Genomic DNA, 72,089 nt, shown 5'->3' with positions numbered 1-72,089 from the left:
TTGGTAGCTTCGGCTTCTACAAGATCTTCAAATAAAACATGCAACAGTTGTTTGTCTTTTTTGTGATAACCAAATTGCTATCCATATCGCCGCCAATCTTGTTTTTCATGAACGTACCAAGCACATAGAGATAGATTGTCACTTCATTCAACAATATGTACAATCAAAGATAATTATGGCTCATCATATCTCTTCACAGAACCAATTGGCTGATATACTCACAAAGGCTCTTGGTCATGACGAATTTCATAAGTTGTTGGGCAAGTTGGGCATTTCCACAATTCATGCTCCAACTTGAGAGGGAGTATTGGAAGATCTTGTGTGATTGCGATCTTATGTGATTGCACAATCAGAGGATATGTTTCCTTAGATATATAAATCAGAATATATGTAATTAGCTTCAGAGGATATGTTTCCTTAGATATATAAATCAGAATATATGTAATTAGTTGTAAAGATATGTTTTCTTAGTTATAGAGTCGGTACAACTTGTATATAACATTGAAATGTATTATCAATAAATGTATTTCACTCGGGTAATCTTATTTTACAAAATGAAGCAAAATTAATATTGGTTTTCTGTAAGATTGGAAAAAAAAGATTTTTTGCAGAGAATTTTTAATTCTTATTGGTTTTCTTTGCTCACTTTTGTATTGAAGCGGCATGGATGAAATGTAGGCTCACATTTGGTGTCATGTATATATGATTAGAATATATTATTAAGACTTAAAAGGTTAAATTTTATAAAGTTATTGTCAGATCAGTTGTGCGGTATGTAGCGGAGTGTTGACCAATCAAAAACTCACACGTCTAAAAGATGAAAGTAACAAAAATGACGATATTGACATATGTGTGTGGGTATATTAAAAGATAAGATTTGGAAGAAGATATCCTAGACAAATTGGTGAGAGCAGCTCCCATGTGTTGGACAAGATACGAGAGGCAATATATATAGAAATGGTTCGTACATCTGAAGAGGAGTATACAAATGTAGTCTCAGTGAGGAAGTGTGAGATATTGACTATGGTGGATATGAGAGAGGTAAATGTTGGGGAGAGACGATTAGACAAGATATATATGACATACTTTCGGCTTATCTAGGAAATGTCTCTTGATAGGAGGAAATATATATATAGAGGTCGAATATTAGGGTAGAAGATTAGTAAGTAGTTGAGCATTGTCTAATTTCTTTTATCAATATCATTATTACACACATACTATCTTGTTCTTCGATTATATATATTATTACTTATTGTCATTTTTGCTTCGATTATCATATGTGTTGTTGCTACTGTTCTCTTCTCCATTCAGGCTTTCTTTAACCTTTTTCTAATCCAATAACCCTTTTCCAAAATATGTATATTAGATAGTCGGTAGAACTTAATCAAGCAATTAAATGCATGATTTCATATTTTTGCATTACTTAAGCATCCTCATTTGTAGTATCATCACAAAGTGTATTATAAACTCTATGGTGATCATAAAATATCTAGTTTTCTCTAGCTCTTATTTTCTTCATGCTTGCTAATTAGTAGAGGTTCGTTACCTCATTAAGATTAGTAAGGTAAGGCCTAGTCCCTCTTGCTTGTACTTTTTCTCTTTGCGATCTTTTTCTCTTTATTAATAAAACTATCCCTAGGCACACCCTGCCTAGCGTAATTGCTTTAAAAAAAAAGAAGCAATTGAGTATTTTTTGGGGATTTATATTTATCCAACATTTCATAACTGTGTCGTCTACAAACCATATCTATCAACTTTATAATGTTTTTTTTAAATGGAAGGGTTTAAAGTACCATTAAACTATTAAAATGGATATAAAAAATACTCTTCATTAATCTATTAGCCACGAATGCTCTTGAGGTTAACTTTCGTGGCCCTTTATTACCCTTCTCACAAACAGTCCCATTAGTTTTGATTACTTATTTTTTTTCTAACGAATTAGAATGTGTCACGTATTAAATGAGAAAATTAATTAGCTCAATTAATGGGGCTGTTTGTGATAAGAGTGATAATGAGCCACAAAAGTTGACTCCAAAGGTATTTTGTGGCCTATAGGTTAGCAAAAGCTATTTTTATATCAATTTTAATAATTTAAGAATATTTTAGATTCTTCTCCATTTTTTATATTATCATTTTTAATTTTGGTGTATCGAAAAAGACAACACATTCCAAAGTTAAAATGAGATATCATTCATGATTTTAATGCATATTTTAGAATCACTAGCTTTCCATGAAACACATTCAATTTATAATAGACTCTCAACGGATGATCGAGTGGCAAAACTAGGCATCAACATTGAGCCTGGATGCTACTGTTGTGTGAATATCCCTGATAACAACTCACTGGAAATTGCCGATCATCTTTTATGCAAAGGGAACCTTGCAAAAATTATTTGGCAAAGTATTGCGAATTCTTTGGGTGTGAGACTGATCCAGAATTCTCTAAAACTTCTTTTACTTAACTGGTGGAACACTCATACCAACAACTCCATAGCGTCCTTCATTATCCAAGCTCTTCCCCCTATAATTTGTTGGGAAATTTGGAAGACGAGATGTGCTAACAAGTTTGAGAAAGTTAAACCCTCTCCTTACAGAACTAATGTTAATATCTTATTCACTCTTTTGCAGATCACGAGGAGGAAGTTTAGAAAAGAAAATATAGGGGAGACGTGGCGAAGTCTTTCCAACAATTTTTATGCCAATATTCACCAACATATCAGCAATCCCGTTAAATGGATTAAACCTCCTGCTAGGACTTTTAAACTCAATAGTGATGGTAGCTGCCTTCAAGGTTCTTGCGGAGGAGGAAGACTGATTCGAGACTCTTTTGGTCATACTATCTTTGCCTACTCAATCAATCTAGGGCCTGGCACAAGAAACATGGCTGAAGCAGCAACCTTACTATATGGCCTTAAATGGTGTGCGGATAAAGGTCTCACAAATGTCTGGGGGAAACTGATTCTTTGCTCCTAGTAAATTGCTCCAATAAAGAATGGAGACCCCCCTGGAGAATCAAAGATATGATCCAAGAAATTATGAAAATAGTTGAAGATCATGGATATCACATAAGTCATTGCTTTAGAGAAGCAAATAAACCTGCCGACAAACTTGCATCTCTTAGCCATGGCGCAGAGGAGATCCATGTCTTCAACTCCTTCTCCTCTCTCCCTAAGCAGGTTAGGGGTCTTATCAACATGGATAGGTGGGAGTTCCCATCTTTTCGAATGAAACCAGTAAAGCCTTCTTATCTGGTCTATGAGCCTCCATAGCTTAAGCACAGCATATCAAGTCCAGTTAAACTCCACAATAACTTGGACATTTTTTGGTGTTACGTATTAGTAGAGCTTGTCTATAGTACCTCTACACTTTGATCATGTAAAAGTTTGGGATGCCAAACTCAAAGCTGTAATTTTTGCCATCATGAATGATCAAATTTGAAAATTAAAAATAAAAATAAAAATACACAATTCACCAGGAAAAGAAGATAACATCACAAATCACCATTCATAAAGCAAAAAATATGAATCTTGAATTTAATTTTTGTGCACTGATCGTGCCTATAATATTTTTGTACTAGTAATTTTATAATAATATGGTCTAATAAACCGGAAAATAGAATAATTATTTGTTACGAATACACTACAAGATCACTATTTTCCTATTGAAATTTCTCACTGAAATATGTTTTGTGGCTATTTTTACAAATATTTTGATTGAAGTATAGTAGTAGTGTGTTTTCACTTTTCACATAGAGGCTTCCCCGTATTTCAGTGAAAAAATGAGTGAAAAAATGAAACAAATTTTCCATTAATTCACGAGGGAAAAAAACACTAATTCTAATAATGACATATCATATTAAATTATATTTTATATTATAAATTTATTTTGTATTATCAGCCTATATAATTTAATTTCTTAATCGAAACTTTCCCAACGATATTCTATCAAATAGTCAATTAGAGCATAAATGGAGGTGGCTGTGTGCTATTTTTCCGTATAAAACTATTCTTCATTAGAATTTCAATTTTTCAAATTTGTGGTGTCATTCAATTTTCTTCTAAAAATTAACAGCACCATACCAAATGTGTTCTAGTGGTTCAATTCCATTCAAAATTTAAAAAAGACCCCTCCAAATTTAACATCTCATCCAAATCTATGCAATACCATTTTTCTTTTTCTAACATAATGCATTTATGAAATAATGATTTCTTTGAAATATAAATTGTTGAAATATTTCCGATTAAGGTCTTTATGTACCTTTACTTATTTACCTTTTATGTGAATTTTGAACATCTAAAGTAGGAGCGGATGAATTTTGTACATCCGCTCCTACTTTTATTTGTCTCTTGATTTTCACTTCATCCTTTCCCAAACTTATACTCTCTCCGTCCATCTTTGTTCACTATACTAAAAATAGTTATCCAATAATACTTGTCCAGTTTGGAAAATCAAGAGACTATTTACCCTATTGCATCTATTACTATTAAATAAAACTCTCTCCATTCAGTTTTACTTGTCACTGTTTGACTAGACACATTCATTAAGAAAACGGAAAAGGGCCAAAAATACCTCTGAGCTATCCGAAAAGGTTTAAATATACCCTTCATTCACCTATTGGGTTAAAAATACCCCTCAATCCATTTTTTTGGTTCATTTTTACCCTTAAAACTAATAATATTTTATTTTTAAATTATTATTATTATTAATTATTATGTGGCATCTTTCTATGGGATAAATTTAAATTACAACCTATCAAATTTTCTCCTACCCGCCCCGACCCATATCCACATTGCTGGACCCAGATCCAAATAAAACAGCCATTAGGTTTCAACAGGTATCAGTTTATAGTGAAATTTAACGTCTATTTTTATTGATTAAACTCTGTAAATTAAATGTAGCTCGTATTAACATGACCCATCAATCATTTGGGGCATGATAATTGTTACTGCTTAAAAGAAAAAGACCGTATTTACTTGATTTTTACTAGCTTAATTATCCACTGCATAAATACTTAAGTCTCTGCAGATGCATTAGAAAAATATTCTACTTCATACAGTACACAGATCGTACCATCAATACATACAAAAGTAGTTAAGTTTGAAGTTTTTCACTTACAGCTCCAACTAGTGCATCTAATTAGATTTTCATAGATTGACTTGGCTGTGAAAACATTGTGCCTCTCATTAGATTTTTACTTCAAATATGGTATGCATCTCAATAGAATTTTAAAGGTAATTAAGTTAAAGGGGGAGAGATAGGATCATCTTTTAATTGGGTCTAGGTTAAGAAATGCGGATATGGGTCGGGGTAGGTAGAAGAGAATTTTATGGGTTGAAATTTAAATTTATCCAATAGAAAAATGTCATATAATAATTATAATTAAAATAAGTAAAGGTGGTTAGTTTTAAGGGTAAAAGTGGATCAAAAAGGTGGATGGAGGGGTATTTTTAACCCAATAGGTGAAAGAAGGGTATATTTAAACTTTTTCGGATAGTTCAGGAGTATTTTTTGCCCTTTTTCGTTATATTAATTTGATCAATATTTTAAAAATATATAATTTTTATCATATTAATTAACGTGAGGAAAATTGCTATATGAGGTACGTACTTTTTATATAGTTCTTAAAAATATATAAATTTTAATTTCAAAATAAGCTTTAAAATTAATTAATTTCCCAAAAAAGCACAAAGCATGGCAATCAATTTAGAATGGGTTCTAGCTAGGAGCGTTATTCCCAAATAAATAATTATAATTAAAAAAAAGTAAAGGCGGTTAGTTTTAAGGGTAAAAGTGGATCAAAAAGGTGGATGAAGGGTATTTTTAACCCAATAGGTGAATGAGGGGTATATTTGAACCTTTTCGGATAGTCTAAGGGTATTTTTGACCCTTTTCCATTAAGAAAATAATTACATTGATATAAGTATTTTACCAAACTATCCCTATTAAATGATGTTTAGTATTAAGTCTTGAAAAATGATGTGGAGAATAAATATTTAATGATGAGGGTAAAACAGGTAAAATAAATAATTGACTTTTCGTGATATGTCAAAAATGACAAGTAAAAATTAAAATCTATTTTAAAAATACATGTTAGGTGAAAGTGAACAAAGGGAGTATCAATATTTAACACATTTTTCAAAACATTAGATTTAATATACTCAAAGGGAAATGTAGTAATATTACCCCTAATATTTATTGTTTCTTAAGGTGTGTGCCAAATCATTAGTAGACAACTATTTTTGGACAGAGAGTGTGAAGAGAATATTATATATATGGTGGCCAAAATCTCTAATTCCTTCAATAGAAAAATAAAAAGAACTTTGTGGACAAAATGTGGTTGAAATACTCTAATTCTACTGTCAAAAATGAAGAGTTAGTTCTTCTTAAAGAAGAGGAAGAAGAAACATTATCACTTTGTGATTTGCCTACCAATATTGAAGAAAATCAAACAACAAAAGAATCTCCTCTTGCAAGTGTAACAAAACAAGATCAAGCATTTGATTTTTGCTCATGTGTTGGTGACTCTTTTTAAAAAAATTCAGCAATGTTGTATCCCCTCAAATAAATATATATATTTTTTTAACATAACTTCTAATAAACGTTCGAATAGTATTTCATTGAAATTTAAAGGAGTAATAAGTATTTGAAAAAAGAAATGTATTTGTAGATTGAAGTTATTTTGTACCTGAATTTCACTTGAAAATCATTACTTATTTTTATCAGTAACTAATTATTTGTAAATTATAAAATACTAGTCAAATCAGGAAAATGTGATTAGAAAATTGATTTAGATCGCAATTTGAATCATAAGGGTATCACTAACTCTTATATTCTTTGGAGTAAAGTTATATAATTAGAATTTCTGACTTCTGATTAATTAATTTGTGCATTGTCAGGACAGGGTCCATGAAACATTGTGACCACTCAATTGGGATAACAAATTCAAGTTTTAATTCTTCCATTACAAATTCTCTCTGTTCCAGCTCGTACGAGCCTCAGATTCGAAATCCATTTCATTCTCAACCAAGTCCGACACCCCAGATTCGATTTTCAAAGATTACAAACATCAATAGTTGCACTTGAAAATCGACTATGTGGAGCTTTTTTCGTGTTGGCCTAGTGACAATACCAGAAATAGCATTACAAGATCTTAAAATTCGACATAACAAGAATTCCAACATTAGCCAAAATAACAACAACGACAATAGAATGAGATCTCTTCAAAGGAAAAGGGCATTTCTGGGAAGCTGCAAATGTTCAATTGAAACAGTTCCGTCAAAAATTGTTATCATAAACAGAGGCAACATCAATTGTAGAAGGACAGTCTAGTGCACAAAACATTCTACCTAAGTAAGGTCCAGAGAAGGACTTCACCAATTGTAAATGACACATCATCCAACGTTTCTTCTTGGGTTTCCCACCTCGTGATGTTTGATATTGGCAGCCTCGACTATTTCAAATTCAGGCTATATAAGACTCATGAAAAGAAAAATATGTTTTCTAAAATAATATGTTTCATTCTAAAGTTTGAATTTATCACACTGATTATTATGGGTCAAAAACCAAACAGTATCACAGATGCTTGAACTTGGTTTAATTTTTTGTACTATTACTATTCCTTCCGTTGAATATGTAACATATTGTAGTAATTATTTTTACTACTTTTCCTTTTCTTTGGAAAAGGGTTAAATTTACTCTTTTACTTTTGAATATTATGGGATATTTGCATCTAACTTTTATTAGCTTATCGTGTCAAAATTATCCCAGTCATTGACAAAGTAATAAAAAAAAGGCCAAATTCATCGGCGGCCCCCTGAAGTTGGCACCAAGTTTCACTTAGACTCCTCAATTGGGCAATGTTCATTTTAGACACCTTATGTAAGGTCCCTCTATGTCATTTTGCCACTTTTTTGACAATAAGCAGAAAGTTGAAGGAGAGCGTAATACACTCGTTGATGACGTGACAAACAACCAATTAAATGATTACATGTGTAATTTCAAGTTAAAAATTATTTTAAAATCTACTTAGTAAATAAAATAAAAATATTATTCTAAAAAAATCAATTTAACCTCCACCCCCCCAAGTAGTTGTCTTCTCTACTACACCCAACTTTTTTTTTAATCAATTTTTTAAATTGTTTCGGATCTCTTTTGTTCTTTCTTTTTAGTATTGCTTTGTGGGAAGAAAAGAGGGAGAAGAAGAAAGAAAGAAAGAGAATAAATATGTGTTGGAATTCAACCCTCTTGAATTATGTAAAGGAATACGTACTCACTATTTGTTTCTCTTTATTTGAAGCTTAACGATAAATAATTTTGTATAACACTTTGCTCAACAGTTTGTATTATTTATAAACCTCCAAATAACACAATGATTACAAAGCTATGTAACCTAAGGAATTATAAACTCTAATTCCTAACTATCTAAGACAAAAAACACCAGGTTTAAGTCTTCTATTCGTTCTTCAAGTTATTCAAACTTGTCAAACGAAAAACCTACTCACAAACACTTGATTGTATTAAAAAAACTCTCGACTACAATCGTACAATATTTCTCTCAACTCGCAGTACTCCCCAAAATAAAAATCAAACCTCTCACAAAACTCTTTATCGTGTTTTGATATTACTCTCAATGTGAGTGCTCAACTTTCTTCAAAGAAACTATTGCCCTATTTATAGATCACGCCTCCTCAAAGTCCTTGTTCAACTCGAACTTGTCTTCGCCGCTAATAAGCCTTGTTTAAAATGAACTTGACTAGGACTCCTCCTTGCACTCGACTTTGAAAGGAAAATTGTCGCATAATTGTCCTTAATTGAATGAGAAATAGTTTTCCTTAATTGAATAAGAAAACTTTAATAATCATGAACTCCTTCTTCTACTCGTATTAGATAATACACTTTGTATGCACTTTGACACAACTTGTTCTATGTACTTTGACATTCTTCAAAACTTAGAGGCTTTAACAAATTCCCCCTTTTTTACTATGGCAAATTCTATCTGCTTGCATTGAACAGATAAACACATATGCATGTTGCTTTCCCCTTTTGACCTCAGGCAAAAAACTGGAAAAAAAGTCCCATACACTTCATAGCAAGCAATAATATCATAACAAACCATAACCAAGAAAACTACTAACTTAGTCATTAGTTACACAACAGAATTAAGCAACAAAAGAAAACATTATCCACCAATAAGTCAGAGATGCACACTATAGGCTTACAAAAAAGACACAAAACACATCACCCTGCACAATTAGATTGGTGTGGAATCAGAGGGAGGAACAAGGGAGGATGAGGACGAGGCACCCTTATATAACAACTCAAGGATACTCTTCAGATTCCCTGAATTGATATTCCGTTCATTTTGCAAAGCAACCTGAGTCTGAGCTAGTTCTTCCTTCACTTTACAGTTCTCAGCAAGCAACTTCTCGCGTTCCAGTTTATTAGCAAGACATAACTGATCTACCTCTGCAGAGTGAGCCACGCGTAAGGCTTCCATTTCCTTATCCTTTGCAGTCAGAGAAGCTTTCAATCGTTGCATTGGTGCATTTGCTCCTCTCTTTGTAGCATGTACAGTTACATGATCCACCACCCCTAATATATCATTGATGGATTGAATCTGCAATTCTTTAACTGGAACACCAAAATGCTCAAACACCATTCCCAGCCAAAACCCATACGCCAATCCACACTCCTTTTTATGAAGCATACATAGACCATGTATATGACTAAGAATCAAGACAGGTAAGTTAATTTGAATCTTCGACAACAACAACTCCATAAGAGTGAGATCCAAATAATTTATTTCCGTCCTCTTTTGCTTTCTAGGTAGAACTATTTTATGGATAACGTCAAACAACAACTTATGCAAAGGTAGCATGGCCCCCTTATCAACTCTAGTATACTCAGCCATTGTAGGATAATTGGAGAATCGTCGACATATGTCAATAGCAGAGATATTTCCCTCCAAGGGTGGCCAATCACGCTTAACATAGTGACCCCATCCCATGTTTGGTACCCTGAGTATAGAGGATAAAATCTCGGCATTGAGTGTGAACGAAACACCACAAACAGTACGCGTAATGGATGAGGCAGACCTTGTGGCATTAATGTAGAACTCCCTGGTTTTTCCCCTATCCATTATACGCCTATGGTTTCCTTGAATAAGTAATTCAGTCCATCATTGGGTTGCAAAAGAACCGGTAATTCACTCATCTCATCACTCCCAAGCCTAGTAATCATTCTTCCCCTAATTACACTTCGTCTCCTAAAGGATAGAACCCTAGCAGAGTCAATTTCATCAGTTTCTTTGGGATCAGATTCTTTTGTTTTAGATGTATTTCTTTTTCTACTCTTCTTGGACTCTACTATGCCATCATCAATGTCAATAGGATTAGAGAGGGGAACAAACTTACTTTTCACAGGACGAGTCTTCTTAGTTGACTTAGACAGAAACGTTTCATCCCGAGTACGCTATACAGATCGAGTCACTTGAACCGTGCCTTTACTGATGGGTCAGATGTAGGATTTTCTTGTGCCTCAGGAAGAATCATAGCAATGGGTTGGCAAGAGATTACACTAAGTCGTGATTGTAGTCTTTTAGAGAGAAATTGGACCAATAGAATATCATCGTCATCATCATGAGTGGGATGAACCCGATCCTTCGAAGATGTAAGTTCCCTCTCACTACGTGCACTAGTTTCTTCCCCAAATCAAACCCCAAACTCTTGTTACTTCTTTCCCCCTGAGTCGATGCTTCTTCCATGAAAGGGTATGCAAGATGGTTTATTCTGTACGAGTCGATGTACATGACAACAGGTACGACGAACGAGTTTTCTGGATTATCAAAGAGGATGATAGCATGGTTGAGATTAGATGGGAAATCCATGATTGGAGAGGGAAATGGTATAGTGGTGAAGGTGTTTTAGTAGAGATGGAGTGTTTTGGTGGATGAAGAAGAATGAAAAGTAGCTTAGAGAGAGATTGCTTGGGAAGTGGGAGGGTTTTTGGAGAAGTAAGACAGATGGATTTGATGGTTTGAAAAGTATGATTGGATTTTTGGCGATTTTAAGTCATGATTTCTGACAGCAATTTTAATGAGGGAACGGGTAATGTGCACATGCAAAGTATTTTAGTATTTTTAATAAGTATAGTATACATGCCTTCCATTGTAGAATAGTTTTCCTTGAAGTCCTAATTCCTTGAGCCTTTAATTTCCTGAGAATAGTAGAATTTTTAGTCACAAGTCATTAAGAGTATTACTACAAAAAATATGTAATTTGGGACCACGGTTTATTCTATAAGCAAATATGCTTAGGCTATTTTTATCATCCCTAATTCCAACCGGTTCCTTTCAAATTGTTCCCTTGCTAATGCCTTAGTAAAAATGTTAGCAATTTGTTGTTCAGTGGTGCAAAAATTCATGGAGATTAGCCCTTTCCCAACATTGTCCCTTAGGAAGTGATGACGAATGTCTATATGCTTTGTTCTCTTGTGTTGGACAGGATTTTTTGCAATGTTAATTGCACTTGTCTTATCACAAAAGATTGGAACACAATCAATATGAAGACCAAAATCACTAAGCTGTTGTTTGATCCATAATAGTTGAGCACAACATGAGGCTGCTGCTACATTTTCAGCTTCTGCAGTGGATAATGCTACCAAATTTTGTTTCTTTGATCCCCATGAGATTAAACATGAACCTAGAAAGTGAGCCATACCCTGTGGTACTTTTTCTGTCTGCTAGATAACTGGCATAATCTGCATCAACATATCCTATTAGCTCGAAATTACTCCCTTTTGGATACCATAGTCCTAAGTCAGTGGTTCCTTTTAAATATCTGAAAATTCTTTTAACAGCTTGGAGATGAGATTCCTTGGGGTTGGTTTGAAATCGAGCACATAAGCCCATACTGAACACAATATCAGGCTTGCTAGCGGTGAGATACAAAAGTGAACCAATCATACCTCAATACAATTTTTTTTCCATGGCAGAACCCGTTCCTTCGAGGTTTAACTTAGTAGCTGTGGCTATTGGGGTGTCTATTTGTTTGGCCTCGTCCATTTTGAATCTTTTAAGCAGTTTCTTGACATATTTTTGCTGGTGAATTAATGTACCTGTTGATGTTTGCTTTATCTGAAGTCCCAAAAGGTAGTTTAACTCTCCAATCATGCTCATCTCAAACTCATTGCTCATAAGTTTAGCAAATTTGTTTGTGAGTGCCTTATTTGTAGCACCAAAAATGATGTCGTCAACTTACACCTGTACAATTAATAGATCTTTTCCTTTGTTTCTGAGAAAAAGTGTGTTGTCAATTTTACCTTTTGCATATCCATGGCTTAGGAGAAATTTTGACAACCTATCATACCATGCCCTTGGAGTTTGTTTCAACCCATAAAGGGCTTTTTCAAGTTTGTAAACATGGTCAAGATAGTCAATCTTCTCAAAACCAGGGGGTTGTTTAACAAACACTTTTTCTTTTAGTAATCCATTGAGTAAAGCACTTTTTATATCCATTTGATACAAGGTGAATTCCATTTGTGATGCAAATGCTATGAGTGGTTGCTTCCAGCCTTGCCACAAGTGCGAACGTTTCATCATAATCTATCCCTTCTTCTTGATTTTACCCTTGAACTACCAGCCTGGCTTTGTTTCTAGTTATTGTACCATGTTCATCTAACTTGTTCCTGGATACCCACTTTGTACCAATTATAGTTCTGTTTGGTTGTTTGGGAACAAGGTTCCAAACTTTACTTCTTTCGAATTGGTTCAGTTCTTCTTCCATGGCTATTATCCAGTCCGCATCTTGAAGAGCTTCACTGATCTTCTTTGGTTCTATCATAGACAAAAATGCATTGAAGGCACAATGATTTGTCATACCTGACCTGATGGTTATTCCAGAATTGAGATCAGTGAGTATATTGTCTAAGGGATGTGATCCTAGATATTTGTAGTCTTTTAGGACCAAATTTGGAGTTTCTGTATCTTGATTATCAGTAGGTTTTGTTTGTTCTTCTTCAGACACCCTTTCTAAGTTTTCCTCTTGGTCATTTAGAGCATGGATGCTGATTTCATCATTTTCATCGAGGAGACATGTTCCTTTTTCCTGTTCTTTTGCATTATCAATGGATGACTCTGAGATTTCATCATTTTCTGCAGGTTCTGGTTAGTCATAGTATTAGACTCATCAAATACAACATGAATACTTTCTTCCACACACATGGTTCGTTTGTTCAGTACCCTATAGGCTTTGCATTGTGTGAAGTATCCTAGAAAAATTCCCTCATCGCTTCTTGCATCAAATTTTCCTAATAGGTTTTTTTTATTATTATGAATGAAATATTTGCATCCAAATATTCTTTGATGCGAGATGTTTGGTTTTCTACCATTTAATAGCTCATACGGGGTTTTATCTAGCAATGGTCGTGACATACATTTATTTATAGTGTAGCAAGCAACATTAATGGCTTCAGCCCAAAATTGGTTTGTGACTTTACTAGCAATCATCATTGTTCTAGCCATTTCCTGGAGGGTTCTATTCTTTCTTTCAACTACCCCATTCTGTTGTGGGGTTCTAGGAACAGAGAAGTTATGATCAACTTCATGAGAGTCACAGTACCAAGCAAATTTTGAGTTTTCAAATTCAGTACCATGATCAGACCTAATTAAGATTAATTATTTGTCAAACTTATTTTGGAGTTTCCTTATAAGGGAGCAAAAAGCTTCAAATGCATCATATTTAGAGGCGAAAAAGAGTGTCCAAGTGTTCCTGGAGTAGTCATCAACTAGAACAAACACATATCTTTTCCCTCTCCTGCTTTTTACTCTCATAGGACCACATAAATCCATGTGTATCAGTTCAAGGGATCTGGTTGAGCTTATAACATGTTGTGGTTTAAAGGATGATTTTACTTGCTTTCCTAGAGTGCATGCTTCACAAACTCTTGTCTCTTTGAATTTTGTTTTAGGCAGTCCTATAACTTGTTCATTAGAGATGAGTTTATTTAGTTGTACATAGCTAGCATGACCTAAACGTTTGTGTCATAGCAAAGGATCCTTGTCAATTACACTTAAACATATTAAGTTTTCATCAGATATTTTTTAAGTATCCACTGTATATACATGTTTATCTCGATTTCCTGTCAAAACAACCTTCTGTGTTTTGAGGTTAATAACTTTAACATCAGTTGATGAGAAGATTACCTCGTTTCCTTTATCGCACAGTTGAGATATACTTAGCAAGTTGTGTTTCAAACCTTCTACATGATATACTTTGTCAATTGATTGTTCATCTGATCTACCTATCTTTCTGATGCCTTTAATTTGACCCTTTTTTCCTCCACCAAAAGCTACCATTCCACCTCTTTCTTCTTTAAGTGAGAGAAATTGTGATGTATCTCATGTCATGTGTCTCGAACAAGCACTGTCCATGTACTAATGTTGCTTGCTTTCTCTCACTTTTTTCTGAAAAATTTCACAGGTTAGCTTTAGGCACCTAGATTAACTTGGGTCCTTTACTAGAATCAAAATGATGAATAAGATCTCTATGTATCCATTTAGGTAGATTAGATTTATTTTGAGTATACATGTTTCTTTGAGGTGTCTTATATGTGCCTTTTGTTTTAATTCTTGGACAATTTAACCTAGAGTGATATGAGTTACCACAGATGATGCATAACAAAGGATTATCAATTCTAAGTTGTCAAAAACCTATTCCAATCTTTTGATTTCGATGATTATTTCCCATATGTGATACAATCATAGATGACTTAGTCCATTTATTTGCTTGTTCAAGCTCACATTTAGTCCTAGTTAGTTCAAGTCTCATTTTTGTTGACTTTTCTTTTTTAGAACGCACTACGTCTTTGAGCCTTTTAATTTCAAGTTCAACTTTTGACTTATCACAGATTGTGTCTTTACATGTTTCTTTCAGTTTCAGGATTTCAATTTTATTGGACATGTTCCAAGACTCTAATTGTTGAACTTTCTGTGATAAAAGCTTGTTTTTCTCTTTTATTTCAGCATTGAGTTTTTCAAGATCTATATACTCAAATTTTAAACTAGTTAGGGAAGCAAGTATTTGAGTCTTGGTTTTAACTAGTACCTGGATTGTCTCAATAGATGTGAGCATTAGAAAAGATAATTTTTTCTTAGAGAATTTTATTAGCTTATCCTTGAGATCAGGAAGGATTACCTCTTTTTCTTCAGACTTTGAGTCAGGTTCAGGTTCTGATTCTTCTATGGTCATCAGAGCAATATCATCAGCATCTTCTTCATATATCTCTGAACATGTTCTCAGGCTGCATGCATAGCTTGCTCCTTCCCTTTATTTTTTTTTGTTTAAAAATTCCTTCATTTCCTTTTCAGCCCTTTCCTTTTTCCATTATATTTTTCACATAGGACAATCCTTAATTTGATGATCAGTTTTTCCACACTTGAAGCATCCTCCACTCTGTGGTTTCTCTGTACTCTTCTCTTTGGTGGGTGGTGTCCTTTTTCCAGAATTTATGCCTCTTTTGAAAAGCTTTTTGAAGTTTCTGTTGATCAATGCTAGTTTATCATCATCCATATCTGATTCATCACTTTCAGTTGCTTTGAATCCAAGGCTTTTTTCTTTGCTTCTTTCACTTCGTTTATCAATGTTTATCTCATATGTCTTAAGATTACCTACCAGTTCATCCAAAGTCATATTGGTTAAATCCTTAGCTTCTCTGATTGCAGTGACTTTTATTTCCCATGATCTAAGCAATGTCCTGAGCACTTTGTCTACCTGTTCCTCAGTGGTGTATACTTTTCCCAAAGAGATTAACTCGTTTACTACAGTAGTAAATCTGGTGATCATGTCTTGAAGAGATTCTCCGGATTTCATCTTGATGACTTCGTATTCGGTGCATAGCCTTACAATTCTGAATTTTCAAACTTGAGTTGTACCTTTATGAGCATTATGTAGAGTATCCATATTTGTTTAGCAGAGGTACAACTTGAGATGCGATTAAACTCATCAGGTCCTAGTCCACATACAAGAATGCGTTTAGCTTTTTGCATTTTTTCCCAACATATTATAGTCAGCTTCTCCGTATTTATCCTTAGGTTTTGGGATATCTTTTCCTTCACTATCCTTAACATTAGGGATTAACGGCCCATCAGTGATTCTAACCCATAGTTCATAGTCTTCGGCTTGAATGAAGTCTTTCATCCTTGTTTTCCACCATGAGTAGTATTGATCATTGAATAGTGGTGGTCTGTTGATATGTTGCCCTTGACCGTGTCCAAGAGGAGGTGCAGAACTCATAATGATCTTTATCTTGAGTTATTAGACTCTTGATTAAGATAACCTGCTCTGATACCACTTGTTGGAATTCTACCCTCCTGAATTATGTAAAGGAACACGTACTCACTACTTGTTTCTCTTTGTTTGAAGCTTAACAATAAATAATTTCGTATAACACTTTGCTCAACACTTTGTATTATTTATAAACCTTCAAATAACACAATGATTACAAAGCTATATAACCTAAGGAATTATAAACTCTAATTCCTAACTACCCAAGACAAAAAACCCAGGTTTAAGTCTTCTATTCGTTCTTCAAGTTATTCAAACTTGTCAAATGAAAAACCTACTCACAAACACTTGATTGTATTAAAAAAACTCTTGACTACAATCGTACAATATTTCTCTCAACTCGCAGCACTCCCCAAAATAAAAATTAAAACTCTCACAAAACTCTTGATCGTGTTTTGATATTACTCTCTTTGTGAGTGCACAACTTTCTTCAAAGAAACTATTGCCCTATTTATAGATCACGCCTCCTCAAAGTCCTTGTTCAACTCGAACTTGTCTTCGCCGCTAAAAAGCCTTGATTAAAACGAACTTGACTAGGACTCCTCCTTGCACTCGGCTTTGAAAGGAAAATTGTCGCATAGTTGTCCTTAATTGAATGAGAAATAGTTTTCCTTAATTGAATAAGAAAACTTTGTTAATCATGAACTCCTTCTTCTACTCGTATTAGATAATACACTTTGTATGCACTTTGACACAACCTATTCTATGTACTTTGACATTCTTCAAAACTTAGAGGCTTTAACAATATGAAATATGAGTGTTGGTATCCATTTTTCCGGTAAAAAAGGTCGAGGGAGGTGATTGTAGATTTAGAAAAGTAATACAATGAAGAAAAAGAAAAATGACTTGGAAACAAATTTGAATAAAAAATTTGACCTCCATTGAAGGAATTTAAGCTTCAAAAAATGTGGGAGGTGGTAGCTTGAAAAATGGAGAAGAAGAAGAAGAGAAAATAAAATAAAAAATAGCTAAATTGAGTCTTTCATGCTCTATTGGTGAGTGTGTCACACTCACTTTGACATGTCAGCAAAATGTGTCAAAATGACACAACGAAACCTTACATAAGGTATCTAAAATGAACATCACCCAGTTGAGATATCTAAGTGAAATTTAGTGCCAACTTTAGGATGCTACCAATGAGTTTGGCCTAAAAAAATACATTTATTTTCAATGGTGCTCTACCATGAGTCCATGACTATTAAAATCTCATATGACTTTGACATTTAGGGGAGTTGTAGATGTGATTGGCATGCCACCTCATTATCCACTCCCCCTTCCCCTTCCATTTCTTCTTATATAATTTTGTCTGTGTTTCACACTGTTATAAAATTAAGAAAGAGAAGAATATATGAACGAGAATAATTTCTTCTTACAGATTTACTTGGGGTATTTCATAGAATTTTCTTGTGAAATACTTTCATAAATATCGCTAGAAATTTTCTTTTTTTAATTAGGAATTTTCACTAGGTATCCATTTTTCTGGTAAAAAAGGTCGAGGGAGGTGATTGTAGATTAGAAAAGAAATACAATGAAGAAAAAGAACAATGACTTGAAAACAGATTTGAAGAAAAAATTCAACCTCCATTGAAGGAGTTTAAGCTTGGGGTATTTCATAGGAATTTTCTTGCGAAATACTTTCATAAATATTGCTAGAAATTTTCTTTTTTTAACTAGGAATTTTCACCTCCAATATTCCTTTGAATTTTCTTGGAGATCTTCATGGGGAATTACTTGCAAATTATTTCCATAATAATCTGCAGGCAAATTCCTTTTGGTATAAAATTTTACCAACTAATTCTTGCAAAATTTTGGTAGTTAATCGCAAATAACTGACCTGTGGATTTATTTCCGCAGCTGAATTATCTAGGGATATTTTATATCCGCAAGTAAGAGTTACCTATAAAGATTTTACTATCTGATTTTATTTGGCAAGAAAATCCACAGGTAATCAAATTAGCTAGCTGGGGATTGTAATGTATTATCCCACTACATAAAAAATGATTATTAGCGGCAATTAATTAACGATAGTGACTTAATTATCGCTAAATATATATTTTTAACAACAATTAACATTCTTTGTATGTGTCCCTAAAACCTTTAGCGATATTGGTTCTAATGTCACTTAACTAATGCCGATAAAAAATTTAGCACTCTTTATTAACACAAAAAAAGATCCTTGGATGGATTAACAGGAACTCCTGCAGATTTCTACAAAAGAATATGGAAAATGGAGCCAGAATTAAAGATATCATCTTACAATTATATATGTAGGGAAAAGGCAGTGAGTGTAAATGGAAGAGTCTACATCCTACATAGAGTACCCAAGCACTTTGTAGGCTAGCTCAATTCTCTTATCTATCGGTACAATGCACATGGGCTCAGTGGCGGAGGGAGGATTTTCATCAAGCGGGTTCAAAAAAAAAGATTAATCACATAAATAATAGGCACATACATATATCTAAAAACTTAAATAGATCATTACAATTGTACTCTACGAAGTTTCATATCTTGAAATGTCTTAATAATAGCATCATTAGGAATACTATCAAATACATCTTTTTCTACAAAAGGCACCAAATAACCACTAAAAATATCATCACTCATTTGACTTCGCAAGTCATTATTGATAAACTTCATTGCCGAGAAAGCTCTTTCAACGGATGCAGTGGCAACTGGTAGAAGCAGTGGCGGAGGGAGGATTTTGATCAAGGGGGTTCAAAAAAAAAGATTAATCACATAAATAATAGGCACATATATATATCTAAAAACTTAAATAGATCATTACAATTGTACTCTACGAAGTTTCATATCTTGAAATGTCTTAATAATAGCATCATTAGGAATACTATCAAATACATCTTTTTCTACAAAAGGCACCAAACAACCACTAAAAAAATCATCACTCATTTGACTTCGCAAGTCATTCTTGATAAACTTCATTGCCGAGAAAGCTCTTTCAACGGATGCAGTGGCAACTGGTAGAAGTAGAGCAAGTTTCACTAAGTGGAACACCAAAGGATAATTTGAATGTTTTTTTGTTTGGACTAATCTTTTGGAAAGATCACAAAGTCCATTTAGATCAGAGAACCTTTCATCAACATCACGAACATCAATAATGTAACTTACAAGTTGATTCTCAAGAGTATCCATATTAAATTCATCAAAATCATCTGGATATAATTCAGCCATCCTCATTATTTTTTTGCTGTCAAAACTTGAAAACGAGTTAATTGGATTCAAACAAGCAATTCCATGGAGCAAATCAATAGATACCTCATTAAAACGATCATTAAGCTCTTGAAGTTGCCAATCAATAATATTCCAAAACACTTCAACACGGTAATGATGTAAGACTGTATAGTGAGCAAGTCTTCGCCGTGATCTTAAAGAGCTAACATATGGCTCCTCAAAGTTAGGTATCAAAATTTCATGTTTGGTACAAAATATAGATACCTTAGCAATAAGAGAATTCCATTCATCATCCCTTAAAACTTGCAACCTTTTCTTTGCTACTTCATCAAGTAGCATGGCATTTGCAACATCTTGCTCCTTTCTTTGTAAGCATTTATTGAGCTCATTTGTGATTGCTAATACATCTCTCATCAAATGCAACATGAACGCAACCTCAATTGTTTGACAAGATTCAAGATGTCCCATTGCCTTGGCTCTTTCATCCATACTTTGTGCATCAAGAGCAAGTGATTCAAGAACTTCAACAATAGAGCCAAACATAAGAATAAAATTGTTAAAGGATTTATAATGAGATCCCCAACGAGTATCACAAGCTCTTGAAAGATCAAGTTGTTGATTCAAGCCCCTACCGGTTGTCAATTCACCCATATCTAATGCATCTTGAATTGCTGCTTTTTGAGAATCTCGTAAATCATCCATACGCTTAAAAGAAGATCCCAATACATTAAAAATATTTGAGACCAATACTACAAGTTTTCCCACTTCAACACACTTTTTAGAGATCCCAACAAGAGTTAGTTGAAGTTGATGAGCAAAACAATATATAGAATAAGCCGATCTACTTTCTTGCCTAATCAACATTTTAAGTCCATTGACCTCACCTTGCATATTGCTTGCCCCATCGTAACATTGTCCACGCACACGTGATGGACTCAAAGAATGTTGAGCAAGTAAATTAATAATTGTCTCTTTCAAGGATAATGCACTAGTATCTTGAATATGAATAATGTCAATAAGTCGCACCATCACGAATCCCATTCTATCAACATATCGTAATACAATAGCCATTTGCTCCTTGCGTGAAATATCAAAAGATTCATCAACTAGTAAGGCAAAGTAGTCACCATTTAGTTCCTCGAGAATAGCTTTAACTGTTTCTATCTTGCATGCAGTCACAATATCTTTTTGAATTATTGGAGAAGTCATTTGATCATTTTGAGGGGCATGTTCAAGTACATAATCACGAATTTTATCACATCTTTTTGCATACCATGAGAGAATCTGGAGAAAATTACCCCTACTAAGTGATGATTTAGATTCATCATGACCTCGAAATGCAAGTCCTTGAGTTATGAGAAGTCTTACTACATCAACCGAAACACTTAAGCGGATATAATATCCATGTTTAATTTGATTAGATTGTCTCTCAAATGCAGATTGAATCGACTGTTGTTGTCGTAGTAAATCCTGACATTTCTTTTTTGATCGATTATGTGGGCTATTCTGCAGACCAATATGCTTGTCAAGACCACTCTTTTTATTCCAATTCTTAAATCTTGTACATGAAAATACTTCGCCTCCACCTTGATTAATATTGTGATCTTTAAATAGATAGCAATACAAGCAATAGGCTGCATCTTTACTAACACTGTACTCCAACCAATCATGATATACATCATCAAACCATTCATGATTAAAACGACGCATTGCTCCAGAAATATTTGTTTGAGGGTACTCATGCACCTCCAAGCGAGGTTGACAAGGACCATTCACAAGGTATGCCCCTCTAATAACATCACGATGATTTGGATGATAATTCAATATTGGAGTTCTTTCACCGGGATCAAACTTTAAAGTACTCAAATCAAATTCTTGAGAAGAATGTGATGGTACTTCAGAATGATTGACATTTTCTTCTTGGTTAGATTGACTATGACTATGAGAGGCTAAACTTGATTTCGATATTGGGGTAAAATACTTCTTCATTGAATATTAAGACTGGATTGTAAAGTAAAAGTTTAGTTAGAATTTAAGAGAAATAAACACACATTCAAAAGTCAAAACTATTATAAAAAAAAAGCATACACACAAGAAGGACCAAAACCAAAAAGCTTAAGCAATGGTTATTGGATTATTACATTATATTTCTCTATCTCTCCAATTTTAGATTAAGAAAATATATTAAATTAGCCAAACAAAAAAAATGAAACTTCAATGATATCAATAATTCAGCCAACTAAAAGAAAGCACATCAAGAAATAACGAAATAAGGTATATAGAAATCTAGTAAGAAAAAAGGGAACCAAAAACATACCAAAGTAATTATTAATGGAGATGAAAGAAACGATTGCGGATATAGACTTCAAGATTTCAATAATGACCAAGCAGCAGTGACAAGGAGCAGCCAGCAACAGCCTGTAGTGACAAGCAGCAGCCAGAGCAAGGAAGAAGAACAATGAAAAAAATAAAACGTGAAAAAATCCTAAAAGAAGAAAAGGTTTTTTAATATTTGACTTTGTAATTAGGGATTATCAGGTTTTTAATAAAGAAGAAAAGGGCTTTTTAATATTTGACTTTATAATTAGGGATTAAACTAATAAATCTTAAATTCCCGCCTAAAATAAAAGGCTGATAAAAAATTGCCTCTGTTCGGATTCGAACACGCGACCTAACGGTCAGGAGCGCGAATTCTTGAACCCCCAACGCCGCTGAGCTACGCCTTTGGTGTATGTTCAGGGGGTTCAATATTATATATATACACATAAATAAAAAATTTAATCGTATATATATAGTGTAATTTTTCGACGATGGGGGTTCATCCCCCCTTGGTTCAACGTAGATCCGCCCCTGCCTAAGCTACATCCTTTCGCCTCTAACACTAATACCTCTGCTCCACTACACTTCATCACCTCTTTTATATCCAATCATGACTATGTTTGTTTCACCTCCCTATGCCCCAATAGTCAGCAACTAGTTCATACTATTCCACATGATAGTGAACCTTCCTCTTATGAAGAAACAATTTTAAATCCTGCTTGGCAACTGGTAATGACACTAGAATTTGAGGCTTTATATACAAATGACACATGGGAGTTAGTCCCTTTACCCAAAGGCAAGCATGTTATTGGGTGCAAATGGGTGTATAAAATTAAGTACAAAGCAGATGGAAGTATAGAGAGGTTCAAGGCAAGTCTGGTAGTAAAGGGGTATACACAACAGGTTGGTATAGACTACAATGAGACTTTCTCACCTGTAGTAAAGATGACTACTGTTAGGACCCTCATTTATTTGGCCGTTAAAAAGGGTTGGGACTTGTATCAACTAGATATTAATAATGTTTTTCTCCATGGTGATTTGAATGAGGAGGTTTTCATGACATTACCACAAGGACTTGCAATGGATGGTAATGGCATGGTCTGCAGATTGAAAAAGTCATTATATGGCTTAAAGCAAGCCAGCCGGCAGTGGTATGATAAGCTAGCTAGCAGCCTCTGTTCAAAAGGGTACACTCATTCAAACAGTGACTATTCATTGTTTTATAAGAAGCAGGGTTGCTCAATAGTGTTTCTTGTTGTATATGTCGATGATATCATTTTAACTGGGACTGACTTGGAGGAAATTACCTCTTTGAAAGCCTTCTTGCATGATCAGTTTAGAATAAAGGATCTAGGGAAACTGCACTATTTTCTGGGATTGGAAATACTATATAGACCTGATGGGTCCTCATTTCACAAAGGAAGTTCACTCTTGGCCTCCTAAAGGAGTTTGATTCTATTGACTGCAAGACCACTACTTCACCACTTGATCCTGTTGAAAAACTGAAGGCCACAGAGGGCAAGTTATTATTAGATCCTACTCACTATAGAAAGTTGGTTGGCAAGCTCAATTTTCTCTCCAACACAAGAATGGATATTGCATATAGTGTCCAACACCTCAGTCAGTTCATGCAATCACCCAGAGAACCTCATTTGAAAGTTGCTTACCATGTCCTAAGATACCTCAAACAAGACCCTACATTGGGAATATTTGTCTCTAATAAACCTGACCTTAATATCAGTGCTTTTTGTGATTCAGACTGGGCAACTTGTCCTGATTCAAGAAAGTCAGTCAGTGGTTACCTAGTCCTCATGGGTGATAGTCCCATTAGTTGGAAGTCTAAGAAGCGCCACGGTCTCTTTATCTTCTGCAGAAGCTGAGTACAGGGTTGTGAGACAAGTAGTTGGTGAATTGGTATTACTGAAAAGATTACTTGATGAGATGACAGTGCAGTGCTCCTTGCCTATATCTGTTTTTTGTGATAGCCAGGCAGCCGTTCACATAGCTAAGAACCATGTTTTTCATGAGAGAACTAAGCACATAGAGGTGGACTGTCACTTTGTTAGAACCAAGCTCCAACAAGGACTGATCACACTCCAACACATTTCCACAGGTTCTCAATTGGCAGATATTTTCACCAAAGCCTTAACTGGTGTCAAGCATGCTACTCTTTTGGGCAAGTTGTCTGTGTTCAGCTCACCTCCAACTTGAGGGGGGGGGGGGTGATGAGATTACAATTTAGTTACACACAATTAACATTAGTTTTACAGTTACCATTAGAATTCACAAAGTTGGTTAGAGTTCACAATGTTAGTTGGTTAAGTTGTTATTCTGTCAGATCAAGTTAGTTAGCTGAATAGTGTATATATACACAATACTGTATTGATTATATTTTCTCAGTTTATTTTCAATAAAAAAATTCTTTCACTTCTCTCTCTTTGAATGCTCCTCTCGTGAAGCTTAAACCTCCATTAATGGAGGAAGCTTAATATTTTACAGCTTATGCTGTCGATTTTGTCAGGTTGCATTTGAAATTGCTTAATTCAATCATTTGTCATCAATAGCATCAAAGCAACAACCATGAGCCTTGGTGTCAATAACTAAATTCTTTCTAATGGAAACACTGTTAACCAAAGTTGTGCTATTCCCAATATCCAAATTAAAGGCAGTATCTGCAAAAGAAACCAAGGACACAATCAAGAATCATCCTTGTACTAAGCTCCTGCTATACATAGAGTCTGGGGAAGGATCGGACAACAAGGGTGTATTATATGTAGTCTTACCTTGATCGTTGATCTTTTCTTCTTTTTCGCTCAAACTAGATTCTTGACTAGTATCACTTTCTTTTGCCTCATCATATGTATCCTGATTATCATTAATATCATGCTCCTTATCTTTTCGTTTTTCTAAGTACTTGTTGTATTGCTCTTCAGGACCCTCAACCAAACATATCATAAATTGTATGCTCAATCTGTTAAATTAGGTGTTGGGCCTAACTTCACACCCCAAAAGCTAGCTCAAAGGGAGGAGGATTGCTGACAGTGTTTCCTAAACATAGTGTCATATTGCATCAAACTCTTAGTAACTCCCAACACAACACTTTTTGTGGGAGTACAAGTCAAAGTTCTGCATTTCATCTATAACAGGAGTACAGGACATAAATAAATAAGCAACTGTTTTGATTTTCTCAGTTCCTGGAGGACCTCAAATTAGCTTAACCCCATTCCGGGGACCACATTCTCTTGTAGCAACAACACGATAATATCCACAATGTAGTCGTTACAAGAGTTTTGTTCATGGGAGATTTTCTTTCAACGGTTTTAATATTTTTCTTTTATATTAGTTTTCATATGCAGGCCGATTGACCAAATTATATAATAATATTATGTTTTTAGTATAAGTTTTTATCATCAACTTTGTCACCGTCTTAATTTACAATTTGTAAACTTCCATATAACGTCCTAATCACTTTTGAACCTAGCAACAAAAACCTCTTGTTGAGCATTATCTGAAAGGACTCAACAATGGCTCTTGAAGCTATTACAAAATCACTATTTATACACTAAAAAAATATTCAATGGCTATTCCCATAAGCAATATATTTCCACCCCCAAATGTTCAATGGTTAATTCTCAATTAAGCGATATTGATAGTGGTTACTTGTTACAAAGTGACTTCAAATAAAATTCCAAATTCTCTCATATTTTGCCTTTATTTCGAAAAATAAATAGCTGATAGTAAATAATCACATACGACTTAGTTCTCGCTTTATTTCATGTGGGATTCAACCCAACCTCAAGGGCGGACCCACCCGAAGTGTCAAGCAATACCCCTTCATCAGAAAGTTACATTGTATATAGAGGTCAAATTTTTGTTATATATATGGCGGAGCCACATATAGTTTAATTATAAATTAATGAATGTGAAAATACTTGATACAATAGTTCAAAATGGAATAGAGAAAGTAAATTAGTATATGAAATATTTAGATACAAGATGAAATTGTTAATTTAAATAATTTTTAGCTATACATAAAAATAAGAAAATTTTTAGAATGATGCAATATTTATTATGCAATTGTATTTCATCATTTCACTTTTTAATTGAATTTTTCGTTAATATGTACTTTATTATATGTAAGATGATTCCTCACATAGAATGCACCACAGGAATATATCCCGTGAGTAAAAGTTGTTATAAAAATAATTTTAAGCCAATCATAGCCTCACAATTACTACTACAGTCTTCTCCAAGTCAACATGCAGTCTTCTTCATCCTTTTTCTACTACTACTACTATTACTTCAACTGCATTCTGCCAAAAACATTAATGGTATTCTCCATCTACCATGACTATTCTCCTCTCATTTCTCACTTTTTCTCTTCTCTTCCTCCCATTTTCCATTTCCTCATCACTTAATTACCCCCCCTTCCCTGAAAAACACTTCATCAATTGTGGTTCTGATTCTCCCATCGTACTCAACCGCGGCGGCGGCACCACCACTTTTGCCGGCGACGGCGACTTGAACTTCGACCCCAACCACAGTGATTCCGTTAAAGACCACACCACTACTACAGGTTTAGCTGGAATCTATCAAACCGCCAGAAAGTTCACTAAATCTGGGTCATACAATCTTCGAATTGATGAAAATGGGGTTTACATGGTACGGCTTCATTTCTTTCCTTTCGTTTCTCTATTCGATGCGAAATTCAGTGTTTCCGCTTCTGGGTTTTTGCTATTGTCCAATTTTAGCATACCTAGAAACTTAATAACTATCAAAGAGTTTCTGGTTCCTGTACTAAAAGGTCGTAATTTGGAAATCATTTTCAGACCTGATTCTTCTTTTGCATTTGTTAATGCAATAGAAGCATTTGTTACTCCTCAAAGTTTCATTCCTAACTCTAATGACACAACCCATGTCACTAGCAGCAAAAATGATTTATCCTCGAGTGTTTTGAATGTTATTCATAGGATTAATGTTGGGGGTTCTAATATTACCGACGATATGGATACCATGAGGAGAAAATGGGTAGCTGATGATGATTACTTACTTATCAAAAGATTAGCTAAGAACCTTACAATGTATAGTACAAGGCCTAACTATGATCCAGTAGAAGGGGCTACTCAGTATGATGCTCCTGATTTGGTTTATAAAACTGCCAAAGAAATGAATAGTAGTCATGTTGAGACTCAAAGTGACAACTTCTTTAACATAACTTGGCGTTTTGAGGTGAAAAGGAAAGCTACATTTTTTGTACGTCTACACTTTTGTGACATTGTTAGTGATCAGCGGAATGGTACAGTTTTCAATGCCTATATATATGGTCAGTTTGGTAAGCCAATTAGTCCATATGATAGATTTGAACACTTTGCAGTTCCTTTTTATGTTGATTTTGTGGTGGATTCAGATGGTTCTGGTTTTATGAATATCTCAGTTGGTCCTCGGAATGATTCAAAGTCTATAAATGCTTTTTTGAATGGGGTGGAATTAATGGAGTTGATTAATGATCGGGTTGAGTGGGGTGGAGAAAAGAATAACAATGTTTGGATAATTGTTGGTTCTGTTGTTGGTGGTGTGGTTCTCATTTCTGTTTCTATTGTGGTGATCTTGTGTTGTTTGAAACCAAGAAAAGCACAAACGGTTGAGAACTCGAGTTGGTGGCCAAGGATGAGTGTTAATGCTGGAAGTACAGAGGATAGGACTCCTGTAAGAACTCCAATTGGTAGCACTACTCCTGATATGAACCTTGGGTTAAAGATATCTTTCGCAGAGATTTTGCATGCTACTAATAAGTTTGATCCCAAATTTATGATTGGTGAGGGTGGTTTTGGGAAAGTTTACAAAGGAACTTTACACAGTGGTGTTAAAGTGGCTGTGAAAAGAAGTGAAGCTGGACATGGGCAGGGTCTTATGGAATTTCAAACTGAGATAATGCTCTTGTCCAAAATCCGCCATCAACATCTTGTTTCATTGATTGGTTATTGTGATGAACGAGATGAGATGATACTTGTTTATGAATTCATGGCGAAGGGAACTTTGAGAGAGCATTTGTACAGTTCGAATGAAGATCTTGGTAAATCATCTTCACGGTCAAAATTATCGTGGGATCAAAGGCTTCAAATTTGTATAGGTGCAGCTAATGGTCTACAGTACCTTCATGCCGGCTTACCTGAGCCAACTATTCACAGGGATATTAAGTCAACAAACATACTTCTTGATGAAGATTATGTTGCCAAAGTTGCTGATTTCGGTCTCTCCAAATCAGGTCAACCTGAAGAAACACACATTGTTACTGATGTTAAAGGTAGCTTCGGTTATCTTGATCCCGAGTACCTGAAATCAATGCAACTAACTCAAAAGTCTGATGTCTATTCTTTTGGAGTTGTACTTTTTGAAGTACTTTGTGCTAGACCAGCTGTTGATAATATGCTTCCAAGAAATCAAATGAACTTAGCTGAATGGGGACTTTCTTGGATAAAAGAAAACCAGATCGAAAAGATAATTGATCCATTTCTTGTAGGTAAAATTAACCCAAACTCTCTGAGGAAATTCGGAGAAATAGCAGAAAAGTGTCTGCAAGAGAATGGCACTGATAGGCCTAAGATGATGGATGTGTTGTGGGACTTGGATTACGCTCGACAGCTTCAACACCCTACAATGCCCCAACAATCTCATGAGGATACCAACTCCGATGTTTCGTGGCAAGTGGCATTGCCTGGTATCAATCGCTTACCTTCTATAAATGTAAGCACAAGCTTTGTCAGTGTCACTGATAGCGAGGCTTTTTCAGAATTGAGGATCGATGAAACCAGATGATTTGTGGCCTCGTTGTTGTTAGCATTCATCTGATGATATGTAATTTCATCTTATTCTACTTCATTCTGTCTAATGTAATTGTGTATCAAAACAGTGTGTAATAGTCAGTGTTCAGTTTTAATTTCTGCATTGGATAATAGGCAAATGCCTCTTGACAATGCATCTGTATTGATAGTATATAATATTTTGATAATAAAGTCTCGTGTCTATTCTCCCATAGTGTCTAGTTTTAGTTTTTGTTTGTTCAAATTTATAACATATCATCATCTCTAAAATTCTCTATCATCTAAAAAAAAATACAAAAAAACCCTCTCGGATACATCTCTATCTCCTCTCAAATACATCTCTAGCTATCCCCTTTCAGATATATACCTCCACTCTTTGATACATCCCTCCTAGTAAGTAATGTATCATTTGTAATATATCGGATAACTAAAGAATATATTCGAGAATAATGCAAAATCCAAGATTTTTATTATTAGGAAAACTTAATGTAATTAGTCGTATGAATTTCTGTACTTCATATAAATTATACTAAAACAAATGCTTTATTTGCTTTCGCTCTAGAGTCTTTCATGCTACTTTTATTGTTAACTTTTAATTATTACCCAAAAGTTCCATTGAAATATCCGTCTATTTATTTGTTATCAAACTCTACTTATATTTATTTGGCAAAAGTACTCATTACCCCTGAACTTGAAGCTTTTTATACGATATACACCTAAACTAAATTCCGTTTTAATTACCCCCTTGAACTTGTTTATTCCTCCGTCGCATACACCTTTATTGTCCGATCACTCCAATCGTGTCTACATGCGTATGACACCTAGATAAATATTAGCCACCTGGATAAATATTAGCCACCTGGATAAATTTTAGCCACCTAGATAATTAAATGTCAAACTTTGTCACCTAGATTAAAACTTCCGGACTAATCTCTAAACCTCTCACTAAGCTCTAACTTTTGGTAAGAAGTGTAATCGACGGACGAACTTTTGGCTCTCTAAGAAGTGTAATCGACGGAGTAAAGGATAGATTTCGCGGATCTCTTTCTGGATTTGGGTTAGTTGCAGTTCTTAGACGTGAAGGCTTGCTCGGTTTCGTGAAGTGTTTGGTCGATTGATCGATTTTCTTTCGATCTTGTCTGAAATTGTTACCAAGTAAGTGATTATCCACTCTTATGATGTGTTATTGTTTGTTTCATTTACTTTTTCATTTATATTTTGCCCTATTTTTCATTTAAGATTTTGCCGTAATTTGACTAGGGTTTCGCCATAGTTTCTGATTAGGGATTTTATAGTTTTCAACTAGAATTTTCACTTAATGAATGTATTATTATGAAGTCGTTCAACTTATGCATGCATGAGTATTAGGGTTTCTGGTAATTAGTTCAAAAAATTAGGGCTTTTTAGTAAAATTAAGATTCTATGGTTTTTATTTCAATATTCTATTTTGGTATTGTTAAATGGTGGGGTATTTTGTAATTTCCTTATGTATATTTGTATGATGTTGAGTAATATGGCTACTAAGTACCAATTATGTTTTTGTATTGTTTATTATAATTTCCTTGTATAATTGTATGCTTATGAGTTAAATTTGGTTTTGTTGCTTCTGTTTTGGTGTTGTTGCCTCTGTTTTGGTGTTATTGTATATTTTTTGGTGTTGTTGCTTCTGTTTTGATGTTGTTGCCTCGGTTTTGGTGTTATTGTATGTTTTTTGGTGTTGTTGCCTTTGTCTTGTTGTTGCTGCCTATATTGATTGTTATTGGTGGTTATAGGTTGACACTATGGCTACTAAGTACCTCAATTTAAGGTTCAAATTTGGGGGTATCTTGGTGAGTGAGGTAGGTCCAATATATGTTGGGGGTAGGACTGAATATGTAGAGAATGTGGATGAAGATCATTTGTCAATTCCTGAACTTGCAGATTATGCTAAGTCTTTTGGGATTAGTAAGTTGGGGAAAACTTATGCTAAGTCTCTAGGGGGTGATCTGGTGGAATTAAAAAATGACATGGACATTTGTAACATTGCATTATTTATGCATGATGGGGACACAATAGATATTTATGTGTGTGATGACACTATTATGGAGGATGTGGGTCCCAGTGAAGGTCAAATTAGTCAATTTGTAAGTCAAGTGGTTGAGTCTTTTAATGCACATGGGGAATCTGATGGTTTTTTAACTGCACAGCCAAAAAAATCAGATCTAGGGTTAGGTTCCTCTTCTTCCTTTCCATCTAGTGAAAGAGTTGAGAATGATGGGGTTGCAAGGGTCCAACAAGAAACTGATGATGATTATTCTTCAATAGATTGGACTGATACTGAAGAAGAAGGTGAACCTACTGTCCAACAAGGAACTGAACCTTCTATTCAAGAAGAAGTTGAACCAAGTGCCCAAGAAAATGCAGAGGAAGACATAGACAGTGATTCTATTTGTTCTGGCCAGTCTATTGACTATGCAAGTGATGTGCATGAGGAGTTGAGGATTGTTAAGGAAGATGTGAGAAAGTTTAAAGAAAGTAAGAGGAGAAAGAAGAGGGAAAAAACAAAAGGGTTTTTAGGTGAAGTTGGACTTGATGAAGGGTATAAGGATATTGAAAAAGGCAAAAAAAATTTCAAGGATAAGCTAACAGAGGATAAGCCATACTATGACAGTTCTGATTGTGATAGTTTTCAAAGTGATGAAGAAGAACCTGTTTCTGATGATGAACTTGAAGGAGGGAGTTAAGGGGAAGAAAGAAGAGTAATAGAGTGATATATGATTCTACTTGTGATGTTGTAATATGGCAATGTGGTTTGGTATTTGAAAGTGTAAAGGAATTTAAAGAGGCAATTACAAAATATGCTATAAAAAAAGGAGTTGAGTTAGACAAGTATGTGAATAAGAGTACTAGAGTAAGAGTCAAGTGTAAAAGTGGTTGTCCATGGCTGTTGTTTGCAAGCAAGGAAGGGAGGAGTGAGAACTTCACTATCAAGACATACAACCCAAGGCACAGATGTACCAGGACCACCAATAATATTTTGTGTAATTCAAAATTTTTATGTAAGTATCTGAAAGATAGGATTATTTCTCAACCTAGTATAAAAGGGCGGGAAATACAAGATTTGGTGATGAAAGAGTTGAATGTTCATGTAGGCAAGGCAGTTTGCTTAAAAACAAGAAAAAATATTTTAAAGGAAATTATGGGGGATCATGTGGCAGAATTTAACAGAATCCTAGACTACAGGGATGTGTTACTCCAAACAAATCCTAATAGCACTTGTGTTGTTAAACTTAAAGATTCAGAATCAGAAAATGGGATGAAACAGTTTCACTCATTTTATATATGTTTTGATGCTATGAAAAATGGTTTCCAACAAGGATGCAGAAGATGTATAGGGGTAGATGGGTGTTTTCTAAAAGGAATTTGTAAGGGTCAACTTTTGGTAGTTGTTGCTAAGGATGCAAACAACCAAATGTATCCAATAGCATGGACAGTAATTGGTACTGAAAGCAAGTTGACATGGAAATGGTTCATGACCATTCTGCAAAATGATCTTAATCTAGGAAATGGTTCCCAGCTCACTATCATTAGTGATATGCAAAAGGTAATTGAATTTCTTTTTTTTTATCTTTAATTTAATTTGATCAAAATTTAACTATCTTTCTTATTTTGCTTTGCAACTACAGGGACTAATAGCTGCTGTAGATGAACTATTTCCAGAATGTGTGCTAGACACATATTAGCGAATTGGTCACAAAACTTCAGAGGCATAGAGAGAAGGAAGAAATTTTGGGCTTGTGCTAGATCAACATTTAAGGCACAATTTAAGTACAATATAAATGTACTATCTAAGTTGGGAAAAGGTATAGTTGATGCCCTTATCAAATACAATAAGGAGAAATAGTGCAAAGCTTTTTTTCAAAATGTGATAGTATAGATAACAACATGGCAGAGAGTTTCAATGCTTGGATCTTGGGACCTAGGAACAAGACTATTGTAACTATGTTGGAAGAAATTAGAGTTAAGGTGATGAGTAGGGTGAGTAAGTCAAGAGCATTTGCTGAAACATGGACAGATGGAATATCTCCAATGGAAATGATGGTATTCAATACCAATGTAACAAGATCAATGCAGTGCAACATTGAATGGAATGGTGATGATGAATTTGAAGTGTTAGAAGGGGTATATAAGCATACTGTGAACTTGGGTCAACAGAAATGTAGTTGCAGATCTTGGGAATTAAAAGGTATCCCATGTGCACACGATATAGCAGCAATGAACCACTTGAACATGGATGCATCACAAGCAATTTCAAGCTGGTATAGAAAAGAGACATATCTGAAGACATATTCTCATTTCATTCAACCAGTCCCAAACATGGAAATGTGGCCTGAAAGCAGAAACCCAATGGTTGAACCACCTGAGGCAAGGCAAATGCCTGGTAGGCCACCAAAGAACAGAAGGAGAGAAATTGGTGAAGTGAGAAAAGCTGGGAAATTGCCAAGAATGGAGACAGTAATGACATGTTCAATTTGCAAAGGAGCAAATCATAATAAGAGAAATTGTCCAAAAAATCCTAAACCTAAGTCTACACCAACACCCACTCAAGAGGTACATTCACATTAATTTACTTTTATAAATTAGATTAGGTTACTTATTAATTTAATCTCTTGTTGTACTTTTTTTCTACTCATATTAGTCCACCACTGGAAAAAAGAGGGGTAGAGGTCAATATGAAAGAGCAAGCAACAGCAAGACTGGTACAATGTTGTTAATATTGCAGCAAGGATTGTCTAGCAGTAGGAGGGTTAATACTGGTGTGGTGAGTTCTGCGCATGTGACAGGTGATATTGGTTTTAAACCTACCAAGGGACTGAAGTGGAAAGGCAAACAGGTCATGACTCAAAGAGAACTTCAAGTCCAAAGTGTTATGCGTCATATTCAAACCAAATCAAAAGCTGTTGGAGTTCAAACAAGGGCACAAGCCAAGGGAAAATCACCCTCAAAGAAAACTTCTTAGTTGTGTGGTTGTATTTTGTGCTTGTGTGGTTGTTCAATCAAACTTAAAGTAGTGTATGTTTTGTGTTTTGGTGCTTGTGTGGTTGTTCAACCAAACTTAAAGTAGTGACTGTTTTTTGTTTTGGTGGTTAACTTAAGTTATTGTGGTTGTTGGTTGAAACAATGAAACACTATGATGTTTGTGTTTGATGATCAAGAAAACACTAGTTATGTTATGCCTTTATGTTATTATTTCGTGTTTTGTTATCATATTTCCAATTACATGTAACTGTAGTTTTATGAAAAAAGGACAAGTCAATTGAACATACACAAAGATATATTTATATATATATATAGCTTTAATCAGTAGAAACATACATCACTAAAACACCAAACCAAACTAATCCACAAAATGAGAATCCTAGAACCAAAAGACCTTGCGTTAATAACAATTGCATTCACAAAAAAAATTTCAACGACACACTAAATAAAAGAACAATATCACATTACATATCAAACTAATGCCCAAAATTAGTTTCAACAACCTTCTACATTTCAGTTGTTTTTCTTGTTTGTTGGTCTTCTTCAACAGACCCAAAATCACAGTATTCGCCTGGCTAGGAAATTCTGGATCATACCAATCGAAAAAGTTACAAGGATTTCGAAATGAGGACTGCATTTCATAAAATCAAAGTTAAAAAAATTACATAATACGAACTTGGCAAATAAAAAGCAAAAAAATATGAAACAATACATACCCCATAGTGTCTACAACCGAGAAATCTACGTCCGGGATTGTCATTTGTCCATGAAATTTTCAGAATTGGAGGAGTCCCACATAAGCAAACAAGTCTCCTATTATAATTCATGAATTTAGCAAGAGCATTTAAAACAAAAAAGAGAGAAAATTTTTGAAATTTGAAAAGGAAGAAGGGATTAGGGAGAATAAATAGTTAGAGATAGAGAGAGAAAAATCTTTAAAATATGCCAAATATTAAAGAAAAATGGCTCTTTTACGTTTTTTACCGTTGTACCTTTATGATGTGGCAAAAAATCACTTCCTCACGCGCCTAGTAGAGTGTGTTGAAAAAGGTGCACGTGACAGAGGAATAAACAAGTTCGGGGGGGGGGGGGGGGGGGGGAGGTAATTAAAACGAAATTTAGTTTAGGTGTACACCGTATAAAAAGCTTCAAGTTCAGGGGGGTAGTGAGTACTTCTGCCTATTTTTTTAAAAATATATAATTATATATATATTTTTAAATTTTTTTCAAACACTCAAATGTATTTTTCATAAATGATGAGTTCTGTGATACCAAATATTTTTTAATGTTAAATTGATTTTATAAATAATATTTAATTTAGAATAAAGTATTGAAATTGATAATAACCTGTTGAAATGTTTAGTGAAAAGAAATGATAAAGAATTTTATTAGAATGAATTAATATATCCTTAATTTTTATTTATAAGAAATAATAAATTAAAAGTATATGAATGGGAGAATAACAAATGACAAAAAAATAAATGAAGAGGCAGTTATGAGTTCTATTTTACGAAGAGTATTTTGAGACTTTAAAAACACATGAGGTATGAAATAGTTAAGTATTTGGTCAAATAAAAAGTGTTTTTGCATTGAAATACAATCAAATAGTTAAGTATTTTTTTTAATCAAAATTTTCAGGCTTTTTATTGATTAGAAAAGCTGAAATAAACACAAAACATCACTAATTTGGGTCTACTACACAAATCTAATAACTTTATTAAATAGAGAAAGGGTCGCCCAACTCGGACCAAACCCTTTCCTAATATAAACAACAACAAAAAAAAAGCCTAATCATCTAAGACATCTTCCTTAAGATTAAGTTTCCTAATTCGCCGCTCCTTCCTCTTCATCTCTCCAAAAGACCTCCACATTTAAAAAATGTTTTTCCTATGATCGAACAAGACATTCCGTCTCCTTAATTATGTTGTGAATGATCAATGTTCTTAAGAGGAAGATCATAAGAACATCAATTACCCACAACATGAGGAGACTGAAGGCCCTGTTTGATCATAGAATAAACATTTTTAGAAGAAAAGGTTTCTTGGAGAGATGAAGAGGAAGCAACGGCGGATTAATAAACCTAATCTTATGGAAGATGTCTTAGATGGTTAGGTTTTCTTGTTTATATAGGGAAATGGTTTGGTCCGAGTTGGGCAGCCTTTTCTCTATTTAGTAAAGTAATTAGATTTGGGCGATAGGCCCAAATAAGTGATGTTTATGTTGGTTTCGGCATTTCTAATTAATAAAAAGCCTGGAAATTTCAATTTTTTTTAAAAAAAAAATTAAAATCATAATTTAGGTTAAAAATTATGACTCTTCATTAATTTTTTTAACTTAATAAGCGATTTTGAGTATTTACTAGACACATAGATAAGCTTGTTTAAAAAATAAAAAATAATAATTTATGAGCTAGTTTGATATGATGAGAAAACTACATAAAATTTGTCTTTATTGGGTTATTATTATAAAGTTAGTCTTTGTTGGGTTATTGTCATAAATTCGTCTTTATTGTATATTTATCATAAATGTGTGTATTTTTCTCCTTAAAAATAACATTTTAAGTAAAGAAGGATGAAGGAGAATTTTAATTATCCTCAAGTTTTGAAGGATATAGTTGATCTTAAGGTTAACGCTTCACAAAAAATAATAACACAAGCATACAAAGATTAAGTATTTTCTCTGTCCCAAATTTGGTGATATGTTTTATTTTTGAAATTCAAATTATGTGAACTTTAAAAGACATTTTAAAATATATATTTTCATTAAACTAATATAAAAAAATATTGTATAATGTAATATTTTTGTAGGGAAATTGCATAAGCACCTCCTAACCTATGCCCAAAATCTCAGAGACACACGTATACTATACTAAGGTCCTATTACCCCCTCCCCGAACTTATTTTATAAATAATTTTCTACCCCTTTTTGGCCTACCTGTCACTATCTTGTGGGCCCAACGCGTGTTGACAAATTTTTCAAGCTATCTGGTTGATAGTGCCACGTAGGTCGAAAAGGGGTAGAAAATTATTTATAAAATAAGTTCGGAGGGTAATAGGACCTTACTATAGTATAAGTGTGTCTTTGGAATTTCGGGCAAAGGTTGGGGGGATACTTATGCATTTTCCCTATTTTTGTATAGTATTTGAATATTTATAGTTTAAATGTAACTATTAAATTGATTTAATTCAATTTTGCTTCAAAAATTAGTCAAATTAACTCTCGAAAAGCGAAATATGACAATTAATTTAGAAGGAGTAATATTTTGGTTGAGTCATCAGCTGTGGTTTAATCACAATTAGATCAAGTTTTTATAAACTATTGAGAAAATGGTTAAATCCCCCCCCCCCCTCCCCCAACCTATAGTCGGATTCTCAACTACACACTCATACTTTACAAGAGTTCTATTACACCCCTGGACTATTTTAAAACGGAGTTATTTGCTCCCTAAATGCCGATGTGGCAAAGAAGGTGTAGTTCACTCTCTCAAAGAGAGTGAGAGATAGAAAGATAGTTAAAATATTTAATTTATTTCATATTAATATTCTTTTTTTTTAAAAAAAATGTTTCCTTTTATTTATTTTTTACCTTCTTTATCTTTTCCCTTCAATCTTCATCATCAGATCCATAATAGACATCGGCGGTGGCTCACCTCGACCACCAAGTCACCGCTCTCATCAAGTTTTCATCACTAAGTCAATTCTCATCACCAAATCACATACTTTTCATTTTATCTCCACTTTTCATCACTTTGAAAATTTGTTGGTAGCGCAAAATCAAAATTGAAAGTTACAAGAATCTAACTTTAGACTAGTCATTAATGGAGGAGTTCACTAAGTAATAGATTCAATTAATGGAGAAGAATTCATCATTGGGTAACTGACCCTTTAATGAAGAAGACCCATTTATTAAAATTGTTGTAAACATCAATCGAATTTCTCATATCAACATTGTTAAATCTAAACCAATACTAGTCCCTCGGCAAGTTTGTTACCTTTATCCCGGCAAGCAAGTATCGTTTACTTGTGATTCTTTGAAGAATCGATCTTTGAGAAATATTATAATAGCGGAAGAAGAAGCAATATTTAGTAATAGAGTTTTTCGTTTGTCTCTAGCTTTAGAAAACGAGATTTCCTGGTGTGTGGTGAAGGTCAACGTATCTATAGTCATGGCGTCCTCTCGTCAAATCTGCCGAAGGTTCAAAGAAAAAGAAATGGAGGAATGGAAAATAAAGAGAAAAGGAGAAGATGAAAATATAAAATAAAAAAGTAAAATATAAAAGAACAATTAATTTTTTTTATATGAAAAAAGGGTAATATTACGTGGCAGCGCGTGTTGAATACCACCTAATACAAATTTGGGCTTGAGTTTGTAGGGGGGAGGGGGTAGATATTTCACTTTTAAAAGGTTCAAGGGGGGTGATAGGACCCCCGTGAAGAATAAGTGTGTAGTTGGGAATTTGGTAATAGTTTGGGGGGGTGGGGGGGGGGGGGGGGGGGCTGGCTTTTGGCCATTTAGAAAGCCTTAAACAAAGACTTAATACCTCCAAACTAAACATTGTTTTAAAAAATGAAAAAAATTATCTATATACACATCCTTATTTACCATATTTTCTATTATTCCTTACTATTTCAAAATATTACAAAAATTCCTCTTTTTCATCCAAAACCAAACTCAATCGAATACATTACCGATCAACTCCCAAAGCCACGCTCCCCTCTTCCTATTTTCACTCCTTCAATCTCTCCCTATTTTCAATCTTATCAATTTCTTCCTTCATTACAATTTGAACTTCAAAATTTTTCTCTCTCCAGTCAATCAAATTCAACTTCATGAATATGTAGTTTTTCGTCTTCTCCAACTTATGGTTCATCCTTGTTTTCTTTTTTTTCATCATCAAAGTCCTGCTTTATATGGAAGATGCTCCTTCTTTTCGACTTCGTGAAAAAATGCACAAAAAGGGAGAAAAAGGCCAAGTTGTTGGTGGCTCTTATAAGGACTTTGGGCCGAGATTCATGGGTGGGTCATTGTTAAAAGTGAAAAAAAGTTATGGGAGTTGATATTGAGCAAAGGAGAAAGTGTAGAAGGATTTCTTCACAATTTTTTTTATTTCAGCACATCAGATTGTTGATTTTTTTTGTTGATATTTTGTTGTTCAACATTTTTTTATACAGAAAAAAAGGGGAGTAGATCATATTGTTAAACACGCTTCTCTATCCAAGGTTCAAATTTTTAATGTAGTTGATTTTGATTTATAAATTTATGTATAATGCCTTCGTTTCAACTTTATGATACATTAAATTAGCTTTTGTTAGTGTTATCACTGATCTGATACATCATTGCTACAATAGCTTTCGTTATTATGCAATGTATCATGTTCATATTTACAGTTTTGATACATGACCCTAATGTTGTTGAATCTTCGATTAGTATTTATCATGTTTAATATAAATGAACTTAATACGTAAACATTACCGAGGTTTTTCAGAATTGAGGATAGATGAAACCAGATGATTTGTGGCCTTCTTGTTGTTAGCATTCATCGATATGTAATTCCGTCTTATTCTACTTCATTTTGTCTAATGTAATTGTGTGTCAAAACAGTATTTAATAGTCAGTGTTCAGTTTTAATTTCTACATTGGATAATAGGCAAATGCCTCTTGACAATATTGCATCTATATTAATAGTATATAATGTTGATAATAAAGTTTCATGTCTATTCTCCCATAGTGTCTAGTTTTAGTTTTTAGTTAATTCATAATTGTTTGTTCAAGTTTTTAAGATATCATAATCTCTAAAATTATGTATCTTCTAAAAGAAATTACAAAACAACCTCTCTCAGATACATTTCTGTCACTCCCCGAGCCTACACCCTGGGCGCGATCGGACACTCGAGAACTATTGTTGGCCCCAAGCGAACCCTTGGCCTAGCTTAACTCTTAGCGGAAGACTTACTCATAAATAAGATGAATTTAAAAGTAAAGCTTTAACTCAAAATAACTAACTCAGAATATTTAAAGAAATATTCACTGGTCAAAGCGACAACTCAAGTCTAGAACGTAACAACTGAAATGAACAAGACTCATGAACTAATACTATCCAACTATCTATGAAGCATGTACTAACTGAGATGGACGTTGGGACAAGACCCACGACATCCTAATAACCAAATGAAATGACTGAAGTAAACAAGGGATCCTCCGGAAGCAAGAAGGCTCGCCAACAACTTTGAAGCTTAGCTAGATCAACGAAGCGCTGGATGCTGAACCTAGTTACCTGTATCTGCATCATAAAATGATTCAGACCAAATGGCCTCAGTACCTTGAATGTATGAGCATGTGAGGGGAATTCTAAAACTTAGCATAAGCTTGAACTGGAACTGAAGAAAAACTTACCTCATCTCAACTCAACTCATTTCAATATAAAGTAGTAATAAAAGTGCATTATAAAGAAAAACTTTTAAATCAGTAGACAATAACTCAATATATTAGAAAATACAATGTAACTCAGTTTGCATATAAAAATATAAGTAACTCTGTGGGAGATTCTCTAACCGACAAGCATCACTATGAGTTATGTGATGTTACAACGTCTAGCCCACGCTGCCAGAACTATCCAATACTTTGTCAGGGTATAGGACCTACTACTAAGTGGATCCACTAGTCTATGCTAAAAACATTAAGAAATCGTCTAAAAAGTATGACCCCTTCTACCCATGTTGGTTACATGGTTTATGGAAACTTTGAGTTATCTGAACTTGTCCCCATATCGGTGCTCAATACTACTCTCAAAATGTAGCTAGTTCATGTGTGTAAAAACATAACTTTTTCTGTGATTTGAGATTATTACTCAAAAATCTTTTTGTTAAAAGAGATGGTACTAAAACTGCTCATGAAAACTCTTGTGGAAATCGGTGTTTCCTCTCATCTTAAATGTGAAAACATTTATTCTTGTGATTACTTAGTTCCCATATATCATTTTAAAGAAAATGAACTTAACTCTACTATTTCTCAAACTCAAGTGCTCAAGTCTTAAAACAAGTTTAAAATGATTGTAAAAGACTTAATTAAAATGACTTGGATGAACTCTCAAGACTTGACTCCTTAGCTCTACCTTGAATTTCAATTATGAATTCAAGGTTATGATTCATGTTATGAATATGTTTAAAAGTAGTTTAGAGTGTTTAGAATCAATAGGGAGTAAAGGTAGCCTATGAAAGAACTTAGATAGACTAAACGACGGAAAAAAAGGTGGGGGCAGACGACCCTGGCGCACTAAGTGGCACAGGGTACCAGCCCTTGAACCACAAAGTGGTGGTTGGGGCCCACTGGCTGGTGCAGGGCGCCAGGCCCCAACCTACAGACACTCTTCTCTGGCGCAATGTTGGGGCGGCGCGCCACACCCTGCCCAGATTCATCCAACGATTTTTCTTACTCATTTTCTATTGAAAAGATAATCGATCCATTTCTTGTAGGTAAAATCAACCCAAACTCTCTGAGGAAATTCAGAGAAACAGCAGAGAAGTGTCTGCAAGAGAATGACACTGATAGGCCTAATATGATGGATGTGTTGTGGGACTTGAATTACGCTCGACAACTTCAACACCTTGCAATTCCCCAACAATCTCATGAGGATACCAGCTCCGATCTATCAATCACTTACCTTCTATAAATGTAAGCACAAGTTGTGTCACTGTCACTAATAGTGAGGTTTTTTCAGAATTGAGGATCGATGAGACCGGCCAGATGATTTGTGGCCTCGTTGTTGTTAGCATTCATCGATAGGTAATTCCGTCTTATTCTACTTCATTCTGTCTAATGTAATTGTGTATCAAAACAGTGTTTAATAGTCAGTGTTCAGTTTTAATTTCTGCATTGGATAATAGGCAAATGCCTCTTGACAATGCATCTGTATTAATAGTATATAATGTAGATAATGAAGTCTCATGTCTATTCTCCCATAGTGTCTAGTTTTAGTTTTTAGTTAATTCATAATTGTTTGTTCAAATTTTTAACATGTCATAATCTCTAAAATTCTCTATTATCTAAATTATTTTTTTACAAAAATCCCTCTCGGATACATCTTTATCTCCTCTCATATATATCCTTATCCCCTTTCAAGCTTATCCATCCACTCTCAGATACATCCCTCTCATTAAGTAATGTATCATTTGCAATACATCGAACAACCAAAGAATGTATCCGAGAGTTATGCGAAATCCAAGATTTTTATAATTAGGAAAACTTATTGGATAGGATATAATTAGTCGTATGAATTTCGGTACTTTATACAAAAACAAATGCTTTGTTTGTTTTCGCCCTTGAGTCTGTCATGGTACTTTTATTGTTAATTTTAAATTATTACCCAAAAGTTCCATTGAAATATCCGTCTATTTATTTATTATCAAACTCTACTTATATTTTTAAAAATATATAATTATATACATGTTTTTAAATTTTTTTCAAACACTTAAATTTAATTTTCCTAAATGATGAGTTATGTGATACCAAATATTTTTTTAATGTTAAATTGATTTTATAAATAATATTTAATTTAGAATAAAGTATTGAAATTGATAATAACATGTCGAAATGTTTAGTGAAAAGAAATGATAAACAATTTTATTAAAATGAATTAATATATCCTTAATTTATTTATAAGAAATAATAAATTAAAAGTATATGTATGGGAGAATAACAAATGACAAAAATAGAATGAAAAGGCAGTTATGAGTTCTATTTTAGGAAGAGTATTTTGAGACTTTAAAAACATATGAGGGATTAAATAGTTAGGTATTTGGTCAAATAAAAAGTGTTTATACATTGAAACACTATCAAATAGTTAAGTACTATTTTTTTAATCGAAATATTTAGGCTTACTAATTAGGAAAGCTGAAATAAACACAAAGCATCATTCATTTGGGTCTACTGCCCAAATCTAATAATTTTACTAAATAGAGAAAGGGCCGCCCAATTCCTACCAAACCCTTTCCCAATATAAACAAAAAAAAAAACAAGAAAACTTAACCATCTATGACATTTTCCTTAAGACTAGGTTTCCTAATCCACCGTTGCTTCCTCATCTCTCCAAGAAACTTCCACGTCGAACAAGACATTTCGTCTTCGCATGATGTGGCTAATCAGTGTTCTTAAAAGGAAGATCATAAGAACATTGATTACCCACAACATGAGGAGACTGAAGGCTCTGTTCGATCATAAGATAAACATTTTTCATATGTGGAGGTTTCTCGAAGAGATGAAGAGGAAGCCACGGCGGATCAGTAAACCTAATCTTATGGAAGATGTCTTAAATGGTTAGGTTTTCTTGTTTATATAGGGAAAGAGTTTGGTTCGAATTGGGCAACCTTTTCTGTATTTAGTAAAGTTGTTAGATTTGGGCGGTAGGCCCAAATGAGTGATGTTTTGTATTTATTTCAACTTTAAGCTTGAAAATTTTTATTTTAAGAAAAAAACATAAGTTGGGTGAAAAATTATAACTCTTCATGATTTTTTTTAAAACTTTATAAGCACTTTTGAGCATTTACTAGACACATAGATAAGTTTTTTTATATATATAAAAATAAAAAAACTTATGAGCTAGTCTGATATGATGGAGAAAAAACTCCATCAAATTCGTCTTTATTGAGTTATTATCATAAAATTTGTGTTATTGTCATAAATTCGTCTATATTGTATTATTATCATAAAATGTGTGTATTTTTCTCCTTAAACACAACATTTTAAGTAAAGAAGGATGGAGGAGAATTTTAATTATCCTCAAGTTTCGAAGGCAATAATTGATCTTAAGGTTATCGCTTCACAAAAAAAAAAAATCAATCATAAAAAGATTAAGTATTTTCTCCGTCCCAAATTAGGTGTTATGTTTTATTTTTTAGATTCAAATTATGTGAACTTTAAAAGACATTTTAAAATATATATTTTCATTAAACTGATATGAAAAAATTACATCTTGTAATACTTTTTGTATAGTTTTGAATTTAAATAGTTTAAGTGTAACTATTAAATTGATTTAATTTAATTTAGCTTAAAAATTAGTCAAATTAACTTTCGAAAAACAAAATATGACAATTAATTTTGAAGGACTAATATTTTGATTAAGTTATCAGTTGTGGTTTAATCACAATTAGATCAAGTTTCTATAAACTATTTATTTAAAAGAATAAAGAACACAATTTAGTATTAGTGGAGAAAGCCTTAAACAAAGACTTAATACCTCCAAACTAAACATTGTTTAAAAAAAAATTGAGACCTTATGTAGCTTGTGATATTATTAGTCCATTAAAATTTTTACGTTCGTCTTTGGTTCTAAAATTATGTCTTTTAACTCAAGCTAAGGTCTCTATATATATATATATATATGCGTTATTTGGCCATAAAGTTTAGATATTTTATACTTGTATTTAGAAATTCTTCATTTATAATAAAAAAAATAAAAAAATTTAAAGCTTGAGTACTTGAGTTAGATATGAAGTTGCGTTTAGTTAAAAAAAAATAAAAAAATGTCAAGGGTATTTGAAATAATGTTAGTACTCAAATGCATTTAATTACAATTTCAAAAATGAAAAATAAGTTGGAAAATATATTATACATTATTTCTAAATTTGAAATACAATTCCTTGGATTTGATTTATATAACTTCTAAATAAATAAAAAGTTTACTTTTAAAAAGTGAATAATTTTTATCGGGGCACTTAACGTAAACACAAATAGGGGTGTACAAAAACATAACTAACCAATAAATTGAACCGAAAAACTATTATTGGTTTATTGTTATTGATTTAGGGGAACTTTCACATATAGCCACTCAAAAATAGCTTAATTACGCTCCATAGCTATAGTTTGCTAATTACAATTCGTAACTACATGTTATAGGAAGGAGAGTGGCGAGCGAGATTGGTAGAGGGGGAGGAGAGAGGCGAGAGAGGGTAGAGAGTGGGAAATAGATGAATTATATATGTATATTGGTTCGATAATTGTATATATGTAACTGGTATACATATGTAGTTGTATATCTGGCGAGCGAGATTGGGAGGGGGAGGAGAGAGGGCAATATTTTTTATAATTCGCATCTCATTTTTATAATTCGCGGATACGTTTGTATGATTCGTGTGTTTTTGTGTAATTGAGTAATATAAAGTTTGGAATTATACAAATATGATAAAACACAAAATTATGAATTGATACAAACATAAACATATGAACTTTAAACATTTATACAAATTATATTATACAAATTACATTATATAAATTATATTATACAAAATTCAAAAACTACACATTTATACAAACTTTAAAAAGTTATACACAAAAAGATTGAATGTATATGGTGATAAAACTGAAAAATCAAAGGAAATCATCGCCATATACAAATACAAACCGTTGTATACAAATACAAATCAAACGAAGAATTGTTAGTTGAGAATTATACAAATGTGGTGAAGTATACAAACATAGATAATTATACAAACTCAAAGTCAGCCCACGTATGACGTAACTAATGGTTAATGTTAGTCGTGAGTGGTAATTATAGCAAACTATAACTATGATGACTAATTAAGTTGTATAAGTATAAGTGTATAACATCTCGCACTTCAAAAGAACTAACTAGAGGTCTGTACAAGTTAAACTTCAGTCTGTAGTTTTGGGTCAACTTCAAACGACCATATTTTTTAGCACAGAAAGAATTAGAGAGCCCTTGATCTATTAAATTGAAGGTCTCTGAGTCCTCTTTCCACAAGTTTGCTAAATTCCAAGATCGGAGAAAAAAGTTATGCCTGTTTGAGTGAAGCCTCTTTAGTTAAGAATTTTCATCCGTTTGAGAAAAGGGTATTTTGGTCTTTTACTTATCCCACACGACTTGACCACGTTTTCCTCACCCAAGTTAAGGGTCTAATCAAATACTAAGTTATTTTTCACATCCCTAAACACTTAAAATTTGAGGGTGAAGTTTCAAGAAGAGGAAAAAAGGGTTTTCAAGCGGTCACTCAAGGGTTGAGGAATTTTGCCAAGAACAATCATTCTTTCCAGGTATGTGAGGTTTTCCATAGTGATGGATTTGTTCGTCCTCACGCCAAATATGTAATTCTTTCATTAATTCATCCGTGAAATCATTTATGTAAAGATTCTTGAAGAGTTCTTGAGTTTTACCCTTATTCTTTCACAATGGAGGTTTTGAGTTCTTGAGGTGAGGGTCTTGCGAATGAATGGAGTTCTTGATAGAAATTGAGTGCAATTTCGAAAATTTTGAGTTGGGTTTGTGAATCAAAGATATTTGGAAAGAAACCAATCGATTCTAGATGAGTTAGGACCAGAAATTGAGCAAGAAAATTCATCGGATTTCTAGGTTCGGGGTGGGGCAATGCGCCACCAAGGCGCCAGATGTCACGACCCAACCCACCGGGCCACCTAAGTAGGAAAATGTAACACCCCGTATTCAAAATAGACAAAAATGCAGATTTTGAGAAGTTGCAGGTGCAACTTACGGTCACCATCCACGGACCGTAGGTCAGACCACGGCCCGTGCTGGTGGTCCGTGGTTCACCACCGCAACCCCTCCCAGCCAGCTCAGAAAATTTTTTGGCTAAGTCTCGACCCACGGACAGACCCACGGTCCGTAGATCAGACCACGGTCCGTGGTCTGTGTCCGTGGATCAATACCTCATTTACCCAGCCTCTGACATGAACTACGGTTGACCAGCACGGACCGTCGTTCGATCCACGGTCCGTAGGTCTGACCGTAGATCGAAGGATAGCAGCCAGTTAGCTGAAAATTCTGATGGGTCAACTTCAGATGGTCATAACTTTTAGTACAAAATGAATTATGTGTCCCATGACCTATGGTTAGATAAATAATTGAATTATCTTTCCAACGCCACCAAGTTTGCTAAATTCCGACCTCCGAGTAAAATGTTATGCCCGTTTTAGTGAAGGCCTGTCGAACAGGCTTGACTTACGGACGCAATCTACGGACCGTAGATTGACCTACGGCCCGTAGGTCCAATCCGTAGATCACTCCGACAGCAGTTAATTCAGGGGTCTTTTGGTCTTTTCCTATTTCGTTTAACCCCTAAGATACGTCGTTTAGACCCTAAATCATGAGGTTTTAATTAGTTTAAGCTTAGAAACATAACTAGAACTTACCTAAGTCAAATCATTAATCAAACTTAGAAGAATTAGAACGCTAAAAGGAGAAAAGAAGTCAAGAACCCTAGTTCAAGAACACAACAAGTTTCCTTCAGTTCCAGCCCCAAAATCGAAAGATTTCTCCATGGAATTCGTCACCAGGTATGTGGGATTTCACTAGTGGGTTCCTTTCGCCCATTAGGTCCCTAGAATTCAGTCAGATTCTTGATTCCATGATTATGAACAGACCTAGGGTTTCTAGAATTTGAACAGATCATCATGAGTTAGCTATTTAAATGTTCCAAATCAGATTATCATGTTATTGCTCAGTTTATTGCATGAATTTCAGAACCCTAGCTATGTATTTCTTTAGTTCTTGAATTACACATGCTAGGTCAGATATTTCAGAATTCAGTTTTACATGCCTCAGTTTATGAATGCATCATTATCAGATTAATTGTTGCATTCTCAGTTTGCATGTTCAGTTTCGAGCTATCCAGTATTTACAGAAATTCAGTCATAACTAGTTAACCACTTAATTCATTGGGAGTAGCATAATACCGAGTTGGACTAGGGTTTCAGCGTACCCATATAGTCCCAGAACTACGAGCCACGTAGGTGTAAGTCCCCTCTGTGGGCAACATCAGTTTAGTGATCACGCCAGCATGCCTTTATACCTCTGGCAGGGTATATTGGGTCCTCTCGATGGTGCGTATACATGGACTCCACATTTAGCTCATGTGGTTTTATGTCGGTTATTAGTAGCTCCCACAGTTCAGTCAGACTCTATTGCATTGACCATATTTCAGTACAGTCAGTATTCAGTCTCAGCATGTTATAAATTTGGTCATTGCATCAGTTAGCTCAGTATTCAGTATTTTCAGTATCTATATCATGTTCAGATTATTTCATTGCTTTATTGCTTTGTTCAGTTATATGTTCTTTCAGCTTTACTCTATCCTGCATGCTCAGTACCTTTCAAGTACTGACGCATACGTGCGCTACATCTTCTCGTGATGTAGGTTCAGGTTCTCAGCATCCAGATCACGCTTAGATCGGTTCCCGATCTCCAGTTCAGCAGAAATCAGTGGTGAGTCCTCATTCTCCGAGGACAATAGTCATGAGTTTCTTTTCAGTATTTTTAGTCTTTAGTTTCAGTTTTGCTAGATCTAGTTGGGGCATGTCCCAACATTTCTAGTCAGTTTAGAGGCTTATTTCAGACATAGTTAGATTCAGCTTGGTATTTGAGTTTGATATTTCTTTTGTATTAAACTCTCAGATTTGATATATTCAGTTATAGTATATGGGTATTCCCCATCTTTTCAGATTTAATTATGAATTAGCTTCCGCATCAGTTTATTTTCTTTAGTATGCTCATGATCATGCCAGCAGGGTTAGCTTGGGATCACTTGTGGTCCTAGGTCCCGTGTCCGCGTCTCGGGGGTAGCTCGGGGCGTGACAGTAAACCCTCGATTCTCAAACGGTTTTAATACATGTGGAAGATTAAGAAAAACTGGGATTAATGGAATTTTGAAGAGATTTTACATAACACGAGTTTAAAACGATTCAAAGTTAACTTGTAAAGTAATTAACTTTCCCACGGATCTAGTCTAAACAGATACAAGAGCTTCTAAGATTACAAGGTATAATACAATTAACAATTGATGCAGCTTCCACCGCATCGAAGAAAAAATAGAAGTTGTGTGAGATTATCTTCATTTTCACCTATTAGACATCACCGACCCTGCATCCAAACTATGTCAAAAGGCATAGCAAAAATAGTATCAGTATAAACCACACGTACTTGTAGACATCATCAGTCAACCCGATACCTACCGCATAATATAAGAAATCGACTAGCAGTAAACATGCAATAAGACTGTTCATTCCTCCACCTTTATATCTTCCTACCCTTACCATTCACAGGTACTTTAACATATACTAGTACACTTGACTCTAACCCTCATCCCCATCACCCTACTCACTCGTATCTTGATCATAGCTTAACCATTCTAACTCATGGAAGGTTTTCTCGAATGCAACCACTACCGCTCCGACTAACCACTCACGACATACCTTTGCTTTTTCTTCGTCACCACTCAGCCCTTGACCCCATGACAATATTCTATCAAGGCTCGCTAACTGTTTCAATACGATACCTTTCCAAGGTAAGACTTACCTATTTATTTACATCACGAATACCACCCCACTTCTCATTATTTAGGAACACGGACAGCCCATCTACATAACCAATATCAACGCTCGGATCCTTAGTCCCCACTCACTAAACCTTCTTTCGATTGGGTCTAACCTTTCACAACGATTTTTGGTAAACAAGACATAACCAATTAGTTACAACATAATAAACACACATGTACTGGGTTCATAATTGAATTATAACTTTAGGAGCAACATACAACTTCCAACATCAATACAGACAGTTATGAATGTATCAATCATAAATGGTCATCTCATGGAACCCACACTCAAACTGTTAGTGTGTCGAAACGCGACACTCGATCCAAGATATGTGTCGATACGTGACATCCAATCCAATATATGACATATGATCCAATATATGTGTCGGTACGTGATACCCGATCTAATATATGTGTCGAAACGTGACACCCAATCCAGTCAGCACAACCACAATCACGATCACACCCATAATGATATTACTTATAATCATACAATCAAGTAATAGGTTCATGGCATTTAACGGTTCATACATAATCAATTCATTAAATTCAGTTCGCAACAGGTTCATGGCATGTAATTATATATATTTAGTCGTTTCACCGAGTTGATTCATAATCATTTATTCACATACGCGCGTGCACACAATTGAACTAATATTCGGCATGTATCACATAAACATGGAATCAAACCATCACCTACCCTTAGTTCACAAGACATGGCTTCCCCCTACATTACACATCTCAGGTAACCACTAGGAACACAGGTACAACCATCCCTTATTCAGTGCACAAAGGCCTATGCATGAATTTTACCATCAATAATCAATATACTACACAATGAGCATAGATTTACAATTATTCAATTAAATAAACCTAGCCTACATGGGCATTAAGCAGTCACATAAGGATTGTAGCTCCAATTCTAGCTTTCGGACAACGAGACGGTGGATTTTAACTAGAAATCTGCAAGCTATCGTCAACCTTATGCTAAAAATCTCTTTCTCCTTCCTTCCCAAGCCTAGAGCAGCCTTTTAAGGGTTTCTGGGGTGATCCTCGCCTCTTTTTGGTGTTTTGGGAAAAAGAAGAAAATAAGACTTCGCGTTATTTTAAGTTCTGTCCCGACCATCCCGCTCTGGAGCTACTTGTCCTGCTGGAGCCCCGCCACCCTAGCTGCATCATCCCGCTCTGGAGGGATGGTGGGCCCAGTTCTCCCAACGTTTTGCCTTTCCTAAATAACGATGTTTCAAATCGTTACACTAGGAGGGCTAGAGCCCTGCGCCTGTAGTGCACCCCAAAAGCACCCAAGTACTTTAAGGCTTGGCGCCAAGCACAGTAATGCGCCATGGTCATTAGGTCCATTTCTTCTCCATTCTTTTGTCCTGTGTGTGTTCTTTTAAATAATGTCTTCACTCTCTCTCCTTGATATTAACTCTTAAAGTCTTCATTAATCCTTGAGAGATCTTACATATCCTAATCACATCTCTTAATTAACATTTCAAATGAAAGTAAAGTTAAGAGGGAAGTTAAAGAGACCCTTTTGCGTCAAATTTGAGGACTCTTTCGCAATTAACTATAGTTATGAACTAAATCTTGAGTAATGAGTATGAGAATAAAAGGATTTGTATTTCATGTTTCACAATGAGTATAAGGGAACTAAGTATTCCCAAGTGTAACACTTTTGCATTTTAATGAAAGAAACATTGCTTTATAAATGATTTATGAGTTCAAAGATGTTTTTAAAGTACTATCTCTTTTAAGAGGATCTTTTGAGTAATTACTTCAAATTGAGAAGAGTTATGTTTTGTACATTTGAGCATGAGCTTATATTATTGGGAGTAGTATTAAGCACCGATATGGGGATGAGTTCAGACAAAGCACATTCCTAATAAACCATGCAGCTAACATGAGTAAAAGATCGTACTTTTTAGACGACTCCTTATTGCTTTTAAGAATAGCTTAGTGGATCCACTTAGTTGATGTGTTCTAAACCCCGACACGGTATAGGACAGTTCTGGCAACTTGGGCGAGACGTTGTATCATCACATAGCTCATAGTGGTGATTGTCGGTTAGAGAATCTCTCAAATAAGAGTAAAGAGTATGTTATTGTATTTTTATACATATGAGTTGTTATCTAGTGTTTTAAAAGCTTTAAATATTCCATTTCTTATTATTGCTTTCATATTGGAGCTGAGTTGAGGTAAATATTGTCTTCCCATATTACCAGTTCAATTATCTATCTTTCAGTTTTCCCCTTACATGTTTGTACATTCAATGTACTGACGTCATTCGACATACATCTTTTTTATAATGCATATACAGGTGTTCAGGGGTATCAACATGTGCTTTGTTGATACCATTTGCATCCCAGATAGATTTGGTGAGCCTTTTTGCTTTCCGGAGGGGTTCCACATTTATATTTCAGCTTTGTTAAGATGTTGTGGGTCTTGTCCCAAGATCTATCATAGTATTTAGAGGCTTTATAGACAGTAGTAGTTGAAGAGTCTTTCATTGTTTTCCTTGTGATGTTTTGGACTTTGAGTTGTTTTCTTACGTTTATTTAAGTGCTTTCAGACATTCATTGAGTTCAGTTGTTTTGAGATATTATGAGTAAACGTTTGGTAATTGGAGTCCCCATTTTACTTGAGTAAGTCTTCCACTAAGTAGTCAGCTAGACCAAGGGTTCACTTGGGACTAGCGATAGTTCTCGAGTGCCGGCCACATCCAGGGTGTAGGCTCGGGGCGTGACAATAAGTTTGCTTAACCGCGTAATTTTTCCATTGATTTATTAGGTTAACATGTTTTAAATGGTCTTATAAAAAAGTTATCAGATTATCAGTTTGATTTTTGATTTTTGATTTTTTTTAATAATGAATTATTTTAATAACTCATTAAGACTATAATAATTTATAACTTTGTCTCTACATAGCTAATAATATCAGTATTTTACTGGTTATTATTTTTGCCTTTTAGCCTTCAATTCACATTATTATCCTAGTTTCTTTTATTTATGTTGCATATGTATAGTTCTTTTCATTTAGGGAAAAGGGTTCGAAATATATCCGAACTTTGACCAAAATTGTTGTAATAATTCCAAACTTTGGGCAAGACCTATTACCCCCTACACTATTTAATAATCTATTTTAAAGATATATAGGTATCCACGTAGACTACATAAATATTACATCATTATAAATAGGAGTCTGGAGCCAAAAGGACAAAAAAAATTGTCAAAAATTTCAAAAGGGCACATCAATTTTATTTTTAACCATAAGGGTAAAATCGCTCCTGAGGGAGCGATATCCTTTGGAGAAAATTAACTCTGTCTACTCCGTTACGTTAAAATATAACAAAATCGCTGCCACAACAGCAAAATTTTGCCAATTTATTTTTTTAAAAAAGAAATCAATGTACCGGTTTTGTCGATTTTTATTTTTTAAAAAAGTAAATCGCTATTCCATCAGCGTTTTTTCTTATTTTTTACATAAAAAAAAAAATTAAAGTCGCTGCAACTGCAGCGATTTTCTTTAAATTTTATTTATTTATTTTTTTTTAAATAGCTGCTGAGCAGTGTTTTATTCCAAAATAAAATTCCAAAACTTTTATTTTTCCAAAGCGTTTTTTCTTTAAACTTTTTTTTAAAAAAAAAGAAGTTTTGGAAAAAAATTAAAAAGAAAAATTAAAAAATAAAAGAGAATCGCTGATACTGCAGCGATATATTAATTAATTAATTTTTTTTAAAAAAAGGCTGCTGAAGCAGCCATTTAAAAAAAAATAATTAAAATTTGACAAAATCGCTGCCGGTACAGCGATTTTTTTTCTTTAAAAAAAACAAATTTGACAAATTCGCTGCTAAGGCAGCGATTTTAAGAGAAAAACAATAAAAAAGAATCGACAAAATCGCTGTTGGGGCAACGATTTTTGTTTGTTTTAACGGAGAGATGGAGTTAATATTCTCCAAAAGATACCGCTCCCTCAGGAGCGATTTTACCCTTTTAGTTAAAAGAAAAATTGATGTGCCCTTTTGAAATTTTTGTCAATTTTTTTTATCCTTTTGGCTCCGGACTCTTATAAATAGTAACTTGTCTAGCTAAACACTTATATATCTTTAAAATACATTATTAAATAGTGTAAGGAGGTAATAGATCATGCTCAAAGTTTGGGATTATTACTGCAATTTCAGTCAAAGTTCAGATATATTTCAGACTTTTTTACCTTTCTTTTAATAAGTACTACTTTTCTATTTTATGAGTATTATATATTGAAAATCAAATTGATAATGATCAAAATCGATAAATCAAAATTAATAAAATATTTTATTAATGTAATGTATTTAAAAAATAAAAAATTAATAAATCAATCTAAATTACCAATAATACATAAAATCAAATCAGACCAATGCACATCTCAGACAAGACATTCTACGTAAAGCTATAAGTAATCGTCAACATGTCAAAGATATAGGGCTGCTGTACACTTTTCAAACTTTCAAAGCCATGGATTAAAACATAGCTTTAATATCTTTTTTAATTTATTTTTTGTTTACCCATTTGGATGGTGACATTTACTTTGACCCAATTTTTGAAAAAAAAAAGGGTTATTTTATAGTTGAAGATTTTTTATTAATGATAAAAACATCAGTATAAGAGTTTTCTTATTTTCAATCTATCTCTAACATAAACTATCTCATCATTATTTAATAGTTTAAACTTTATAAATTAGTATTTGGAAAAATAATAATACTCAAACTAAGGAGTAATTTGATTATTGGTTAGAAAGTAAATTATTATAAATTAGTATAACTAGTATTATGATTGATAGTATTTTAATTATTATAAAATTTAGTGCACTAATTATGATATTTGACTATCTTCTTTTTTGTTATATATTAGCTTATAATCTCGCATAAATAATATATGTATAAGTTATATGAGTTTGTACCAACGGCACAAACTGGATTCGAATCCTAGTCTCAATGATGATTCCCCTTCCTTGTACTATCTATCGGCACAAGGGCACTCATATTCTCCTGATGAGTGCACTGTTAATTATATCATAATTTTGTCAATTTCTCGAAATAAGATATACATAGATACATATAACTTATTCTCAAGTTGATGGGTGCACGTACACCCCCACTTATAGGTGTGGGTCTAAATATCTCTCTATATATAAAAAACCAAACTACTCTTAATAGTCTAAAAAGTTCTTAAAACTATCAATAAATTAAATTAAATCTTAAACCTGCCATGACCATTGACCAAGGTGGTTGTGGCGTTATTTGGTAGTTAGTAGTTACACATAGAAGCAATTGACTAAAAACATGAATCTCCAAAATTAATTAATTGACTAATAAGTCTTATTACTCTTAGTAGAGGAATATTTTTTTTCTCTAACTAGAGCAAACATAGAAAATATTGAAATCCTAAAAAAAAAGAATTAAAAAAATTGGTGCTGCCCAAATTAGACTCTCTAGTCCACAATCTACAACATTTCTAAGTTGATTACAAATTGTTTTTTTTTTCTTTTCCAAAATCAAGAAAGTACCTAACAAGTTCCTACATTTGATAAATCAAACATCATATTGAATTTGAATAAACAATTAGCCACCTTCATTAGTCAAAAAACTAGCCCACTCCTTAACTAGTATAAATAAATTTGTCATATGAAGAGAATAACCACACAACTCAACTAGCAACACAATATAATTTAGTTTCCTCTAAGGAATCACCTTTATATTATATCGCTGATTTTCAGTCAGAGGGGTTTATTGCATTAAAACATCACTTTAGTGTGGTTGTAATTTCGAATAATGGCAAGATTTCTTAACTTTTTCGTTTTGGTTCTTCTTTTGGTTACTTCGACTAATATTTTAACTTCTGAAGCACGTCCTCTCAATATTTTAAAGATCGATGGCACTAGCAATAAGGGTACTTTTGATTGGTTAACATTGGGTGGTATTAAAGATGGACCTAGTCCTGGTGTTGGCCATAAGTTTACAAACAGTCAAATTTTTGGAGGAATTAAAGAAGGTCCAAGCCCTGGAGAAGGACACAAAATTGTCACTGGCAATCATCAATAGTGACATTAATAATTAATTATATAGCATATAGTAATATTGATTTTTCCATTCTTTCCCTACATTGTTTTATATTGTGTTAGTTACATTTACTAGAAATGCTACTTATAGTTTTTTTTTTTAAGTTATAAGATTCCTTAAAATTGTTTTATTCTATGAATATATGTAATATTGCAGCCACAATTGATATATCATTTATATCTACTTTACATTTGGCCTTTTAGTGCCTTAACTTTCAGTTCATACAAGAAAATCAAATTAATTAGTAAAAGTAAACAATTGAATTATCATAATTAAAAAAATATGCAAACAAATTGACATACAAAATCGAGGGATTTTATCATTTAAAAAAAAAAATTGATGTATTTTTGTTAGTTATATTTTATGCAAAAATGTACAGAAACTATGTTTAAAAAAAAATAATCTAAATGTCCGTTAATTAGTTTCGGACAGAAACTATGATTCATTTTTTAAAAAAAATTACGAAAATTGACGAATGCAGCTAGTTTTTAAAGTACAAAACTGTAGTTGAAAAGTATAAGTAAGAATAATGAAAGTATTTGATCAATGACATGAGTATATACTTGGGTTTGATTCCAAGTTATTACGTCTCTTTATATATATATATATATATATTGAAGACTCGAGGGACTCCATCGATTTTGTAAAAATTTATAAAGTTTATCATCTTATTTTTTTTCTTTTGTTTTATACCTATTTTTCAACATAAATTAATATATCTATATTTATTTTATATAATCAACGGACTTCTCTCGATTTTAATTAAGACAGTCCATTGGTTTTCTTAAATGGACCAATTATTTTTGACGTAGTTTAGTCCATCAGTTTAGGTAATAATAACCGATGCTAAACAGCCGTCGATTTTCACGTTTTTTTTACAGCATATTATAAAAGCAAATCCGATCAGAGCACCAAAAATTAATATGCATTGTAAAATTTTATATTAAAAAAATAGAAACTTTGTATAATCGATTGATTTGATTTTTTCAATTATTTTTTCTTAAAATCATACTAAATTTTAAAATCGAGAATCAAATCAAAGAAGTATCAAATTTTTTTTTTATCGATTTGCTATGATTAAGTTTTTTTATGAATTCCTTAACAACAAACAAAGGAGAAATCAGGATTAAGAGTTTTGGGGTTTTAAATTTCATTAATAACCGTGAAGCAATTTTGTTTGGGGTTCACAAATTAATATACATATATATATAATTAATTTTCTAGTACAAATATAGGATCTACAAAAAAGCTACTGGGTTCGTTCGAACCCATGAACCCCACCTAGCTCCGCTTCTGACACCATCTACGTTAATTATCATGATTGAGTAATAAATTTATTTTATTTTTATGATTGGGATCGAGTGATAATAATTAGATAAAAGTACATGATAGTATGACTTAAGAATTGGACTTTCGCCGCATAATCAAACAGTTAGGAAAACGTGCTGATATTAACAATTAATAAATAAAGTTGGTAGTTTATATTATTGCCCCGTTCACTTTTTATTTGTCCACTATTTAAAAATCAATTTTTATTTTAATTGTTACTTTTAACGTATCAAAAATATAATTATTTTTATTTTTATTTTATTTTCAATATTAATTACTTATTTTCTAAATTAATTTACTAAACCTAAGTATACATCAATTAAAATGAATATTATAATAAAATATTTATATCAATCATTATTTTTTAAAAGAGGTGTAAAGTACAAAAAAATAAGAAAATAGATTGCTTTTATTTATTTATATTTTAATTATAATAACATATAATAAGTGAAACTTCTTGGGATGATTACTAACTCCACCTTACAATTTTAATGATAGTTAATCTGATCTATTTCTTGAGGAAATAAACACAAAACAAATTACTATTGATGCTACTTACATGTTGAACCAACATATTCTTTAATTACATTTTTTTTTTGTTAGAAAAATATTGTTTAGAATTTATGTATTTGACGGGATGTATCTCAGATATATATGAGTCAATTTTAGCCGTCATTTGTTTTAGATAAATGTGATTTCATATATTTGAGATATCACGACTCTCTCGCTTGCCTCTCTCTCTCTCTCTCTCTCTCTCTCTATATATATATATATATATATATATATATATATATATGTATATATATATGTATATCTAATATTAATTTCATGTATCTGTGTATCCAAAATCAATTTCATTCAGTGTATCTGATATCAATTCATTCTGTGCATATATTTGATATTAATTTCATCAATTTATTTAGTATCAAAGATTTAACATGTATTGCATAGACACGTACATATGTCTATATATTTGTTAACATATACATATATCTGATATCAAAATATGCACTATACATTGATTAATTACCTATAAGTATAATCACCGTCGAGTAGAAAGAGGGGAGAGAAAGAAAAAAGGAGAGGGGGAGAACAGATAGAGGGGCTGAGAGAGAGGGAGAAGGGGAGCCAAAAGATGGGGGGAGAGGGCAAACGAAAGAAAGGGGAGGAGAGAGATTATGTAATTATTTTAAGGAAAAATTGTGCAAAATAACAAATATTTAGTCTTTATTAGGTACTATAGCTACATTTTAAGAAAATTGTAATTCACGGCTACAGTTTTTCAATTCTTGATATTCGCCTTATTTGTATAAATTCAAAACTTTGTATACGCTTATAACCTTAGCTATTTGTTTACAATTTATAAAAAATCATAATAAATTACCCTGTTTGTATATTGACAATTGAAATATATTAACAGAGTTCTGAAAAATTTCTAAAAGTAAAAATATAGAATTTGTATACACTTATCCTATTTGTATATTTACAAGCGAAATATACAAACGGAAAGAAATATACAAATCTCACCTTTCATAGCAAAGAAAACTATAGTTATAAATCACATTTATCAAAATTATAACTATAGAACTTTATTATTTTTTCTCTTTCTGGAATTTTCTCTAATTTTATAGTATAGAGAGATTAATAGATACAATGAAAATACTTATCTGATTAAATAGTTTTTCCTTATTTCTTTCTTTATGTCCTTTTTTCCCCTCAATGGGCCATTACTAGCACTGAATGAGCCAGTTGAGTTACAAAGTCCTGACAATGACAAGTACAAAAAAAGGAAAAGACATAAATCATAACATATTAATATGCTCACCTAGTTTGGTTTTAATTGATATTTATATTTTTTAATTATATATGTATAAAAAAAATATACTTAAACTTGCATTAAATAAGTACTCGCACAACTTACAAAATAATTTACATAAAACATACTCGAACAAATTTATATTATACCACGAAAACAATTGGCCAATACAATCGACTGCGTGGCGTTATTTTGTAGTTACACATGGAAACAATTGACTAAAATCATCTCTAAAACTAATTAATTAATCAGTCTTATTAGTCAGAATAGAGGAAAATTTGTTTTTTCTATAACTAGAGCAAACATAGAAAATATTGAAATTCTAAAAAACTAAAAATAAAAAAATTGGTGTTGTCCAAATTAGACTCTCCAGTCCACATTCTACAACATTTCTAAGCTTATTGCAAATATACTACATCTGTTCCAAAATCAAGAAAGTACCTAACAAGTTCCTACATTTGATAAATCAAACATCATGTTGAATTTGAATAAACAATTAGCCACCTTCATTGGTCAAAAAACTAGCCCACTCCTTAACTAGTATAAATAAACTTGGCATATGAAGAGAATAACCACACAACTCAACTAGCAACACAATATAATTAATTTAGTTTGGGTTCGCCGTGGTTCATTAGTTCTCTAAAAATTACGTACAACAAAATCTCCTATATATCGTTACTAGTTTTTCAATCGTAGGCGTCAATTCATTGTACACATTTTTTTTGAATAATGGTGAGATTTTTTGACTTCATTTTGATTCTTCTTTTGGTTACTTCGATTAATTTTTGGGCTTCAAAAGCACGTCCTCTCAATATTTTGAAGATTCATTGCCCCGACAGTATGGAAACTTTTGATTGGTTAACATTGGGTGGTATTAAGGATGGACCTAGTCCTGGTGTTGGACATAAGTTTATAAACAGCCAAACTCTTGGAGGTATTAAGGCAGGTCCAAGTCCTGGTGAAGGACATAAAGTTGTCAATGGCCATCATCAATAGTGACATGAACCACTAGGCATTAAGATTTTTATTGATATTAAATTATTCCCATTCTTTGCATTTATTGTTTTATTTCCAACTATAACAAATTATTTTAGTAAGTTAAAGGATTCATTAGCATCATTTTACACTATGACTGTATAATGCAACAATAGATGATATATCAATAATATCTACTTCACATTTGTTCTCTCACCACTTGTTTGGATGGTTGTTACCAACCTTTTCATAAGTGTATTGATATTGTTTTGATGGATATAAAGTTTGATTAAATTATATCATTTTTTGTCATTATATAATGCCTCACATCAATAATACGAAGAATAAACTTAAATTATTATTTAGTAAAACATACGGAACAATGTAGAGTTATTATTAAAAAGATAGCTTTAAATAAAAAAAATAGGATTATCAAATAATAAGCAAAAGTAAAATGATAAGAAAGAAAAAAAGTAAGATAACAATATAATCACACTAATGGATCGATACATAAATTAAAGTGAAACTTTTTGTTAATTAACAATTTAAGTAATAATTAAAACAAATATTATATTTAAAGTATCAATACCCTATAATACAGTAGGTTGTCTTAATTTTCAATTTGTGAATCATGTATTTACAAATGAAAAGAATTAGATAGCACAATCTATTCAGTTTTGTATATCTCTGGAACAATCTCACTCGACTCTCTTCTCTTCTCTTCTCTGTACCTCGCCTCCCCCCTCTCCCCTTCTCTCTTACTTGGTGCCTCTATTCCTTTTTAGCTTTTTTCTTGTATTTTATTTTATGTGTTTGTATCAATTGTATATTTATATTTTCATTTCTCTCCCCTTTTTGTTGCATCTCTCCTTTCTACTTTCTAGCCTCTTTTTTTTTTTGGGAAAAATTATGTAACTAAGCTAACTTTTACTATTTAATTATATATTATAGCTATAGTATTAATTAATTATAGAAAATGGTTAATGTTTAAGATGGGTCCCACCACTTTGTATTAGATCGTGTATATTCACATTTCCTCTTTCATACAATTTTTCACTACCTCTCTCCAACCCACTCATCAATTTACTCCTTAATTTCCTCATTCTCCCTTTAATCTCTCAACCGATTCAAATTTCATAGTTCGACAACTAAATCTCGAATCTTTTGGTACAATCAGTCTAATCATGGAGGAAGAATCTTCATCAAAGAGAATTACTAGAGGTATTGATAGAATTTAATCAACGTTTGGTACAAGATTTGTGTACCTTTGATTGTTGCAGCGGAATGAAATTCATGAACTGAATTATTTGCTCCAAATCCTTCTTTGAATCACTAGGAAACAAAGATAGTGTTTCACAAACTAATGTTTTTTGTTGTGTCTTTAATCCAAGTCTTTTTGAGTTTTTGTTGTTCTTCCTGTTTTTCTTTTCTGAAGCATTGAAGAAAAAAGCAAAAAATAACTTAATTTAAAAAGGAGAGAATAGTAATTGTTACCACCCCTTTTAAAATTAATATTTATCTTCTTCTTTTTTTTCTTTTTTTTTTATTCAGAAAAAACAATCTTGGGTTGGATCGGGTCGGGTCGATCCACATGGGCGACCCAAACCCAAAACTAACATCTCCCACTTCGCACATGGTGGACAAGTCCTAAGCCAACACAACACCAACTAAACACACAATTCATACGACAAAGAGTTCGTGCGACCTGTGAGCATCAAGAGCTTATCATTAAGGTTTTATAAGTCCTACATTGAAATTCAATCACATGTGGAAAGAATTCATTATTATTAAAAGTACATCATTACTCACAATACCCCAAACTTCATTCACTACGTCAATAGTTACTTATTCGATTCCTCATCCTCTTAAAGAGGTTAACTCAAGTTCATGTTTAACTTTATACACACAATTACACTCTATATGTTTAGTGCAATAGCCGGCTTGTGTATATAAGTTTATTATTCAATTAATCGTCTTTTCTATCTACTCGAATCTATCTATTTCAATTCAACTGCTTTCTTAGACATGTACTGCATTGCCGAATCATTCATAGCTATTAGTAACATGCTAAAGTAACAACATTGATTGAAACTTCAAGAAACAGCAAAAAGGTCCAAAGGGTATTTCATTGAAAAGTCATGTTAACTTTTCAGGGTCTTACACAATGAAGAAGCAGGGAATCATTCTTTCATTGACCCATTGATCGCTTGACACACAGGTATGAAACACGTGCTACGATGTTTTCACCTTATATTGGTGTATGCGTCTCATTCTATCGATTAACCAACATCGTACAAACCTCAGTCTAAACACCTCAAGATGTTTAACCTCAATTCTCTTTTTTAGTGATCCTTAAATTCATTTTCTTTGAGAAACTTTTGTCTGGCTCATAAAACAAGTCATAATTTGGTGGTGGAACTCATCTCTTCACGTTTTCCGACGTAAAAGGCGATTGCTCGTGTGAGAGAGCCAATCTCGCAACTTGTTCAACACACTTTATTTGTTACAAATTATCACATGCATATTATATTTGAATATAAATTCAATAGTATTATATAGAAGAGAATATTATAACAATCAAGTTATTTTACAATACTGAAATATCATCATATTTTACGCAAACCTAGAGCCTTAACATGTTTTTCAAACAAGTCTCTAGAGATAGCCTTCGTAAAAGGATCAACTATCATTTCACGTGTAGGAATGTATTGCAAAGTTATTTCTCCACTTGCCACTACGTCTCTCACAAAGTTATACTTGATGTCGATGTGTTTGGTCTTGCTGTGATACTTAGGATCCTTTGTGTATGCGATAGCTGCTTGACTATCACAATATAGAATCATGGGACCCTTAGAATTCTTTGCAATACTCAAATGCTCAAAGAATCTCTTTGACCAAACAACTTCTTGTACTGCAGACGACAAGCCATAAATTCAGATTCCATGGTTGAAAGAGCTGTGCAAGTTTGCTTCTTACTTTTCCATGAAATAGCACCACCATTTAGTAAGAAAGCATAATCGAAAGTTGATTTTCTATCATCCCGGTCACCAGCCCAATATACATATGTATAACCTCTTATGAATAAATCAGATCCACTATAACACAGTATATGATCTGCAGTTCCCTTCAGGTATTAGAATATTCTCTTTACTGCTTTCCAATGATCTTCCAGGATTGGATTGATACCTGCTAACTAGACTTACGACATAACAAATGTCTAGGCGAATACACATCATAACATACATCAAACTCTCGACAGCACTACAATAAGGAACTCGAGACATGTCTACCTTTTCTTTGTCAGTCTTTGGACACATTTCAAGGCTTAAAATTTCACCCTTGCTACAGGAGTATCCATGGATTTGCAACTATTCATTCGAAAACGTTCCAATATTTTCTTTATATAAATTTCTTGAGATAAACTCAAAAATTTCTTGGAACGATCTTTTTGAATCTTAACACCTAATATATAGTCTGTCTCACCCATATCTTTCATATCAAACGATTTTGAAAGCCACGACTTAACAGTTTTCACATACTCCAAATTACTTCCAACTAATAAAATATCATCTACGTAAAGAGAAAGAATAACAAAATTTCCATTAGACTTTTTCACATAGATGCAATGGTCTTCATCGATCATGGTGAAATCAAATGACATCACCTCCTTATGAAATCTTAGATACCACTGTCTTGAAGATTGCTTTAGGCCATAAATTGATGTTCTCAATTTACATACTTTCTTTTCTTGACCTTTAACAATGAAACCTACTGGTTGTTCCATGTAGATTTCCTCGTTTAATTCTCCATTGAGAAAAGCGGTCTTCACATCCATTTGGTGTAATTCTAGATCTAAACGTGCAACAATATCTAAAAGTAATCGTATGGAAGTAAACTTCACAACTGGTGAAAAGGTTTCCTTATAGTCTATTCCAACTTCTTGAGTAAAACCTTTTGCCACCAATCGTGCTTTGTGTCTTTCTATTGACCCATCCGATTTACGTTTAACTTTAAGAATTCATTTATTCCCAATAGCTTTACGTTCCTTAGGAAGGTCAACTAGATCCCAGACTTTATTGATTTTTATGGACTCTAATTATTCTTTCATCGCTTTTAACCATTCATCCCTTTCAGGTCTCGATAAGGCCTCAGTTACAGAATTAGGTTCATCCAATTCTGTGGGAGATACCAGGAAAACATAATCCTCAATCTCATAAGATCGTTTAGGTACACCTTTTCTTGTACTCTTACGTATTTGAAGTTCAGATTCCTCTATAGGATTTTGAGATACATAACTCCCACTCGGACCAGGAATCATTTCTTGATCCATTGAATTATCAAGTATGTTTGACAACATTACCTGATCTTCTGAATTCAACATTTCGTACAGAGGCTCAACTTCACATATTTCAACCTTTTTGAGAAAATCATTTTTCAAAAATTTGACATCTCGTGATACAATTTCAGTAATACTTCCATCATTCAGTTCATCGATGAACACATATCCTTTAGAGCGTTTAGAGTACCTTATAAAGATACATTTCTTTCCTTTTGGACTTAGTTTACCAAACTCACCAAAACGATCTTTAATATATGTCGCACAACCCCACGGTCGTAGATCATTCAAGTTTGTTTTATGACCAGTCCAAAGTTCATAAGGAGTGGAAGACACTGACTTATAAGACACTTTGTTCAATATGTAAACCGCAGTCAATAATGCATCCCCCAGAAAGAGATAGACAATTTTGCCTGCGCCATCATTGATCTTGTCATGTCTAATAATATTCTATTCCTTCTTTCAGCTACACCATTTTGTTGAGGTGTATAAGGAGTAGTTAACTGTCTGATAATACCCTTTTCAGTACAAAATTCTTCAAATTGTTTTGACAAATATTCACGTCCTCGATTGGTTCTTAAAGCTTTTATGTTTTTATCTAATTGATTTTCAACTTCATTCAAATATCTTTTAAAGCACTCAAGTGCTTCAGATTTATGAGAAATCAAATAGACATAAACAAAATGCATGAAATCATCAATAAATGTAATGAAATATGTAGCACCAGACTTTGCCCTTACATTCATTGGACCACAAATATTTGAATGAATTAATTGAAGTGGAAACTCAACTCTCTTAGATTTTCCAAATGGTTTACGTGTAATCTTTCCAGCAAGACAATTTTCACAAGTTGGCATTTCAATTTTGGTGAAAGAACCTAAATGCCCTTCTTTTGCCAACCTATTCATTTGATCTTGCTCTATGTGACCTAATTTAGCATGCCATGTAATAACAATATCATTGTTACTTGAATAACATGACATTACACAATGGTCAACATAATAGTCATAAGTTGAAGGATTACAATCTAATACGATAAAATGGTCATAACGAAGTCCAAAACCATATAATACATTATCTAGAGTTATTCTAACACCATTACGACTAAAAAACAAATCAAAACCAATGTCTAAAAGAATAGACACAGACACTAAGTTTCGTCGAATCTCTGGAGTATATAGGACGTCATGCAACATCAAGGAACGATCAACACGCAAGTCCACTTTGCAAGTGCCTATACCTTTGACTTCAAACCTAGCATTATTTTCTACGTAGATCCACCTTGATTTAGATGAAACTCGACGAAACTCCACAAACGCCTCTCTATCTCGACTCACGTGGTCAGTGGATCCTGAGTCTACAATCCACATAGGATAAGATTCAGTTAGTAAAGAAGTGCTAGAAACATATGTAGCACTTAGAGATGCGTTTAGAAATGCTACCTTTTTGGGCTCGGTACATTCACAAGTAAAATGCCCCAATTCTTGGCAATTGTAGCACTTCATTTTACTCTTGTCTCTCTTCTTGAAAAACCGTTTTCCTTTCTTGGAGTTTGGCTTCTTCTTTTTCTTAGAGGGTCCTTCTCCAGTCTCTTTGTCTTTCCCATTTCTTTTCCAATTTTTCTTGTGCTTGAAGCCTGAAGATTTTGTACCACTTGACTCTGCCACAAAGGCATTAAAAGTAGCTTTAGCAGCACCAAGGCGCTCATCTTCAAGTTCAACATGACGTGTAACATCGAAAAAAGTTTTGATGTTATCATTATGGGTCAAGTTAACCTTCAAATATTCCCAATTATTGGGAAGAGACCGAATCACTGCCTGAACTTGTTGTTCATCTGAAAGAACATGACCAACACTCTTGAGTTGAGCTATCATGTTTAACATCACCCTAAGGTGTTGTTTGATATTCTGATCATGACGTTTTTTGTAAGTGTCAAACTTGATAGTCAACTGTCGGAGGCGGGTTACATACGTACCCCCATACGTTCCTCGCAAATGTGCCCACATAGTATGAGCAGTAGGGAATTCCTCACATTCATGTATGAGGTCATCAACTACAAAACTAACTATTATTCCACGTGCAGTGGAGTTAACCTTTTTCCAAGCTTTGCAAGCTTCAAGATCCCTTCTGTATTGTGCAGTATTATCCTCTGTTGGTTGATTCAAAACATGATTTATACTTTCCAAAGCATTTTGCTCTTCCAGTACATACCATATTTTATGACTCCAAGTCATAATTACCACCGTTAAGTTTTTCACCTTTGTTTAAGTCAACAATGATACTTTTTGATGCCATGTCTGTTATTGACATATAATTAGGCAAGAATTTTAATCAATTATGCATGCGACATACACATTCAAGCAAATTAATTCTCATAAAGATTTCATATTTAATGTAAAATCGAAAAGACACGTATGCATCCAATCATCATCTACAAACTAAATATTTAATCAAAATTCAAATCTAATTTCTTAATGTGTATAATTAATATATTGAAGACTTTGATAACAAGGATTTTTAAGTTTAATAACATACTTTGAGAGAAAAAATAAACTACATAATTCATATCTTGAAAAAACAAATAAGCAACAAAGTTTACAAGTAATTCAAAGACTGAAATTCTCCCACAAGTCTTCAAGACAACAAATGTAAACCCTAAAAGGTTGACTGAGCCAAATGTCATGATAAACATCAGTCAATCCACTACTCCAAGATTCACGGAGAGAGTCTGTTAAATAAGTTAAGGCTCTCTAATCTGAAATTTCCTTATAATCAACCAGTTCAACCCATTTTATTTCAAAAAGGTGAATAAATCACGTGCTGACATATTAGGAGACATTTTCAATGACTCAAACTCTTTAAATTTTTTCTCTTTTCCTCTTTGAATAGCCCTTTGGTTCCTTGATTGATTTTGTGTTGCCCTTGGGACACCAATCTGTACGATTTCACGCCCTCGAAAACATGTCTTACGACGGCTTACTCTTCTACCTTGTCCCTTTGCTCGACTTTGAGAACTCCCACTTAGAGTAGTTTGAGCATATTCCCGTTCAGCCATATCTGAAATGGGAACAAAACGAAAATATGGTTAATACCATTTAATGCGACAACATATGTCACAAATTTTCGTAAAAGGCAAGGAACTGCTCAAGGAACATAAGAATTAAACTAATTTATCGAGACCAATTTTAATGCACATATTAAAATTATAATCTAGTCAAAATAATTGGTCATTATTCTTTATTAAATTAAGAAGATAACTCATGGGAAAAATAAAACAAAGTCAGCCTCAATCTGATTTGACCATTTGAATAAACTTATGTTAAAGTAAATCAAATAAATACTTTATCAATATAAAATGGTATTATTCTTCCTTTGACTATTTATCAAAGAAATAACACTTTATGATTCCAAATGAAAAGGTACAGTATTTTATTAAATAAAATATGTGTACTCTTTAAAATAAAAAAGGACTGTTTTTTTTCTTTTACAGAAGAAAGAAAAAACAAAAAACTGATTCGTCCTCCTTTGACACGTTTTTCCTTTTCATGTGAGACCCTCTTTATTTATTTATTTAGTTTTTATTTTTAATCCCTAACAAAAAAGGACAAAACAACAAAATAAAAAAACAACAAATCTCACGCTTCACACGAGTGAAAAGGGAAAACAAACAAAAACCTATTCACTTTTAATAAATGAAGAGAGAGAAAAGGTCTTCTAATTATATTAAAACTCAAAAAAGATTCTCAACAAAATAAAGATCACCCTTTTTATTTATTTTCTTCATAAATTTCTAGCATTCAAGATATCTATCTTATGCTTAAAAAAAAAAACCGAAGATCAACGAAGAAGAAAAAAAAATATACGACATGAACCTCTTTATTTCTTTTCATATTTATACTCATAACATATCTTCAAAAAAAAACAAAGAAACTTCCCAAATTCCTGATCGAATTCAAGGTGTTCATGTGGTACTTTCGATCTCAGATTATATGACATAAAATATGAGATTCAATTTTATGATGAGCCTAATCTTTTCAATTTATATCAGGTTAGTATAATCAGTATTATACTTCAAGGAATTACTATGCAAAATCATGGAGTACTTAACCTGGCTCTGATGCCAATGATAGAATTTAATCAACGTTTTGTACAAGATTTGTGTACCTTTGATTGTTGCAGCGGAATGAAATTTATGAACTAAATTATTTGCTCCAAATCCTTCTTTGAATCACTAGGAAACAAAGATGGTGTTTCACAAACTAAATGCTTTTTGTTGTGTCTTTAATCTAAGTCTTTTTGAGTTTTTGTTGTTCTTCCTGTTTTTCTTTTCTGAAGCGTTGAAGAAAAAAGCAAAAAATAACTTAATTTAAAGAGGAGAGAATAGTAATTGTTCCCACCCCTTTTTAAATTAATATTTATCTTCTTCTTTTTTTCTTTTCAGAAAAAAACAATCTTGGATTGGATCGGGTCGGGTCGATCCACATGGGCGACCCAAACCCAATACTTACAGGTATACATTTGCATACAACAAATTTGGTTGAGAATCCATCTTTTTCATTGGATTTAACTCAAGATTTTGAAACATTTACAGGTTCTATTGCGAAATCTAAAGCTTTTGATTCAAACACAACAAAGAAAGAGATTAAATCTAAGTTTATCAATGACCCTATCTATACGGGGTTAAATGACTCCGAGTTGATTCCTGTAAAAAAAAATAGTACAAAAAGCATATTCAAGCAAAAATGACTCAAAAACAAATGATTATGTTGAAATGGACCAACAAGTAGCAGATGATTTTGAGGTATAGCCATGTTTTCATGTTTTCATTTTTTTCCTTGGATAATTTTAGTTGTATATGACACAATAAATGAATTGTAATCTCAGATAATTGTATTTATTTTATAATTAACATCAAGCATGTGTATGCATAACTAGTTGTGTTATTGTTTATAATTATACAAGTCCAATTGATATATACAACTACAACGGTTTGTATAATGAAGTTATGTTATTGATATACAAATATTTAAATTAATGTTCTTTATTAGGGGTTCCAATTTATATACATGCTTACAGATTGCATGTTATTGTACCATGACACACTGTTGACAATGTATATATCCCACTCAATGTATAAAATATATTTAAATATATATTTAATTATACAATTATTTATTATACAAATCAAATAGTAACATACACAAAACTGGTAAAAGTAATAAAATGTTATTCAATTATATTCATTTGTTGACTTAAATTATATAACGACTTGTGTAAAATCTACTAATATACAATTCAAAATAGTAATATATTCAAAACTGATGCAATTAATTGAAATTTACTAAATTATATACACTTATTGACTTAAAGCATGTAACGAGTTGTATAAAATCTATCTAATATACAAATCATATTGTAGCTTATACAAACTGCTACAAGAACTCCAAAATTACTAATTATATTAACTTGTTGACTTAAAATATAAAATTCATTAAATACACAAATAATTGTAACATATATAAACTAACCGAATTAATCGAAAATTATTCAATTACATTCACTTGTTGACTTAAAATATATAACGACTTGTATAAAGTCTATTTAATATACAAAACAAACTGTAATATCTACAAATTGTTAGAAGTAATGGAAAATTACTAAATTATTTTAACTTTTTGACTCAAAATCTATAACAACTTGTATAAAATCTAATATACAAATCACATAGTAATATATACTAATTGATACAAGTACTTAAAATTACCAATTTTTTACACTTAGTTGATTAAAATTTATATCGAATTGTATAAAATCTGTTTAATATACAAAACAAACAGTAACATATACAAAATGATACAACTAATCGAAAAACACTCAATTATATGTTTAGACAAAAAAATCAGTCACAAACAATCTTAGTGTAAAATTTGATACCAATTATATACATCTACAAATTATTTTCAAACAAATCAACTAGTCCATATAGAATGCCATTTTAATTGATATCCGTAGTCAATAACACAATAATACAAATTAAAGACGAATTAACCAAGAAATATATGAAATCAGATAAATTGAATGTAGTCAGAAAACTATACAACTCATAATGAATAGATTCTTATATTTACGTTTTCGTTGTTCAAGCCACAAAAATAAATTAATTGTTAATGTTCTAATACAAAATAAGTTTTGATTAAAGGAAAACCATGAATAGTCCTCAAAAGGAAGAAGTCTTATTTTGGTAACGTATCCTAATTATACTAAATTACCTTTAATTAAGACATTCCTCAATTAATGCTTAATTAGTTAAGTATAATTAAACAGATTTTTTTATAATTAATTATAAATAGGCCAAATTATACAAATCATAAACATAATAGCTATTTAAACTATAGCTATGATACGTAAATAGACAAACTATAGTTAAGGAGACCTATTATGTTTTCTATTGTAGCTGTTTGTGAAATTTTCCCTTATTTTTTTCTATTTTACTTTGTGTGTTTGTGTCAATTGTATATTTTATCTCGCTCCCTCCCTCTATAGCCTTTTTTTTTGTATTTATCAATCGTATATTTGAGCGCGCTCTCTCTCCCTATAGCCTTTTTTCTTATATTTTATTTCGTGTGTTTGAATCAGTTATTATTATTATTATTATTTTACTTTTTAGGCTTTTCTCTTTGTTCTATTTTCAATGCACATTTCCACGTTTGATATATTTTTCTTTGAAAAATTTGAGTGGACAACTTTGAAGAGATACATATGCATATTCATGTATCAATGTATCTATGATAAACGACTGGAGACTTTAAGGAGATACATATGTGTATTTGTGTATTGTTGGCAGACGAGGGCAGTTTTGAGGAGATACATATGTGTATCTACGGGTGTCAAATAGGCGGGTTAGATTGAAATCGGAGATATTAAAATGAGTTGAAAGAAAAATTGGGTTGGTTTCTGACCTGCCCAAGTTTACTTTGGGCTCCAATGGGCTTAAAAATGGGTTGGATCTTGACCTGCCCAAATTGATCCGCTTAATCTCAATAATTTTAATATGTTGTTATTTAGGTTTTATAACCACAATTTGAATTCGTTGTTATGTTTGAAAAAAGGTAAATTATTTATTATATATAAGAGTTATTTTGTTTCTTAAATCGTTTATTTATGTCCCCCCACACCAATTAAATCTTAAACCTGCCAGGTCAAAGGTGGTTGTGGCGTTATTTGGTAGCTACATTGGAATCAATTGACCAAGACCTAACAATCTCCAAAATTAAATAATTAATTAATCATTCTAATTTGTCGCAGTTGAGGAAAATATCCCCCCCCAAGAAATAGAGCAAACATAGAAAAAAAATTAAAAATTAAATAAAAAAATAAATAAATATATATATATATATATATATATATAAAAGATAATTATTAATTTATATGCTTTATATAATTTTTCGACAAAAATTTTATGTCTGAGCACCAGTACTAAATATGGTTACGCCACTGGGTGCTGCCCAAATTAGACTCTTCAGTCCACATTCTACAACATTTCTAGCTAACATCATTGTACTCTCACGTTGAATTTGAATAAACAATTAGCCATCTTCATTGGTCAAAAGATAGCCCACAAGTTAACTACTATAAATTGGCAAATGAAGAGAATATCAACTAGCAACACAATATAATTTAGTTTCTTCTGAGGGTTTGTCGTGGTTCATTAGTTTTCTAAAAGCTATATACGACAAAATCGCCTATACATCATCACTAGTTTACAATCGGAGGGGGTTAAGTTATTGCACACAAAAGCATCATTTTTCGTGCTTGTAATTTAAAATAATGGCGAGATTTGTGGACTTTATTTTATTTCTAATTCTTTTAGTTGCTTCGATTAATCTTTTGATTTCTGAAGCACGTCCTCTCAATATTTTGAAGATTCAAGGTCTTGGTTCTGACTCCAATGAAAAGGGAACGTTTGATTGGTTAAGTTTGGGTGGTATTAAGGATGGCCCTAGTCCTGGAGTTGGCCATAAGTTTACAAACAGTCAAACTCTTGGAGGAATTAAGGCAGGCCCTAGCCCTGGAGTAGGACACAAAATTGTCACAGGCAATCACCAATAGTGACATTAATTTTTGGGCTACCACAATTTTTTATTACTAATATTTATTTGTTCCATTCTTTGCATGCTCTCTGTTAGCTAGGGGGTTTGGAATATAAGTTAAATTTTTCAATAAATTTATAGATTTTAATTAAAGTTATTGTACTTTGCGGAATTCATACTTTTCATGCTAGCTACACCTCAAGCTACTTGTATCGGCAATGCTAATTATAGGAAATGAAAAGATTCTTAGTATAGTTTTATGCTATGATTGTATAATGCTGCCGCAGCTGATATATCATTATATCTGCGTACTTCAATTTACATTTGGTCTTTAATTTTGTGCCTTTATTTTCAATTCGTGAAACATGAGTTTACTAATGAAAGCCTAAGTTTATGATTTGAGTTATAACTAATAATTA

The 72,089-nt window shown here is 33.0% G+C and overlaps 3 protein-coding genes and 1 long non-coding RNA gene across 4 annotated transcripts; 2 read left to right on the top strand and 2 right to left on the bottom strand.

Moving 5' to 3' along the window:
- Positions 1–12,620: 12,620 nt before the first annotated feature.
- Positions 12,621–14,353, bottom strand: LOC125810325 (uncharacterized). The gene is made up of 2 exons (XM_049489830.1): positions 14,254–14,353; positions 12,621–13,159 (listed from the first exon to the last, which is right to left on the bottom strand). The coding sequence occupies exons 1-2, from the start codon at positions 14,351–14,353 to the stop codon at positions 12,621–12,623; spliced, it is 639 nt and encodes a 212-aa protein (XP_049345787.1).
- A 4,768-nt stretch (positions 14,354–19,121) lies between these two features.
- Positions 19,122–21,518, bottom strand: LOC125810323 (uncharacterized). Its single transcript, XM_049489829.1, has one exon. It carries the CDS (start codon positions 21,516–21,518, stop codon positions 19,122–19,124), a length of 2,397 nt encoding a protein of 798 aa, XP_049345786.1.
- Positions 21,519–26,195: 4,677 nt separating this feature from the next.
- LOC125810311 (probable receptor-like protein kinase At5g24010) lies at positions 26,196–28,845 on the top strand. Its single transcript, XM_049489819.1, has one exon. It carries the CDS (start codon positions 26,196–26,198, stop codon positions 28,662–28,664), a length of 2,469 nt encoding a protein of 822 aa, XP_049345776.1. The 3' UTR covers positions 28,665–28,845.
- Positions 28,846–39,167: 10,322 nt separating this feature from the next.
- LOC125810312 (uncharacterized) lies at positions 39,168–41,612 on the top strand. Its single transcript, XR_007441858.1, has 2 exons — positions 39,168–39,234; positions 41,471–41,612. It is a non-coding gene; the product is annotated as an uncharacterized LOC125810312 (long non-coding RNA).
- The last annotated feature ends 30,477 nt before the right edge of the window (positions 41,613–72,089 follow it).

The sequence above is a fragment of the Solanum verrucosum genome, unplaced genomic scaffold, assembly GCF_900185275.1.
Source record: "Solanum verrucosum unplaced genomic scaffold, falcon-dt-bn FXZP01000038.1, whole genome shotgun sequence".
In the NCBI taxonomy this organism is placed as follows: Eukaryota; Viridiplantae; Streptophyta; class Magnoliopsida; order Solanales; family Solanaceae; genus Solanum; species Solanum verrucosum.
Note: the sequence above shows the minus strand (reverse complement) of the source record. Positions and strands in the feature narration are given on the sequence as shown.

Excerpts from the sequence above, each read along its gene's own strand:
- LOC125810325 (XM_049489830.1), bottom strand. The coding sequence starts at position 14,353 with ATGGTAGCTTTTGGTGGAGGAAAAAAGGGTCAAATTAAAGGCATCAGA. Across the intron at positions 13,160-14,253 it reads CAAAGTATATCATGTAGAAG|AACCTGCAGAAAATGATGAA; the intron begins GTTTGAAACACA and ends ATGACTAACCAG.
- LOC125810323 (XM_049489829.1), bottom strand. The coding sequence starts at position 21,518 with ATGAAGAAGTATTTTACCCCAATATCGAAATCAAGTTTAGCCTCTCAT.
- LOC125810311 (XM_049489819.1), top strand. The coding sequence starts at position 26,196 with ATGACTATTCTCCTCTCATTTCTCACTTTTTCTCTTCTCTTCCTCCCA.